This window comes from Hyperolius riggenbachi, chromosome 9, assembly GCF_040937935.1.
Source record: "Hyperolius riggenbachi isolate aHypRig1 chromosome 9, aHypRig1.pri, whole genome shotgun sequence".
In the NCBI taxonomy this organism is placed as follows: domain Eukaryota; kingdom Metazoa; phylum Chordata; class Amphibia; order Anura; family Hyperoliidae; genus Hyperolius; species Hyperolius riggenbachi.
This window is the reverse complement of record NC_090654.1, coordinates 217,416,622-217,488,710: the sequence shown is the minus strand read 5'-3', so window position 1 is coordinate 217,488,710 and position 72,089 is coordinate 217,416,622. Positions and strand designations below refer to the sequence as shown.

The 72,089-nt window shown below is 43.9% G+C and overlaps 1 protein-coding gene across 1 annotated transcript; it reads right to left on the bottom strand.

Annotated features, from left to right (window-relative positions):
- Positions 1-14,075: 14,075 nt before the first annotated feature.
- LOC137531884 (deoxyribonuclease gamma-like) lies at positions 14,076-55,579 on the bottom strand. The gene is made up of 9 exons (XM_068251885.1): positions 55,467-55,579; positions 49,009-49,102; positions 43,010-43,098; positions 38,846-38,935; positions 34,672-34,784; positions 25,137-25,249; positions 21,031-21,185; positions 19,237-19,330; positions 14,076-14,977 (listed from the first exon to the last, which is right to left on the bottom strand). Exons 2-9 carry the CDS (start codon positions 49,087-49,089, stop codon positions 14,909-14,911), a joined length of 804 nt encoding a protein of 267 aa, XP_068107986.1. The 5' UTR covers positions 49,090-49,102; positions 55,467-55,579; the 3' UTR covers positions 14,076-14,908.
- Positions 55,580-72,089: the final 16,510 nt, after the last annotated feature.

Genomic DNA, 72,089 nt, shown 5'->3' with positions numbered 1-72,089 from the left:
TTTCTGTACTGGAAACAACTACACTGATGTATCTGATCTTAATGTTTTATTTCTTAGCTGTGCTACACATACAAATCATAATATCATAATTTTTTTTTCGCTTCAGTGTCTCTTTAAATACTCTTTCTCATAATTAGATTCACCTGTGTATGTAGGTCAGGGGCCACTGAGCTTACCAAGCCAATTTGAGTTCCAATAATTAGTTCTAAAGGTTTTGGAATCAATAAAATAACAGTCCCAAGTGTATGCACCTGCCTAATTTGTTTAACCCTCTTAGCGGTAACCCCGAGCTGAGCTCTGGGTAAGCCGCCGCAGAGGATATCCCAGCCCCTGGTGGGGCGATTTGCCTCATTTAAAGTGCTGTACGCGCAGCTAGCAGTTTACCAGCCGTCCGTACAGCTTGATCGCCGCCGCCCTGCGGCGATCGCACGCAGCGGCGGAAGAGGGCCCCCCGCCAGAGCCCTGTGCTGCCTGGACCAATGACTTCCAGGCAGCGCTATGAGCTGGATCGGAGGCGTCTGACATCAGGACGTCGGCTGACGTCCATGACTTCATTCCGATCGACGCTATGGCGACAGGAAAAGCCAAACAGGGGAGCGCGTTATATACGCATTCCCCTGTTTGCTATTGATGCCGGCGACGATCGCACTAGAGGGACACATGCGCCCTCTAGTGTTGTTTCATGTAGCTACCACTCTGGTAGCTTTACATGAACCCAAATTTTTTTTTTAAAAGAATGTATTTCTGCCTACTTGGCAGAATTAAAGAACTGCCAGGAGGGTTAAACAATTATTGTGCACTTTCTGTAAATCCAATAAACTTCATTTCTCTTTTCAAATATCACTGTGTGCGTCTCCTATATGACATATTTAACTGACAATTTTATCGTAACAACCAATGATTTATACAGGAAAATCATGACGATTAACAAGGTTGCCCAAACTTTCGCATTCCCACTGTAGGTGGGACCCCGGTATCAATTATTTCTTCTGCTTACAGGACGAGGTAGCTTTCAAGCAGAAAATGAAAGAAGATCAGAAAAAACTGGATGAAATGAAGAGTAAAGCTTCTCAAAAGGGGCCTCTTAGTAAGTTCTCAAGCACAGTGTACCTAACTGCTTTGTTAGGCTTCTTTTCCAGAGACTGTTGAACTGTGTGCTCAGCAAGCAATAACCAGGCAGCAGTGAGCAGTTACTAAGCAGCAACAAACAGTTACCAGGCAGCAGTAAGCAGTTGTGAGAGTTTGAGAGGCATTTCACTGCCTATCAACAGTCCGTGGAAAAGAGGCCTTATAAATATGCCAGATCTTCCAAAAAATGACCCTTTATCAGTAATGCAATTGTAAAACATTAAAGGAGACTATAGAATACCTCCCTAGTTACCATAGTCCAAAATCTACTCGGCAGCACTGAAAAAGCTTGGTGTTTCTTTAACTGGTTCAGAGCATCAGAACTTTGTTTTTCATACCCAAGCTTCATTTTTAGCTGCACAGAAGCTAAGCTTCGCCCCATCAAATAAATCTGCCAAGGAATTTTCCCCTGATGCTGTGCAAAGCATTATGGGATTTCTGATGTTCTCGTTGCCTAGTGCGCGCAGCTGAGAGGGGTAATCAGGACACAGGACAGTTGGAACGGTCTCATGCTCCCTGTCACCTCCTTTCAACCAAAAAGATGGCTGCCCCCATGAAATCACAAACATTTGCCTGTTCTTTTAAAATAGGGTGGGTAAAGGTGGCCATACACTTGTTAGATTAGCAGCAGATAGATCATCAGCTAGATTTCTGATCTATCTGATGTGTTTAGGAACATTTTTTACTAAGAACAGATGTATGAAAACTACTGAAAATCGATCTGATGGCATTTTTTTTGCCATCAGATTTCCATTAGGTCCAATGCAAAATGAAAAGCAATCTCAACAGATCGACCTAGATTTTACAGCATGTCAGATCGATTGAAATTGGCCGGATAATCGATTTGCGATCAATCGATTTCGATCAATCGGCCGCTAATCGGCTCAGTGTATGGGACCCTTAAGAGATTATATTACCTATCTATTTTAATTAATATAACTAATGTAAGTTAATGACAGTGTGTTTATTTAGGCTGAAGTTCCTCATTAACAATGCTTTGCTGTTACCAGCTGCCTGTTAAGGAATGGAACAAATTTACCCCAGCACTGTCGCTCACCCAGGGCTATAGCCTGGTCCGCCGGGGCACAATCCTCCTGTGGGTCACCACCTCAGCATACAGGCAACCAGAAAACGAATGAAGGAGGCAATCAATTGGTGATAATTAAACTTGGCCACTATGCAGAGGAGGGGGTTAAGGGATAGACTGATGACTGGCCACTATGTGCAAAGGATGAGGGGGTGCAAATTGATCTGCAGTGGGACCCTATGATCATTTTGCTGGGCTGCCTGGTGCACTGTTCTCATCTTACAGGGCTTGCAAATCTGTTGCTACCATTAAATTGGCCTGGAGCACTGTCGGGGCCACTAATTAAATCGATGATCAAAAGATGGTCTGTCTGTTCTCTTATTCTTAAGGCTCATACACACATTAGACCATAGTCTTTTGAAAATGAAAGATCACAGACCAATTTTACCCCCTTCCATGTAGTATGAGAGCCATACCTACACAGTCTATTCTATGGAGCTGAACTCCCCATCAGAAAAAAAATCTTTGCAAGATGCTGCACACACAGATGCTGTACAGACACAAAAGATCAGTATCTGCAAAAGATCTGTTCCTGCCAAAAATCCATTCCTGCAAATTGCATTCATAGTCTATGAGATCTGCAGATCATCATACACATCTTGTTTAAGGCCCCGTTCACACTGCACGCGTTTCCAGCTGCGTTTTGGAAACGCATGCAGGTGGCCGACACGCACGACATCAGACAGTGCATAGAGTGCAATGTCTGATGTTCACACTGCATGCGTTCCGGACCTGTGCAGTCCGGGAACGCATGCTGCACGCATTTTTTTGCAAAAACGCGTGGCTGTCCCATTCACTTTTCAGTGATGGGATCAGCCACGCAACGCACACAAACGCGGATGGCGTGCGTTCGCATGCGTTGCGTTCCGCATGCGTGGCCATCCGCGTTTGAGATGTGAACGGGGCCTAACTGACATTCATCTGCAGATCAGACAATCATCTGCAGATCTGAAAATCCATCCTGGTGGATCTGATCTGCAGATGAAGGTCTGTTAAACAAGGTGTGTATAATGATCTGCAGATATCATAGACTATGCATAGACTATGAATGCATTTTGCAGGAACGGATCTTTTGCAGGAACAGATCTTTTGCAGATACTGATGTTTTGAATGTCTACAGCATCTTTGTGTGCAGCATCTTGCAAAGATTTTTTTCTGATGGGGAGTTCAGCTCCATAGAAAAGACTGTGTAGGTATGGCTCTCATACTACCTGGAAGGGGGTAAAATTGGTCTGTGATCTTTCATTTTCAAAAGACTATAGTCTGATGTGTGTATGTGGCCTTAATCTCTCGCATTTTTAAGGCTTGTGCTTATTAGTAATTATCTGCATTTCTTACCCCACCCTGCTGTGTGTTTATTTGTTCTGTCAGCATGCTATCCGGCATCATTTCATCTATAAACACCCTTGAAACAGACATGTTATTGTTTTTGTGCTTTAACATTTGCTATGCTGCTTTTGTGTACTATACGATTTCCCGTTCGATAGATGGGTCCAATAGATAATGTCTGACAGGTCCGATTTGCATAGAAGTGATCAGAAACGCTATCGGATCTTTCGGAAATTGCCTATCGGCCCATCTATCTGATAGGAAATTGCATGGTGTACCAGGCATTACAGTATTTTGAATTATACAATTTGCAAATCATAACCTCCTATTTTATGCACGTGTTACACAGCATCCCACATTTCTTGGAAACCGTTTTGTCTGAAGCAATCTCTTACAGAACTGCATTCTGGGCAGTTACTGGTTGAGGTTAGTGATGTTGGCTACGAGTATGTAGCTACTCATTCTCAAAATTTATATTAGATAGCGCTGCTGGGGAGGGTTAAAGGAATTCTATCAAACTTTTACTATTTCTGTAAGCACTATAAATCAATTTGCCAACAGTAAAAATGAGCACAGCATATATTTTTGCTGTGCAGCGTCTTTGTCTTTATCTATCTACGGTCGGCATCCCCTGAGAAAACTGACGGAGAATTGGGGCAGTTCATTATGCAAGAGGGGATCCTCTTGCTGAGTACAGCTGTGGTTTATTCTATTCTGATGCTCCCCACACAGCAGAGCGAGTTATGCAGCATGTGATCCAGCTTATAAAGTTACTGTGAGGAGCCCTCTCTCGCTGCTAGTCTGAAGGAGACTTCTCTGTGCTGAGCTGCCGCTGCGTAATTAGTTGTTGTTACACAACGGTAAACATATGAGCTGGAGGAGGGCACGTCATTGCTCTGAAGAGTAGCCGTAGGGGAAGATTTATTATAATAAATCTTCCTCTACGGCTCCTCTTCAGAGCAATGACGCACCCTCCTCCAGCTCATATGTTTGCCATTATGTAGCAAATAAGCTCAGCAGTCTCCTTCAGACTAGCAGCAAGAGAGGGCTCCTCACAGTAACTTTATGAGCTGGATCACATGCTGCATAACTCGCTCTGCTGTGTTCCCCACACAGCAGAGCGAGTTATGCAGCATGTGATCCAGCTCATAAAGTTACTGTGAGGAGCCCTCTCTCGCATCAGAATAGAATAAACCACAGCTGTACTCAGCAAGAGGCTCCCCTCTTGCATAATGAACTGCCCCAATTCCCTGTCGCCGTCAGTTTTCTCAGGGGACACCAACAGTAGTTAGATAAAGATGCTGCACAGCAAAAATATATGCTGTGCTCATTCTTACTGTTGGCAAATTGATTTATATTGCTTACAGAAATAGTAAAAGTTTGATAGAATTCCTTTAACTTGTCGATGCTGCCAGTAGCTGATGTGTTCCACACGATGTCCACGTAGCTCCACTACTTCCTCCTTCAAACACATAAGGAGCAAGTAGTGGTGTTGCGTGGACTGCGAGTGGAACGCATTGACTGTTGGCGGCCTAAGTAAGTTAATACCCCCTCTGCTGCGGGTAGCGCTATCGTAATTTAAATTTAGAGTAGTAGCTATGTACTCATAGCTAACATCACTAGTCGGGACATTGGCTGTGTTTCCATTTGTAGTTGCTCAGCTTTATCTCCTCCTGTCCTTCTGTATTGTCTGTATGATAGCCTTACTCTTGTAATGACATTCAGTAAAGCTTCTATACCTGCATAGCTCAGTCTGCCAAAATATTAGAGACTAAAAATCGTATTTTCTGATTTTGTTTCAGCTGGCGGCGGGATAAAGAAATCTGGGAAGAAATGAGCAGAATGTTTACATGTGGTCCGTCGTTTGCGTTCATTCACAAAGATCTCTCTAGAGTGTGAGCTCAGCTGATCTCTTGTATGTTTTGTGTACAGCGATAATAAAAATGTTTGTTCCGGTTTTTTTTTTTTAATGCTGTGGAATCCTTGACTAAAGTGACATAAAATGTTACACCTATTTGTGTGGTCTTTCCTGCCCATACATATAATACATAGATGTGGTAAGATTGTGCAATCAAGATCATTGCAGTTCCTGTGCTTTGCTTGTTGTGAGCATCTCAACCAGCACAGCCTGTGCTCTCTCTGCAGTTGTGAGGAAGGGTATACGTTACCACAACTGCCCTTTATTTTTAATTTCACAACTTCCATTTAGGACCCATTCACACTAGAAGCGCTTTTCTGAGCGTTTTGCGATTGATTAGCGGTTTTTAAAACCCCTCTCATTCGCTTTTATTAAAATAGTCGGAAAAATCGATGAGCTTGAATCGCGGCGATTTTAAAGTGAATGGGAGAGATTTTTAAAATCCACTAATCGCAAAACGCTCAGAAAAGCGCTTCTAGTGTAATTGGGCCCTGAAGGCTTATTTATATGGGTGGCAGTACATGTGCTCACCATGCAATCCTGTTGCCCAGCAACCTCTGATCCACCACAGCCTTCTACACTTCAATGCAAATAGGTGTGGGCATCCACACTGGCAGTAGCTTTGGGTGGCTGCCTGGCATACAGGGATGTGTGCAGTAGGCAAATGATTTTGAAGATTGGGTCTACTAAATGGTGCTGTGTATTTTTTATTATTAAGTATTTATACAGCACTGACAGATTACACAGCGTTGTACAGAGTATATAGTCATATTATTTAACTGTCCCTCAGAGGAGCTCACAATCTAACCCCTACCATAATCATATGTCAATGTATGTATTGTGTAGTGCATGTGTCATAGTCTAGGGCCAATTTTTTGGGTGGGGAAGCCAATTAACTTATCTGTATGTTTTTGGGATGTGGGAGGAAACCGTAGTCCCCGGAGGACACTCACTCTCACTCTCACTCTCTCTGGATCGATCGATGTTGACCTTCCTAGTATATGAACCGCGGACCTAGCGCTGCTGCAAGGTGAGAGCGCTAACCACTACGCCACCGTGCTGGTGTATGTGCTGCAGCATTTGCAGTTCCACCAGCTGCCTACTATTCATGGTAGACTAACACATGGTGAAGACAGTACAATGACCACTTTTCAGTGGCCCATTTGAACTTAAAGGGAGTCGTAAGTGGCTAGTTATTTACCTAGCACTTCTTCCTGGGTCATATCAGAACGTGGATAAGTTGCTGAAATGTTATTAATTTAGTGGTTGTGTGATGCTGGATTAAGTTCTTGACGTGGATGTGTGCATGCATCTGGAACACTACAAGCTGTAATCCACTAAGCTCACAGCAATACTTGCTAAGAGCAGATCTGTAGGGTCACTTGGGTTATTAACCTTACTAAGTCAACTCTGGGAACCCTCCATTCCAATATATGGACATTCCTATAGCTGTCAGTTTAGAAGCATGACAGAAGGTACAGTAAGCTCAGAACTATACAGGGAGAGCTAGTTCAGTCCGGTTTTAGTACAACAGTGTGTTCATATGTTTGGCCAGCCATGACTGAGGACCTGGTGGTAGCCCAAACTGTAATACCGGCCCCAATGGCAGATTGACCTGGTAGGTTATTAGATCAGTTAGATGCACCAACATTGCTGGCAGAGCTTCACTGCATTGATTTCTAACATCCAGTTAGGGAGTGAAGTTAGGAAAATATACCAGTATAGAATGTTCATCACCCATATGCTTCAGTGATCACTAGGTATAGTCAGAGGTGTAAATAGTTCTGATCTCCTACAGGATTATTCAGTTAATGTATGCAGCTTGAAAATATGCCAATCGAACGCCACCTTGCCGGGGTGCGATTAGTCTGTTTTTCAAGCTGCATAAATTTTCATTTACAAAATTAGCAAAATCCCCTGTGATCTCATTAACCATCCACAGTGATCCCCTGTACTGTTAAGGGGCCCATACACTGGTCGATTTCAGCCATCAATCGATTCTATGCAATCGACTGATCAGAAATCGATTCTTACAAATCTATCAATCGATTTGATCTATCTGACTGGATGGAAAATCTAGATCGATTTGCTGCTGGCAACAGATCAATGGCCCATAGAGTTGCATTGGATCTAATGGTCCAATAATGCATTTAGATCGATTTCCAATAGATTTCAATCTGAAATCTATTGGAAATCTGTTCCTAGTGTGTGGCACACATCACATTCCTGTCAGATTCGGCTTGACATGCATCTGCCAGAAATCTATCTGATGGTCGAATCTGCTGCAAATCTATGTGTATGGCCACCTTTAGTTAATCTGCCTGCTTGTCCAACATTAGTAGTTTTCAGGGCTGTGGAGTCGGTACAAAAATTATCTGACTCAGTTTATGAAACCACCCAATGTACCTAAAAATAACTCGGACTCAACAGCCCGGCTTGTCCTACAGTTCTGCCTTCATCCTTTTGATAGATTACTAATAAATCTTTGAAGGCTTGATCAGGGTGGAAGTTACTGACCTTTCACATTATTTGCAGGTAACATTACATTGAAATGCTGGGGCTCATTTTTAAAGCAGGATTAAACTATTCACCCCCCCCCCCCCCCCCTCCTAAATTAAAAAAAAAAAAAAAAAAACTTCTACATGAATTAAAATGTATATAAATTGTGCGCCCCCCCCCCCCACCTCCCCCAATAAATATTTTTTACACAGGAGAATGTACCTGTATGAACATGCAGTCTCTTATTACCTAAGCTGAGAACAGGAGGTAGTTTTTTTTTTTGTGATCACAATTTTTATTCATTATGTATAAAGTTTAATCCTATTTTAAGCAGAAATCCAAAATTATGCATGAGTATAGTGATTGGAATGGACGTGTTGCATTGTTGGTCCAAAGTGAGGGTAGGAACACTTTAGGCAGAATCGCGTATGTGTTTTCCACTATGTGCTATGGAAAATGCATATGCAATTCTGCCTAGTGTGTTCCTACCCTGAGGTTTCATCAATTAAAACTCCTGTCTTCATCATGTGAACAAAATGCAGCTGGTTGATTGAGAAAGTTTCAGGCTCTGTGGATGGGGCTGCTGCTTGCATTACATATCTTGTTTAGACTGCAAGGGACAGGTGTAGACAGCAGCCAATACCAGTGATGACGTGGCCAGAGTGTGGACAACTCTAAAAACAAGATATGGGGCTTACTGATCACACAAGGCGGTCAAATAACACCTGTATATATTACACTGCAGTCATTATTTCAAGCCTTAGTACAACCTCCATGTTTACAACAGGATTTCATTGAAATGCAATTATATAGAAATATATCCACTTGAAACAAATAATTGTGATCTTTTCCATAAAGTGCTTACAAAGATATTGCACTTATGTGAGTGGGTTTTGGGATGACTGAGACAAGACAAATAACATTTATATTGCGCTTTTCTCCTTGCGGACTCAAAGCGCCAGAGCAGAGCAGCAGCCACTAGGACGCGCTCTATTGGCAGTAGCAGTGTAAGGAAGACTTGCCAAAGGTCTCCTACTGAATTAGTGCTGGCTTACTGAACAGGCAGAGCCGAGATTCAAACCCTGGTCTCCTGTGTCAGAGGCAGAGCCCTTAACCATTACACCATCAGCCAACTACCTGTGATGTGAACTATGTCATGGTGAGTGTAACCCGATTTATCCTTGTGTTCTGCCCCTGCTGAGAGGAATCCACTAGACATTGGCCTCAATTCACTAAGCTTATCTCCTTTCTTTAATAACGTTTCTAGAGTTATCACCATGGCGATAAGGCATGTAGTATTCAGGAAACCTTTTGCCTTAGGCAAACTTAACGTTAACTCTTCAATCCTTAAAATAACTCCAGAATTCTAAAGTTAGACAGGCTGCTAATTAACTGCATGTGAAAATAACTACAGAGGAGGTAACTTATGGAATGAAGAGATAAGATAACTCTCACTGTCGTGGCAAGTGTTCTCTTGCCTTATTATATCCAGCATGATCTTGGTGAATTTCGGCCATTGACTAACATGCGAATATCAAGAATTTATTTGGACCTAACAATGGTCAACTAGTAACTTCCTCAACCAGTAATAACTCTCAACACAAATATAAATTCCTTTCACAATACAATAGCCTCAATTCAATAAGCTTGTCTCCTGTCTTTAATAACGTTTCTAGAGCCATTACCATGCAAACGAGGCATGTAGTATTCAGGAAACATTTTACCTTAGGCAAACCTAAAGTTAACTCTTCTATCTTTAAGCTAACTCGTCAATCTTCAAAATAACTCTAGAATTCTAAAGTTAAAGACAACCTGTTAATTAAATTCCTGTAAAGATAACTACAGAGTAGGTAACTTAACTACAGAGGAGGTAACTTAAGGAATGAAGAGATAAGATAACTCTCTCGTGTGGTGGCAAGTTTTCTCTTGCCTTATTATCTCCAGCATGGTCTTAGTGAATTGAGGCCATTGGGCTCAATTCACTAAGATCATGCTGGAGATAAGGCAAGAGATAACTTACCTCCACACAGTGAGAGAGTTATTTTATCTCTTCATTCCTTAAGTTACCTCTTCTGTAGTTAATTTACCTCCTCTGTAGTTATTTTCACACGCAGTTAATAAACAGCCTGTCTTTAACTCTGGAGTTATTTTAAGGATTGAAGAGTTAACTTAAAGACAGAAGAGTTAACTTTAGGTTCGCCTGAGGTAAAATGTTTCCAAAATACTACATGCCTTATCACCATGGTGATAACTCTAGAAGAGTTATTAAAGACAGGAGATAAGCTTAGTGAATTGAGGCCATTGTCAGAAAAATCTTCTCTTCACAGCCGGTGCCCCAGTAGAAGCTGCGGAATAAAATTCAGGTTACTTATACACACCATTGAGCTACAACTGATCTATCTTTTCTTACAATCATCAACCACTACTCAATACAACACTTATTACAGTACAATATGCTGAGGTTTAGGGGCTTGGGTAACCGGTCTACTGAGCAATTCAAGTTCTATTCAGTCTCAGTCCCTTGTTGCCAAGTCCAAACTATATTGCTCAGCAAAACCTTAGGGTGACAACGTTTCTCCTTTTCTGTGGTACTGAAGCAACTCTCGCCTTCCTTTGCTGGTTGATGGCACTGAAATTATTTTTCACTTTTTTGGCTCAGAGGATTTCTCAGACTTTCCCTCTATATACTGTGGACCCCAAATGATAAAACAAAATAAATGTAATTAAAAAATAATAAAAACAGATAAGGGATACAAGAAATAAAAAGAACCAAAGAAAACAAATAGCAGTAGAACAGAGGCGCCAGCAGGATAAAAGTGGATAAAAACTTTAAAATTTGCTGGCAGGAAGTGGTGGACTTACCTCCATAAAGCAGACACGAAAGACTGTCTGAATAGTAGTCACATTTATGAATTAGTACCCCAAAACAGTGCAACGCGTTTCGCATGCCCAGCCCGCTTCATCAGGCAATAAAAATGGGGACAAGACAGAATTTCAGCAATAGCAGGTGTAGCGCTACACCTGCTATTGCTGAAATTCTGTCTTGTCCCCATTTTTATTGCCTGATGAAGCGGGCTGGGCCTGCGAAACGCGTTGCACTGTTTTGGGGTACTAATTAATAAATGTGACTACTATTCAGACAGTCTTTCGTGTCTGCTTTATGGAGGTAAGTCCACCACTTCCTCCCAGCAAATTTTAAAGTTTTTATCCACTTTTATCCTGCTGGCGCCTCTGTTCTCCTACTGCTATACCGTGTCCACCCCTGGTGGAGGGGTGATCTACCCCCTTTCGCATCTACAGAGAGCGACTTCTTATCCCTGAGTGAGGACAGGTCTAATCTCCTCACCTGCCTATACAGTGGTTGCCTGTGTGGTAACCCATGTTTGTGAGTATATTTTTCTCACGATAACCTTTAATTCATTTATGCTTAACATACTACACTATATTGGGCTCTCGGTTTCTCTACACTTTATCTCTCTACAAAGAAAACAAATGCACCCAGATATAGCACCAATATCTCTATGTAATAAAATCACTCTTTAGGCTTGTTTAGATTTCACACTCAACAAAGCTCCAACGTATGCAATTGTAATACTTGAATCACCAACTCTGTTTAACTCTTTTTCGCTATCAGGTGCTACTTTCATGTTTATTGTAGTTCTCTTTGATATCACTGGATGCAGAGTAACTCCATCACAAATCTTCTCCTTTTCTGCTGACAGGTTAACAAAACTTATGTTTAACTGACCTGTTCTCATTATCTCAAATGCTCCTTCTCTCTCTCCTGCACAAATCTTGTACTTGGGTAGAACAGTTATCACTCATGTCTCACTTGAATCTCAGGCAGTTGGTACATAGACTGAGTAACTTCTGCAGACTGACAGGCAATGTGTCTCTGTATTCACAACCACTTCTAGCGGCTGAGCTATACATCAAATGAGGTGCTGGACAGAGGCCTGTTACTCTCTAGGCGACAAAGTTCACTCACACTAGCTGTAACTTGGACACAGTCTTTGTTTATTTAGGCAATACAGTGTTGGATTGCAGAAATGAACTGTTTATTCTCACAAAGTTACTGCTTCTTTAAGAATATATCAAGCAGGCAGATCCTAATCCCGCCACGTTCATCAGAGGATAAATTCAGTATGCTGTGGTTTAAGGTGGCCATACATTAGAAGATTATGTGCAGATTCAACCAAGAGACAAATTTATCTCTAATCAAATCTGATTAGAGATAAATTTGTCTCTTGGTCGAATCTGCCCATACACTACAGGCCCATTCCTGTCTGATTTCAGCATTAAATCATCAGGGAATCGGCTGAGCCTGCTGCGTCCACCCGGCTCTTGCCCCCAAAATGTATAAATGAATGTAGTGCGTGCATTTATAAATTACCTGTCCTGTAGCAGCTTCCGCACGGTGTTCGTCCATCTCGCCAATATGCGCCGCCGGCATGAATGCGGAACCCGGTGGGATGGACGGAAACCGCGTGGAGGCTGACACCGGACAGGTAATGTATAAATGCACACACTACGTACATTTATACATTGCAGCGGTAGGGGTTTTGTCGTCTCGTTGCTCGTTCGCAAATCGGCCGCTGTACCGCCGCACACCCGACCAACCAACTTCGGCCTGACATTTTCCAGCAGACGCCATAGACCGTGCGGCCAATTTCTGTCCCGAAATTGCTCGCTATGTCGGTCGGGCATGCACCTGGCAGCACCAATTTTCATCCTATTAGATTATAATAATCAAATTGGATGGTTAATTGGTTGGTCGGCTAATGTATGGCCACCTTAACTGCCCTTTTCTCAGATAACTATCATTGAATCCTGGCTCTTTTCACCTGATACCGGCTACTACTCTGATCACAATCTGTGGCAACGTCACAATGCTTATACTCATCTGTCTCAATTGTATCTCTCTCTCTCTCTGCACTGGCTTGGATCTGGTCTGAGGTCTCTTTAATGCTTTTAGCTGCCGCCTGGTCTCTATCCCTTTTGACTGGGCTCTCTCCTGTGTGTGTCTGGTTAGCTGCCACCGGGCCTCCGCTTTGCCTCATGGGGGGGCTGCTCCGATCTGGGCCTCTGCTCCCCTCGCTCACTGCGGCCTGACTGACTCTTGCGCTGTGAGGAGAACTGGTTAAAACCAGTTCTCTCAGCCTGTGTCTCACGCCACTCTGTTGCGCCGTCTCCCGCTCTGCTCGCGCGGCACTTCTGGAAGGTGTCCCGCTTTGTATGCCTGGTTGCCTAGCAACCCAATACATTCGACCAAAGGTGCGCTTAGGCCTCTCTCTATACACCGTTTTCATCCCACAATGCTAATTTCAAAGCGAATTTTAGACCCACATGCTAATGTTATATTACACATGTAAAATACATTTCTGCACCACACTCCATTCTCTTTAACCTCCCTGGCGGTAAGCCCGATCTAGGGTCGGGCTAGCCGCCACAGGGATCACATGGCCCAGGGAGGATTTTTTAAAAATAAAATTTGTGCTATATGCTTAAGCTAGCACTTCGCTAGCTAATTATGTCCCTCAAGTCCCTCCGGTCCCCACCGATTGCCCCCGATCACCGCCGTAATACGTACCCCCCCAGGGATCCCGCGATGGCGCAGCCTCCCAATCAGCTCCAGGCTTCGCTATGGGGACGATCGAGACTGCACATGACGTCATGTCTAATTGTCGCCATAGCGACGAGTGAAGCTGTGGCTCCCGCGGGATCGCGGAGGGATAAATATTGCCGGCGCCGATTGGGGGGTTTAGTTAGGTGACGGGGGGCTTGGGAGACATAATTAGCTAGCGAAGTGCTAGCTTAAGCATATAGCGCAAGTTTTATTTTTGAAAAATCCTCCTGCGGACGCAGCCTCTAAAACTGCGTACTGCCAGGGAGGTTAAAGGGCTACAGGGGTACTAAGTAACTAGCCAATGAAGAGGAGTGCAAGGAGACCCTAGGTTGTCAATGGTGATGAGCTGGCCACCTTAGACCTGTTGCGGTAGTACGTTTTCATTTCTATTCTGCAAAAACTTGATGTACTTTATACACATAATTAAAGTTCTATTTCTATCACTAAGTCACTATTCATGTGTCTGTAAAGCTGTTAGTAACACAAAATCATGTGAAAAATATTTTTATTTTTTTTATGTAAGCCCCCTTACAAATATTCCATAGTGTTTTTATACAATTATGAGTGTGACAATCTGCAGACGAGAAGTTGCCTGTCCAGAAACGGAACAAAAATTGAGGCAATAAAACCCGGGAGATGCTGGTGAATTAGCTGCTAGCTGGTTATCTCATTATCAGCCTCTGTGTAATGCTGGGAATACACGTTACGTTTTCCGCGTTCGATTCACTGCATGATCTATTAACCATTCGATTCCCCGCTCGATTCTCTTATCTTCCGCTCGTTTTTCTTATCTTTTTTCCATTAACTTCTATGAGTAATCAAGCGGAACAGAATCGAGCAGAGAATTGGACATGTCAGAATTTATAAATCGCGCAGAGAATCGAACGCGGAAAATGTAACGTGTATTCCCAGCATTCGTCAGTAGAGTTGGTTTTAGCTCACCGCTGCTAGTCAAAGAGATGAAAATAATTCTGACTTGATACCAATTTGTATACAAATGTATGCAGCTTGAAAATGATGGACCAATCAAATGATGCTGCTGTAACGTTCCACTGGTCCAGTTTCAAATTGCATGTTATTTCCATCTCATTGACCAACCCTCTATCATTGCATTTTACCGGATATTTCTGAGTCTGGTAATGATAATCTAGTGGCCAGCTTTAGTTGAAACATAGAGACCATAGTACTGAGAACACTGATTTTGCAAGGCTGCCCTGCCATGATTCTGACAACTTACAAAAGGAATATTACAATAAAACTAGGTTTTCATGATGATGAAGGTAACACTTTGCAGCAGATCTGATTGCAGGTGAATGTTCCATCATTTTTTCTTTGTAGGTTTTCCTTTGAGCTCCACTTCCACTGGGTAGTGATCACTGATTGCTAAAGCCTGCAATAAACAGATACTATATTACTGTAAGTTGGTGAGAAATTTATAGAGCTAAACTGTACAGAACCATATTAAAGGGCAGAGCAATTAATCCCCTACCCTCCATTTGGTTGAATGCTTTATGAATACAATAAATAAATGCATGCTCAGGCACGTTGAAAGCTCACAGTCCAACAGGCAAGGGGAAACCACAATTCATTACACTGCTCCAGAGACAGTCTGCCTTCTTTCTGCAGGCTGCACTACAGTTATCAAGCAGATGTGTCATCCCCAAATACCAAAACTAAAGGTGGCCATACATCAGGCAACTAAAGGCTCATACACACATCAGACTATAGTCTTTGGAAAATGAAAGATCACAGACCAATCTTACCACCCTTCATGTAGTATGAGAGCCATACTCTACACAGTCTTTTCTATGGCGCTGAACTCCTCATCAGAAAAAAATCTTTGCAAGATGCTGCACACACAGATGCTGTGCAGACACAAAAGATCTGTTCCTGCCAAAAATCCATTCCTGCAAATTGCAATGAAAGTCTATGAGATCTGCAGATCATCATACACACATGATTTAATTGACATTCATCTGTGGATCAAGCAATCATCCCCAGATCTGAAAATCCATCCTGGTGAATCTGATCTGCAGATGAATGTCAGTTAAATCGTGTGTATGATGATTTGCAGATCTCATAGACTATCATTGCAATTTGCAGGAATGGATTTTTGGCAGGAACAGATCTTTTGCAGATACTGATCTTTTGAGTCTGTACAGCATCTGTGTGTGTAGCATCCTGCAAAGATTTTTTTTCTGATGGGGAGTTCAGCTCCATAGAATAGACTGTGTAGAGTATGGCTCTCATACTACACGAAGGGTGGTAAGATTTGTCTGTGATCTTTCATTTTCAAAAGACTATAGTCTGATGTGTGTATGCACCTTCAGTGGCTGATTGACCATCTGATTCAATTATAACTGAATCAGATGAAAATCGGTGCCACCAAGTGCATGCATGACGATACAACCATTTACGGGCTGTAACGTGGGCACATGTGACGTCACACATCCGCCCACCTGTACACCGCAACCACATGGGGCACATGTAAGGACCAAGGACAGACCCAGCGTGGCAGCCACGAACAGGTAATGTAAAGTGCACAGGGAGGGGGGGGGGGGCAGGTTGGAAGGGAAGGGCACATTGTATATTAAGGGAACAGCATCAGGCCGGCGAGGCGGTGGATGCGGCGTCACAAGGCCGATTTCGGATCAATTTCAGCATGAAATTAATCGGAAATCGGCCTGCGCTGTATGGACAGCCGACAGATCTCTCTCTAATCAGATTCGATTACAGAGATATTTGTCTCTTAGGCAAATCTGCTCAACATCACTAGATGTATGGCTACCTTAAGCAGCTGGGTTCCACAGATACCAGAAGAAGCCACATGCTCTCAACTAAAAGAATTAAGTAGCCATGTGCCTTAAGATAAATTAATTAAAAGGGTTCCTCAAGATTAAGGGCCCGTTTCCACTATTGCGAATTCGCATGCGTTTGCCGCATGCGAATTTCCATAGCCAATACAAGTGGATGGGACTGTTTCCACTTGTCAGGATTCCTTTGCGTTTTTCTGTGCAGAAAAAATCTGCACGGCAGAGCCATCAGAATTCGCATACCGCATACTGCTATGCGAAATTGCATATAATGTATTTAATAGGGAATTTCGCATGCAGCATTGGTATGCAAATTTTTATGCGAATTCGCATATGATTTTGCATAAAAATCAATGGAAAAGCACACAGGCACTGCCATGGTTAAATTCGCATACATCGTCATCCATGCGAAATCGTATGCGAATTTGCATGAAAATTCGCATACAACTGCATGCGAAATTTGCTTCCGCATGCGAATTTTTACCATGGCGATTCCCACCGCACAAGTGGAAACGGGCCCTAAAGAATCGAATTGTCAGGTGTCAACTATATACAAAAACTAGGTAGCCATGTTCCTCCAGATAAAAGAAGCAAGTAGCCATGTGCCCCTAGATATCACTATTAGGTGGTCAGATGTGTCTCCAGGCAGTTAGTAGTATAAGGGCTCTTTTACACTATGAAATGCAATTGCGTTTGTGATCGCAATCGCGTTTCAATTTCCACCATTGCGATTGCAATTGAGCTACTATACTCATTATAGTAAAGCTCAATCAAAACGCGGCAGGACGATTATTGCGTTTTGACCAAAATCGCATCGCAATCGGATCGCACTAATGGAAATTGCTGCTGCAGTTTCCATTAGTTTAATGTACCCTGCAATTTGAGATCAGAATCAAATCGCAGGGTAGTGGAAAAAGGCCCTTAGGTGGCCCTGTTTTCCCCAAACAGCAGTTTTAAAGAGCCATGTATGACCACTCCCCCAAATAGTGGTATTAGGTGGCCAGGTGACTTGTCTCTCTAGGCTCCAGTGTGAGATCACCTCAGCCACTCAGCATCCCATCTTTATAATGGTTCCAATGGTGTCTCTCAACACGTACCTGCTAGCAATTGCCAGTGGATCACATGATGAGAGATGTCACTGGAGACTGGACACTAAAGCCTGGTACACACATCCAATTTTGATTAGCCAATTTTACCACCTCCATGTAGTGTGAGAGCTTACCTACACAATATGTTCATAGCATTCAAAATCTGATGGCCCTCATACTACATGGAAATAGTAAAATTGCCCATTGATTGGCCAATCAAAATTGGATGTGTCTACCAGGCATAAGAGGCTGAGTTGAAGAAGATGGGAGATGCTACGTTTTAGCCTGGAGAGGTGAGGCACGTTCTTTGCTCCACTTGCAAGTCTGCAGTTCAGAGGGCCCGCTGCAAGCTCCTCTATGCAGGGGTGGGCTTTCGAGTAATTCTAAGTAGCAAGCTACTCGGAATTGAAATGGTAATGAGGCGCTGATTAAACAGGTGTGATCGCGGGTGATGGGGGGTTCAATTACCCAGAAGTCTGTAGGATAGTGTGCGCTCCATACCTCATCATAGCCGAACTGTGAGCCGTGTTGCATGACTCACTACCGTGCCTCCTTCGAGCTGGAAAGAGGAAGCACGCTAGTGAGTCATGCAACACGGCTCACAGTTCGGCTATGATGAGGAATGGAGCACACACTATCCTACAGACTTCTGGGTAATTGAACCCCCCATCACCCGCGATCAAAACTGTTTAATCAGCGCCTCATTACCATTTAAATTCCGAGTATTATGCTACTCAGAATTACTCGAAAGCCCATCCCTGTTGAGGCAATTGCCTCAGTTGCCTTGTGAAAATACACTATGGGCTTGATTTACTAAGCGGTGCTAACCTACTTAGCACGTCTAAAGTCTTTAGGCGTGCTAACCAGAGTGCTAAGTAGGTTAGCACTGGTTTTATCAATCAGATCTCACATTTCAACTGAGTTTAGACATGCTAAGGGCCAGTGCTAAAGTTAGCACCGCTTAGTAAATCAAGCTCTATATGGTTGAAAGAGGCGCCCAGGTTGTAGATAAAAGCAGTTTAAAACCGGAAAAAGGTTTGAGGTTGCTTACCTCAATGATGACAAATCTTTGCATAAACAAAAGATTTTATTGGTAGCACAGGTGGCGACGCGTTTCGCGGGTCTAAGCCCGCTTCCACAGGCCTATAGCAGTGCCAAGCCAAATAGGATAGTGAGCTAAGGGAGCCTCTCATTATCCTATTTGGCTTGGCACTGCTATAGGCCTGAGGAAGCGGGCTTAGACCCGTGAAATGCGTCACCACCTGTGCTACCAATAAAATCTTTTGGTTTATGCAAAGATTTGTCATCATTGAGGTAAGCAACCTCAAACCTTTTTCCGGTTTTAAACGCTTTTATCTACAACCTGGGCGCCTCTTTCAACCATATAGTGCATCTCAACCCCTACACATTCCCTGTGTGAGGGGTGGTGACAGAACACACGCGGTTAAACACCGCGGTGGATATCTGTCCCCTTTTCTTTTCCTAAGGAGTGCGACCACACCAGGTCCCCAGTGACCACCCCGAGTGGAGTCGGGTTAATTGTCTCCACCTGCTTCCTGTGGTCGGGTGCCCTTCTGCAACCCACCTTTGTGAGTAGACATTTTTCTTATACATCTACCAACCTGTTTCTACATACTACACCATTGGGCTCCCGTTTTTTGTCTCCTGTGTCTCTTTTTAGAAGGTGTCTTCACACCCACTACCCACTGCCTTGTGAAAATGATTTACTCACTTAGCAAATATCCTACCTCCTCATCTGTCAGTTCATACTCCTTCTGAAAGTTAAAAGGCTTGGCAGAGTCAGGAACAATGTACTGGAATAAGTCGTCATGGACAACTATTCTGAAAGGTAAAAGAAACGCAAACATCATTGTGAATTCAAAACATTGAAGGTTGATATCTCTCAAATGGCGGGGTCAATTTGCCATTAGTACTACACTTACAATGACTTATCTCAGAAGTTTATATTCAATTTATTTTTGAAGCATGAGTAAAATGTTGCAATAATATATGTGTACTTTTAGTTAGCATGTGTGGTCCTTACATAGCTTTATCTTATACCCTTTTTAATATTTAAAAACTTCAGTTTTTCTGGCAGACTCCAGCTACAAATTTTCTGTTAAATTAGAAGAAAGGGAAGTTCAACTTAAAGAGAACCTGAACTGAAAATTAAAAGTCAAAATAAATATAAACACGTCATACTTACCTCCTGTGTAGTCTACTCATCAATCACTTTCTCCTCTCCTGCATACAATTTGTCTACCGTGATCGATGGAATTCTCCGTCCTCCATTTTGAAAATGGCTATTACCCCATAACAGCTTCCTGGTCATCAGCACACTGTTAAACTGTAATATCTCCCACTTGAGCCATAGGGAAACATAGACTTTACCTTGCACATTCAGTTGTAATTGACAGCTGCTGATATATAACTGACAGCAACTGGTATATTTCAGTTCTGACAAAATCTTGTCAGAATTGGAAGTGATCACTGTAATAAGAAAACGGTGAGCTTCTGAGAGGAAATGACAGTGAGATAAGTATGTAATATTCCTTTGCAGCTATATCATGTGCTTATTTAAAATAATTTTACTCAGTTCAGGTTCCCTTTAAGTAAAGTTTAATGTACCGTATTTTTCGTAATATAAGACGCTCTGGAATATAAGATGGTTTAGAGGGCAGAAGCCATGGAAACATATATATATATATATACTAAACCTAGGCATCCATGTTCCAGGAGCATCTTCTAGGTGTTCTTCCCCAATAATTTCTCTCCTGCATCCCCTTCTGTCCCCCTGTGTCCTCATTGTATCCCCCTGTGTGTCTCCTTCTGTCCCCCTGTGTCCTTCTGTGTGTCCCACTGTGTCCGCTTCTGCCCCATTATGTCCCCCTGTGACCCCTCCTGTTCTTCTGTGTATCCCCCTCCCATTCTGTTACTCCATGTTTCCTCCTGTCCCCCACCCCCTGCATGTCTCCTCCGCTCTCCTGTATCCCCTCCTGGCCCCTTCTCCCCCCGCATGTCTCCTCCGCTCCCCTGTGTCCCCTCCTGGCACCCCACATGTCTCCTTTGCTCCTCTGTGTAAAATCAATCAGTGACAGCGTGGCTCACCTCACCAGCGACACCAGCGGCGATCAGCAGACCTCTTTTCTCCCGCGTGGCTTCCCCTAGTGACGGCTTATGCTGATCTTGTCATCAGCTGAAGCCTTCACTAAAGGGAGCCGAGCAGAAGATGAGAGGTCTGCTGATCACCTCTGGAATCAGTGGTGAGATGAGCCACACTGCTGCAAATTAATTTTACACAGTTAAGCGGAGAAGACTTGCAAGAGCCCTGCAGGACCACACGGGAACAAGGCGCGGAGTCCCCGACATCATGCCGGGTCAGCGGTTTGTATCAGCAGGCGATCATAATTCAGGGACTCCCTGTCTATAGAATATAAGATGCAGGGATTTTTTCTCCCCATTTTTGGAGGAGCTGTCTTATATTCCAAAAAATACGGTAGCTTAAAATTATGAAGGTTCTATAGTCAGAAAATATGTCTTACCGATCATAAGAGCAGTCTGTAGTGGTGGCTGTTGTGTCTTTATCATCTGTGATTAGCCAATGAAAACTTTTATCCGTCCTCAGCCTTATGGTGTTCATTTTCTTCTTTGAGACGTAAGCCCCGTCTGCATTAAAATCTCCAAGAAACATAATATTCTGTGTGAAGAAGACATAAAAAAAAATAACACAAAATATTTTGCAATCCTGGACTTGGGATTCCATGACATTCCTCTTCGAAGATCCTGTTCAGCACTGTCAGGTTGGATAGAGAACACTTATGGACAGTTATGTTTCTCCAGGGGTGTTCAATTGAGATCAAATCTAGAGTCTGGCTGTGCCACTCAAGGACACGCACAGTGTCTCATTGATCATCTATAGTCACTAGCAATAGTCTTGCATTAGGAGAGACTGTTGAGAAATGGACATTGCTGCCTCTAGTGGTGCAGAGGTGGAAGGCTAGCACTCTGTGATGTCTTGTAATGCAAGTTGCAGCATATAGAAACCACTTATCACCACGCCTAAGCTGTTTTTGAGGCATGGCTAAAACTGCTATAGCAGTAACTTTTCATTGAAAAATTAATGCATGGACAATTATTGGTTTAACTACTTACTGCACCTTGTGCGGTATAATCACAGCCCAGGAAAACTTCACTTGAAGTCCCAGGGCTGTGAATAAACGTCCCCGTTCGCTCCCTTCACCGCTTGTTAGCAGGTAGATGAATTAATAGAAACACTAGTGGCCATATAGTAAAATTACATTCCTATGCATTTTATTTAATACAATTACCAACACCGACATTTAAAATTAACTATTTCCCTCCCACACTCTCCCAAAGCACTAAAAAAAAAATGTTTATAGAAAAAAAAAATTACATAAAAAATACATAAATAGTTACCTTAGGGACTGAACTTTTTTTATTTTTATGTCAAGAGGGTATATTAGTGATATTTTTTCATTTACGGGCTTGTAAGTAGTGATGGATGCAAAATTGAAAAAACGCACCTTTATTTCCAAATAAAATATTGGCACCATACATTGTACTAGGGAAATATTTTAAACGTTGCAATAACCGGGACAAATGGGCAAATAAAATGTGTGGGTTTTAACCACAGTAGAACTTTTTATTTTAACACTATAATGGCTAAAAACTGAAAAATAATGATATTTTTCAATTTTTTTCTTATTCCAATTAAAGGACACCAGAACCGAAAGGCTCTGGTAAAAATGGTAGATACAGTGGGTAGGGGTAAAAAGTACATTCTGGCCGCTGCTCCTGGTCCCCTCCGTCTGCCGCCATTTTTGCAGTATACATGCCGGTGTCCCGGCGACTTTGCTGACCTTTGCCCCGGACATACTGCGCCCTGTGTGTGCAGTATGTCCTTCCCTCTTCACTTCTGGCCGGTGCATAGTTACAGGCTCAGAAGCACACTGACACCTCCATCTCATCTGTTCAGCGTGTGTGCTCCACTAAAGCAAGTGTCACATGCTAAGTGGAGTCGCGCTGGATGGTAGCATTTGGAGTGAGTTCGGAGGAGGGGCATGATTTTGCACAGGGGATTTATTTTCAATATTGGGCACTCTGTTTTTCAGTAGCAAATGCTAAACAATGTACATACTATTAGGCATGTTTACTATTTACATTGTAATAGTTTTTACATTTATATTTTTGTGTAAAATTGTAAAATGCATGTGTACGTATAAAATGTACTTTTGTTCCTGAGTAAAGTGCACTATACATTTATTTTATCCTACATTGCTGTCATTTAAAATAAATTGGATCACTATCGTGAATAATTGTAAAATGTTAAATACATGTACATGTGTATAAGAAATACATGTCTCCTAGAGTAAAATGCACTATGAATTACTGTTGTCCTATGTTGCTGTCCCTTATAGTAAGCAGTAAAAATCGGACAGGTTTTGGATCAGTCCATCTCCTCATGGGGGAATTCTCAGGGTTTTCTTTAGTTTCAAAAGCACTTTTTGAAAGGCAGTTGCGCAGTTCAACTACCAAACAGTGTGTAAGTGAGCAGGGAGGCTAGCTGGCATCTTTGTTTAGACCTTTTCCAGGGAACAGTTTTATAATGAATAAAGGAAACATTGAGAATCCCCCATGAGGAGACAGACTAGTCAAAAACCTGTCAGACCTGTCAGACGTTTACTGCTTACTACAAGGGACAGCAACATAGGACAACAATAATTCATAGTTCATCTTACTCCAGGAGAAATGCACTTCTTATACACATGTATTTTACATTTTATAATTTTTCGGGATAGTGGTCCTTTTTTAAATTCCATTTGCTTTTAGAGTTGGGCCGAACGGTTCGCCGGCGAACCTGGTTCGCGCGAACCTAGGTGGTTCGCGTGCGGGTACCGCACGCGAACTTTATTGCGGAAAAGTTCGCCCCATTGCGGTTCGCCCCATAATGCACTGAGGGTCAACTTTGACCCTCTACATCACAGTCAGCAGGCCCAGTGTAGCCAATTAGGCTACACTAGCCCCTGGAGCCCCACCCCCCCTTATATAGGCAGGCAGCGGCGGCCGTGGCCACTCGTGTGCCTGCATTAGTTAGAGTAGGGCGAGCTACTGCAGTCTCTCATAGGGAAAGATTAGTTAGCCTTAGCTTGTCCCTGGCTGCATACCTGTTCATTGATCCTGCCACTGCATACCTGTTCATTGATCCTGCCACTGCATACCTGTTCATTGATCCTGCCACTGCATACCTGTTCATTGATCCTGCCACTGCATACCTGTTCATTGATCCTGCCACTGCATACCTGTTCAGTGATCCTGCCACTGCATACCTGTTCATTGATCCTGCCACTGCATACCTGTTCTGTGAACCCACCACTGCATACCTGTTCTGTTCAGTGGACCCGCCACTGTATACCTGTTTAGTGAACCCGCCACTGCATACCTGTTCTGTTCAGTGGACCCGCCACTGTATACCTGTTCAGTGGACCCGCCACTGCATACCTGTTCTGTTCAGTGAACCCGCCACTGCATACCTGTTCTGTTCAGTGGAGTTTGGTGTGTCAGTGTGAAGCAGTACCTTAATTACACTCCCTGATTGATGTATACACATGCAAGATGTTTTAAAGCACTTTAGGCCTGTCATTTAGCATTCAATGTGATTTCTGCCCTTAAAACGCTGCTTTGCGTCAAATCCAGATTTTTCCCGGTGACTTTTGGCGTGTATCCCACTCCGCCATGCCCCCCTCCAGGTGTTAGACCCCTTGAAACATCTTTTCCATCACTTTTGTGGCCAGCATAATTTTTTTTTTTTTCAAAGTTCGCATCCCCATTGAAGTCTATTGCGGTTCGCGAACTTTAACGCGAACCGAACCTTCCGCGAAAGTTCGCGAACCCGGTTCGCGAACCTAAAATCGGAGGTTCGGCCCAACTCTATTTGCTTTGCCTCCAGCATTTTTAGATGCAGCTTGTTCCACTTAGAGACCCTTTCCTGTTTCAGATTCATTGGAATGCTGCTTGGCCGAGAACAAATGCCATTATAATGCAAATAGAAAGCTAATGATAATGTACACACATTTTTAAATCTGTACTAACCCAAAATTAAAGATTAATGAAACACTGAAATGTGAGAGGCCAGCTTATGGACAGGTGTACATATGCTTTAAATGTGAGCATCATATTGATACAGCAGTCTCCCTTTCATTCCATGTGCCCCAATGGTACAGAGCTGCCAGTAATTAAAAGACCACTATTGTATAAAAATTTAAAATTTAAAATACAGATATATGCATGCATATAAAAATACATTTGTCCAAATACACTTTAAATTACTTGTTTCGTATGTCACGGTATGATGTCAAAATCTGACAGGATTTGGACTACTCCATCTCCTAATGGAGGTTCTTGGGGTAACATGGCAGTTGCTTAGTCCAACTGCCAGAAAATTATGCAAACAAGTAGTGAGGTAGCTGGCCGACAACTTTGTGTGTAGATCCATTCCTGTGAATTTTGTAAAGAATAAAGGAAAGACTGAGAATCCCCCATAAGGAGATTGACTAGTCCAAAACCAGATTTGTCAGATTTTTTGCTTGTGCTATTAGACAAGTTCCCATTGAAAGCTGTATTGCATTACCTGTGTCTTCCATTTGTCCTTCACGTCAAGGTACACATCATACAGCTCGTCTATCTCTTGCACGGAGTCTTTGGGTGTAGTATGAACAGGGATCAGAACAAAATCCCGCACAGCTGGAAAAAGAGTAAAGAGCTGTGATGTATACTCGTTTATAGCAATCGATTATTTCTCCACTTTCATCAGTTCAAGAAATGAAAGATCATTTCTGATTGTCTGCATCCCCAAAAGGTGCCCATTAACAGTACAATTTTTTCATCAGATACAATGTTTTGACATGATTTTTACAATCGAATGCTACAGAAAACTGACAGGGTGTGGCGAAAATTGATGTAAAACGATTCAATGGTCGGTGGGAACAGAAAATGTAATCAATACCAATGTTGGATTTTACAACCAAAATGAAAGAGAGAAAATGCCCTAATTGACCTGCCTATTGGAACAATCGATAATTACCTTCCAATTACTTTAAATTTGGGCAGCATGGCGGCATAGTGCTTAGCACTCTCGCCTTGCAGAGCTGGGTCCCCGGTATGAATACTAGCCAAGGCGCTATCTGCAAGGAGTTTGTATGTTCTCCCTGTGCCTTCGTGGGCTTCCTCCGGGCACTCCAATTTCCTCCCACATTCCAAAAACATACAGATCAGTTAATTGGCTTTGCTCTAAAAATTGGCCCTAGACTGCAATACATACACTACACAATACATACATAGACATAAGACTATGGTAAGGATTAGATTGTGAGCCCCTCTGATGGACAGTTAAGTGACATAACTATATATCCTGTACAGCGCTGCGGAAGTTGTTGGCACTATATAAATACAAAATAATAATAATTGTACTAATGCGTCAAAAGATCCCATGTGATGAAAAAGTAGTACTGCTAATGAGCAGCTTTAGTCTCAGCAAATCTCTGAAGACAGTCCGGTGTGTGACACAGCAGGAGGATTGTGCAGTGTGGCTGGGGGAACTCAGAGCAGGAGGTCATTTCTCTAATAACTGAGAAGCTTTACCACTCACAGGGTCCTTTGTGCTTTTTATTTGCCTGTTGTCAGTTCACAGTGTGGAGCTCAGTATTGGGTGGAGATGATGCCCTATCTTCTGACTGGACAGTTAATGATAAAAACTCACTCAGAAAAAAATATTAGCTCTCAAAGGTGCCGTCAGAACTAAAACTATGATGAAAGGTGTATTTAGTGAGATTCTGTCTGCTGATCTGAACTTGAAACACATTACAAATACACACATACAGTAGGATGAAACCACGTGATTTCCATATGCCCCACCCCCAGACCTCAGTACAACCTACAGCTTTCTGCACAAAGAAAGTAGTGATGGTCGGCACCCCTCAGTAAGTATAAGGGCTTGTTCACACTAGCATCGATTTTTTTTTAACGCTGGCGATTTTACAAATCGCCTTAAATGCACTTGTGCAATGTTTGCTTATGTGAGTGTTCTCCCATGGGCAATGGGCTTTCTATCCAATCGCAAACGCGGATCCTGCACCATTGTTTGAGCATTTACAATTCAATAAAGTATAGGGAAATCGCAAAGCGCTTGAAAAAGCGATTTGAAAAGCGATTTCCCGAGCGCGTAAATAAATGAATACATTGTATTAACACTGACGTCAGGAAGTGAAAAAAATCATCACTCCACAAAAGTGCTTAGAAAAGTGCTTTTCTAAGTGAAAATCGCTCAGAAAGCACTTTTAAAAGCACTTTTAAAATCACTCTATAAATCGCTCAGTGCTTGTGACAGCGCTGGCGATTTATAATGTGACCTAGGCCTAGAAGGCCTTTATTTGAAAATATTTAAACATAACCAGGGCAGTTATGCACAGTCTGCTGTTTTGGGTGATTTACCCTTTTTTAAGCCGCTCAGCAGACATCAATGGGGAAAGGGGGGGGGGGGGTGCCATTGGACAAATGTGCTTACAGTTTAAGAAACCCTAAAAATGTTGCTGTGGGGCTCAATAATTTGTAGTTACACCCCTGGTGTGCCTGTTTTCTTTCAAATGAAATTTATTTTAATAGATTGATGACCTGTCAAGTTACAAAAAAGATGTTTTCCATACTTGCCTGAACTTAGGAATTAAATAACAGAAGAAATACCTCATTCTACAGAATTTAAAGTATACCAGAACTGAGAGGGATTTGGAGGCTGCCATAGTTATTGCCTTTTACACAATACCAGTTGCCTGGCAATCCTGTACCTGAATCACACACCTGAAACCAGGAGCGTTTAGGATCCCAAGAGATTGTGGGCACTTTTGAGCTCTACAGCCAGAGAATGGGTGTGGTCATGCATCAGAATGTGGGTGTGGTCTTGGATGAAGCCACATTTACATGAACTTAACAGCGGTCTAAGTAGGCCTGCCCAGCAAAATGTTGGATAAAGCCCCCCTCTTCATTAATACAAAAAAAAAAAAACAAAAAAAAAAATGCAGCATATCACATAAATATAAATTGTTACTTAAACATAACCAGGCAGAGTTACCTCGTCTCTGTGCTGGCTGGCCTACTGCCAGCCCCCCCATATCATTGCCTGACCTTCTAGTGGACCCCCTCCAATGCTCTCATGGACCTCCCATTGAGGCACCACAACTCCCAGCATCCCAACATAAAAGAACCACAGCTCCCAGCATGCCCCATAAAGGCATCATAGCACCCAGCATGGCACCAGAGCACCCAGTATGCCCACATAGAAGCACCACAGCACCCAACATACCCCGGCACTGAGGCACCACAGCTGACTCTGCCTGGGGGACATCCAGGGCACACCAGAATTGATCCGGGGCACATGCCACTGATCTTTGGAGCTAGCAACGCCCCTTCCTGAAACAAGTATGCTGCAAATCCAGTCAGACTTTAGGCAGAAACAGCTGATCTGCATTCTTTTTTAGTAGGGGTTGCTGAAAATCGCAATTTCGCGAATGCATATGTAAATTTTACCATGAAAATTTGCAAAACAATCGACCGTGACAAGCTCCATTGACTTTAGTGACAGGAGATCTTCTAAAATCTTCAGAGCATCTCTGCAGCCACAATTTCTTTAAAAAAGGTGAATAAAGTGTCCAAAAACCTGGACAGTGGCATGGCGGATGGGGATCAATGATTAATCTTTGTCCAAAAATGTGTATTTTACACAAACCCTTTATAAATAGTTTTTAAAGACCTGTTAATGGCCTCCGAACAAGAAGACATTTTTTTTTTACAAAAAGACCTTGTAGATGTTGAGAAAATTGATTTTGAGTACTTCAAAGACAAAATTGTTTTTTAGGTCAAAAAAATGGCATTTTGCAGCAGAATTCAGAATGCCATTACTCTGGGGCTTGCTATACATAATAGAACAAGTCCAGGGCTGGGAATGGGATTGAAGTGTCTGTTAACCGGTCATCAGGGCAGGGATCAATGCATGCGGCATTCTTAGTTGTCAGGTATTGAGAGGATATGGCGCTGGGTCATGTCCAAGGATACTATTGTGGGAGTAACAAAAGCTAAGTATTTAAGGTTAATTAAAATAATTAATTAAAATAATTAAAGGAATTTTTTGTGGTTGCATTTTTTATTAACTTTTAGTCTTTGTGGCATTGTTCAGAGTGTGTGAAATATTTTGGCAATAAAGAAAATATTGTCAAACATGAGATAACTTACACTGGTGAGAAACCACATTCATGCACTGAGCGTGGGAAATGTTTTGAGCAGAAATCACAGCTTGTCAGACATGAAAGATCTCACACTGGTGAGAAGCTTTACTCATGTGCTGAGTGTGGGAAATGTTTTGTTCATAAATCACTTTTTGTCAGGCCTTAGAGATCTGACATTGGTGAGAATCCCTATCCATGTGCTGAGTGTGGGAAATGTTTTGTACAGAAATCAGAACTCGTCAGACGTGAAAGATCTCACACTGGTGAGAAACCACATGTGTGTGCTGAGTGTGGGAAATGTTTTGCACAGAAATCAGAGCTTGGCAGACATGAAAGATCTCACACTGGTGAGAAACCACATGTGTGTGCTGAGTGTGGGAAATGTTTTGCACAGAAATCAGAGCTTGTTTCACATGGCAGCTTTCATACTGAAAATAAGTACTATTTATGTTCTGAGTGTGGGAAATGTGTTGGGCATAAATAACTGCTCGTCAGACAGGAGAGGTCTCCCATTGATGAGAAGCCCTGTTCATGTGGTGTTGGAAATGTTTCAAAATCAGAAATCAGTTTCAAAAAGACATTGTAGTTTTTGAGAAAATTGATTTTGAATACTTCAAAGAAAAAAATGTTTTTTAACCAGCCTGGCGTTCTATTAGGATCAGTTGAAAGTTGGCTGCATGAAAGCCCACTAGAGGGCGTTCCTAATGCGTACTTCTGATCGCCTCCGGCGATCAGAAGTAGCAAGAAGGGCCGCGATGAGCCGACGTCCTGACGTCAGCCGCCTCCGATCCAGCCCTTAGCGCTGGCAGGAACTGTTTGGTCCGGCTGCGCTGGGCTCGGGTGGCTGGGGGGATCCTCTTTCACCGCTGCGGTGGCGATCAGGTAGCACACGCGGCTGGCAAAGTGCCGGCTGCGTGTGCTCCTTTTTATTTGATGAGAATCGGCCCAGCAGGGCCTGAGCGGCAGTCTCCGGTGGTAATGGACGAGCTGAGCTCGTCCATACTGCCCAGCAGGTTGAAGTCGTCAAAATACCATTCTGCAGCAGAATTCAGAATCCCATTGCTCTGGGGCTTGCTAAACTTAGTATAGGCAGTCCAGGGCTGGGAATGGATTGAAGGGTATGGCGCAGTTCGTTGGTTGTCAGGGCAGGAATCAACACATGCGGCTTTCTCTGTCATCTATCAGGTATTGAGCAGATATGGTACTTTATCATTTCCAACTATACTGTGGTGGGAGTAACGAAAGGTAAGAATTTAAGGCTAACCACTTTCAGACTCTGCATCTCTGGCCCCTTAAGGACCAGAGACTGTTTCCGCATAATGAGTAGTGATCACTGCAATTGGCTCATTGGCTCTTGACCGAGATAGAACGCTCTGCTGTCGGTGTTGCAGCAGAGCGAGTGGGTTACAGCATCGCAGGACAAAGGGACATAAACAAGGTGTAAAGTAGCCCGGTCTGGAAGAGGTTAATTAAGATCATTAAAGGACTTTTTTTTGGTGATAAAGAAAACCTTGTCAAACATGAGAGAACTCACAGTGGTGAGAAACTACATTCATGTGCTGAGTGTGGGAAATGTTTTGTACAGAAATCACAGCTTGACAGACACGAAAGATCTCACATTGGTGGGAATCCCTATTCATGTGCTAAGTGGGGGAAATGTTTTGCACAGAAATCACAATGTGTCGCACATGTCAGAACTCACCCAGATGAGAAGCCCTATTCATGTGTTGAGTGGGGGAAATGTTTTGTTAATAAATCACTTCTTGTCAGTCATGAGAGATCTCAAACTGATGAGCATCCTTATACATGTGTTGAGTGGGGGAAATGTTTTGTTAATAAATCACTTCTTGTCAGTCATGAAAGATCTCACACTGAAGAGAATCCCTATACATGTGTTGAGTAGGGAAAATGTTTTGCACCGAAACACAACTTGTCACACATGAGAGATCTCACACTGGTAAGAAGTCAGCCAGTTGACCATTGATTTCAATGTTAAATGCGAACACACATTTTTACCGCAAAAATGTGTGCTAAAATGCGACCGGTTGTTATTCCCGGGTGATCGTGTTCAGTCATCCCTATTGTTCAGGGTCTATGGCCAAGAGTAAGACAATATACATTGTTTAAAAAAAATGGCAGATACCTCACAGTTCAGGTGTGCGTTAAATATTTCATATAGTCCATACCACCTTGAAAGTGGTTAAGCTGAATGCATTCTGTGGAATTTTTATTTACTGTAAATCTTAGTATTTCTGGTGACTGCTATTAGGACTAAAGTAATTATTCTGAAGCATCTGCTTGCAAAGCCAATCCTTTTCCTTATTCACATTGCTTGCATCCTATCTCACATCAGTTTTATATCCTTGCTATGCTACTGAATGGCAAACTGATCAGCTGATATAAAAAATTATGACAAATTGGAATTACACTTACACAACTGATGTCAAATTGATAAACTAAAACAATCTGCAACTGAATCAAATGAAGGTAAGTTGCTGTCAGACTGATCACCTCAACATGAACGGAAGCCAAACTGATTGTTAAAGTGAACCTGAGATGAAAGATATCTATTTATTTTATTTATTTATTTTATTTATATATCTCCGGTTCTATACTTATCTTGGACTTCCTTAAGCCCCCTTGAGGCCGCTAAGTCCCTCGCTGTCTCCCCGGATGGCTCCTGTCCCCTGCAGTACAGCCCAGTAGCCTTCCGAATCAAGCTTAATCGCGCATGCGCGGCCTGGCCAGACGCGCTCCCCTGTCATGCTTCAGACTCCGGGAGCATTCTGCACCTGCACAGTAGTACTGCACCACACAGAATGCTCCCAGCTGCCAGAGCACAATGGAGGAGCGCACCTGGCTGGGCCACGCATGCGTAACGAAGTGCAATGGATTTTGGGCCATATTGCAGAGAACAGGAGCCATCTGGGGAGACAGCGAGGGACTTACCTGGGGCTTAAGGAAGCCCCAGGTAAGTATAGAACCTTAGATGTTTTCATCTCAGTTACACGTTAAGTATAACTGATATCAAACTGACCAAGTGAAAACAAGCCAAACTCTTGCTGAAAACAAACTGATGTGTAATCATTAGGCCATGCACACTAGACCTAGTGCAGTCATATTACTGGAGAAATCTGATTAGAATTGCAGCTGCAGCATGCATCAATAAGGATTCCCCCACTGGAATGGAGACTGAGGGAGTCGATCATTGCTGCTGCATCATTACCTGCTGTGTGGTCATTTTAAGCATTCTTTATGCATCGATCAGCCAAAACATTAACAGCCCTCTTAACCACTTCAGCCTAACTGGACGAAAATTTTCGACCAGTTAGGCTGCGCGCACTCCCGCGGGTCGCGCGTGCTCCCGCGGGCACCCCCGTGCGCGCCCCCGCTGGGGGCTGTTAGTCCAGCGATCAATGAAAGGGATTATAAATCCCTTTCGCTGATCGGGTCTCCTCCCCCCCCCCCCCGGAGAAAAGCCGACAGCGTCTCTTCAGACGCTGCGGCTTTTCTGAGCTCAAAAAGTTCCCCTGCTACAAATTTCTTCCTGGGAGCGAGCTCGATCGCTCCCAGGACTTTTTGACTATGGCCATCTTGTGGCCAAATAGTAAAACTACACCCACATACATTTTACATTACACATACACACTTTCTACATTAAAAATTACCTGCTTACCTCCCACACCAAAAATTACCCACATACAATTTTTAATAAAAAAAAAAATGTACAATAATAAAGAAAAACAAACAAACATAAATAGTTACCTAAGGGTCTGAACTTTATAAATATGCCAAAGGAGTATATTAATATATTTTTTTTAAATTATGGGCTTGTAAATAGTGATGGACACAAATTGAAAAATTGCACCTTTACTTCCAAATAAAATATTGTCGCCATACATTGTGATAGGGACATAATTTTAACGGTGTAATAACCGGGACATATTGGCAAATACAATACGTGAGTTTTAATTATGGAGGCATGTATTATTTTAAAACTATAATGGCTGAAAACTGAGAAATAATTAATTTTTTCCGTTTTTTTCTTATTCTTCCTGTTAAAATGCATTTACAGTAAAGTGGCTCTTAGCAAAATGCACCACCCACAGAAAGCCTAATTGGTGGCGGAAAAAACAAGATATAGATCAATTCATTGTGATGAGTAGTGATAAAGTTATTGGCAAATGAATGGGAGGTGAAAGTTGCTCAGATGTAAAAAAAATCTCAACCCTGTGGGCTGTAATATTGTATAGGTCTCCTTTGTGTTGCTAAAACAGCTTCGACTTCTTAAAGCATGGTTTCCACAAGAACGCTGAAGGTGTCCTGTGGTACCCGACCAGCAAGATGTTAGCAGAGTATCCTCTAAAAACATATACATTGCAAAATGGGGCCTCCATGTGGTGGATATATTCTCCCCACACATTCCAGATGCTCAATCAGACTAAGATCTGTGGAAATAGTAGACAAAGAAATTGCAATCCTTCAAACCAGGGTACCTTTTTCTATTGTTCCATGGTCCAGTTGTGATACTCATTTGCCCATTGTAGTTGCATTTGCCAGTGGACAGGGGCAACCATGGCTACTTTGATCTGTCGGCAGCTACATGTCTATACACAACAAGCTGTGATGCACTGAGCTTTCTGACAACTCTCTATTGATGATGAGTGGACACAGTTTGATAAGAAACAAAATTGTACCCACGTGTATGCAAGGAAGGGGCCAAGGCAGAGCGGGTTAGGTTACCTGTATCACCACCACTTGCCATGGTGCTGCATGCTGCTCCCCATCTTCCCATCACTTCTTTCTTCACAGCCAGAACTTCCGGTGTGAAGGAGGAAGTGTCAGGAGGATGGAGCTCCGCATGCAGTGACAAGAGGCGTTGATACAGGTACCCCTCTGCCTTGGCCTCCTCCTTGCACACACGCAGGGACAATTTTGCTTTTCACACAAAACTGTGCTTGCTTATCTCTGTTCTCTATTTCATGGCCAGCATTAGGTTTTTTTTTAGCAATTTGTGCTACAACATACCGTATTTTTCAGACTATAAGACACTCTTGACCATAAGACAGTGCGTTAAACCTGGTGCATCCATGGTGAAAGGGCATCTTGTCGATTAGGCTCCCTTTGTACCTCATGCCCACTTGTACCTCTTGTGTCTCCCTGTGTCCACCTATGTCCGCCATGTGTCCACCTCTGTCGTCCTTGTGTCCTCCTCTATGCCCTTTTGTGTCTCCCTAGTGTCCTCCTCTATGCCCTTTGTGCCCCCCCCTGTGTCCTCCTCTACATGGGCACAGTAGCACAGTACAGGGAGTCCCAATCACTGTGGCACGTTGGAGTTTCGTATTGGCAGACATTCACAAGTCCAGAACTCCCTGCATTTGTACTATAAGACGCAGTGACTCCCCCTCCCCCCCCCCCCCAATTTTGGGGGAGAAAAAGTGTGTCTTATAGTCCAAAAATTACAGTATTTTTTTTAGGATCGGACCAGACAGGCTAGCCATTGCACTCTACATCAGTGGGCCTCGGGCACCCATGGCCATACTACCTGATCACCGGTTGCCATTCTTTGGACCACTTTTGGCCAGAACTAACCACTGCATGCCTGGACACCCCACAAGACCTGCCATTTTAGAGATGACCAGTCATCCAACCATCACAATTTGGCCCTAAGAAAACTCATCCAGTTTATTACGCTTGCCTATTTTTCTTATTTCCAACACACTACACTTCAGAGTTGACTTTACACTTGGTGCCTCATACGTGTTATCCTGTGACAGGTGCCAGTGTAATGACGCACTTCACTTGTTAGTAGTTTTATTAATGTTCTGGCTGATTGTTATACAGTCGTGTAAATTGCTCTGTGAATAACAATAATGCTTTATAGTTTCCTACCAGTCTTTTTCGATTCAAATCTGATGATAAAGGGTTCCCGTGCAAAGGAGTCTTCATCGCCCTGCTGCATGTCGGGATACTGGTACTGCTCCTTTACTGACACCAGGTCTGCTCTGAAACAACAATCATGTATACCCGTAGTTAGAAGGGGTTATGGCTTGTTTACTGCATATTAGGAATACATCATATTCTGCTTCACTCTATTTAAGCAGAACTAAGATCCCAGCCTACTGCAATGTCACAGAGGTAACACTATGTAAAGCCCCAGTTGTTTTTCAGAAATACTGTACATAGACCTTTCAGAAACATGATTACAGCAAAACAATGGTGTTATGCAGATTAACAGTTTCTGCTGCTGCAGGTGCTTAGATGTTATGGTCTTCACACCTTTGTCTTGGATAGGATAAGCCAGAGGCAGATATTTTATTGCCATTTGTATTTTCATTGAGAAAATGAATACATTGTGATCTGAGCATCCTATTTCCAGCCTCTGTAGTGCAATCTTCATATGTCCTGCGCTAAGAGTCTAGTGACATTCGTACTAATGAAGGTTTGCTTGTTGCTCCACTTTAATATATAGTAAATGGAGATTTTAGTTTCAATTTGGATATTACTGTATTGAAAAGGTTTTCTTTGCAGCCAAGCCAACAGTACAAACATGACCGAGGGCCCTTTTTTACCACAACCCACCGGTGTGCTATGAAAGTCTTTGAAGACTTTCATACTGGGACGTTACGGTGCAACGGAAGTGGCGTTTTCGCCGCTTCCCGATGCAGGTCAAGAACTACGTTAATGCTGTGGCGGGTTTCGGCGATCTGCATCGGCCTGGAAGCCATGTTAGTCTATGGCAACACGTAGATTTATAAATAATCACCAACGTCGCTTCTGCATACCCAAATTAGGAAGTGACGGCTAGCGCATGTTACTTCCTGCTTGACCGGTGGCCAGACAGGGAACACCGCGCCATAGCGTGGTGTTCTCTGAAGGCCTGCTTTTGATGGTGCGAGGTGCACCACATTATTGATGCTGGTTTCTGGTGTGAAACCAGCCTAAGGGCCTTAACCCACTTATGCAGTTGTGTCCGCTTCTGCCTGCTTTTCAGCATCTCAAAGTAACCAAGCAGCTCGGGGTGACCCAAAACTACTAGGAAAGTATAGGTGACTAAATGAGACCAAAAAGACTTCCTACTAAAAAGAACACCAAGCTTTTCAGCATCTGTAACACTGAGCTGTTGCTAAAAAATCAGACACAACTGCGTTAGTGGCTCACTACTTTTTCTATAACACAGTACTGTCTTCACACCTACTGCAGTTACCCTAGCATTTGTATAGAAGGTAAATCTGAACATCTAGTAAAGGCAGTAGCGTAGCTACAGAGCCATGGGCCCCAGTGCAAATTTGACACTGGCCCCCTACCAACACCGTATCACATCATAAGGACTCCCAAAACTGTCTTTCCAAGGTCAGTCACTGAGTGACAGAAGTGTAAGCAGAGGATTGTTACTCTTTACCACTTTACCACTCTTTACCACTACTCAAAGCACATATGGAGGTGATCATTACCACTACAGGAACCCAAAAAATTATGTACGCCCTGCTTGTTTTTTAAGTACGATTTGATCACAAAAATTTGAGAATATTGAAATTTTACGAGGTGAAAAAGGATGTAAACATTTACTTACCTGGGGCTTCTCCAGCCCCTAGAATTGGTCCCTCACTGCAGTTCTGTCTTCCTCCAGGGTCCCGCTGTCAGCCCCATAGTGATCGCCGACCCTGTAGTGCTACAGCACTTGTGCAGAATGCTCCCGGTCGCTAGAGCATGATCCCTAGAGGCACGCACCCGCCAATATGGAGCCACCTGTCTTCAGAACCACTTGGGGACAAGTGTCCTTCCAAAGTCTTACAGTGGCTGCCGGAGGCGGCACTACAAGAAGGACACCATGAAAGGACAGGAAAGAATCCATAGCCAAAGCCTTCTCTCTCCAGCATCTGTCTTTTAAAAAAAGGCCACACCTCCTTTTATAGGATTTACTTAGAGAAAAGTTGATTTGATGTGCCCTTAACACTTTAGAGTTCTGCATCCCTTACCTACCCACAGTAACCCCCCCCCCCCCCCCATCTTGCTCACTCAAGACAATGCAAGAGGTTCTGCCATTGCAATAATAGCTACCCACTTCCAGGAGGCCTCAGGAAACAGGCCATAAGATGCCCTATAACATCATTGTTAGATGTTGGAGCAGCCTCTGGCAGGCAGGACGAAGGGGGGCAAGCAATACCCTCATTTGCAGCTGTTGTTTGAAGATCTAGCATACCAGATCTTTAAATGACATGTCAGGGCAGTGACACACACGCTAGATGACAGCCTTGAGAGCCTCAGTGGAGATTTAGTCTAGAGTGTGTATGAGGATATAGTATAAATCATGTCCTTACCCTAGTCTATAGCCTTATACACAGGCTAAAATCTAATGTTTGTGCAGCTGTCCACAATGTTGTTCAATGATCTGTTCCCCCAGATCGCTATATTACATAAACAGATATCAAATGGGTGCATAGTTTCTCTTCTTACTCCATCAGATGCCGCTTGCTTGTGCATGGTCCTGTCATTCCCCTTCCCCTATCCACCGACAAATACATGCTCACCATCTCTAGCTAAGCTGCATGTTTATATAGCACCCATTTAGTGAAATGCTGATTGTTTAAATGATTTTACATGTATATGCATGCATATGCTTCTCCCCTCAGTTGTCACATATCTGATTTTATGTGTAAAATGCAGGAACCGCAGGTCATCCAAAACCATCCCCCACTTTCACTCTCTCTGCAGGCTATGTCAGAGGCAGCTTTCCATGCGCAGTAAGGTGTCCGACCCATATGGAGGCAGCTTCCTCACCGCAGTCCTCTGAGTGTGACTTACAGAGAAGTTTACCGTGTGCTCTGGGTGTAATAATTGCAATGCTGGCTGCACCTGGGCAGGTTTACCACTATTTCCATTTGGAGATAATGGGATTGAATCACTAAGGGACGATTTTCACTGGGTGCCACGTCCCTTTCCGACTTGGATGTGGCCACCATAGGCCGTAATATGAATTATGGCTATAATGGTGCACAGTGAGTAACTTCAGCGCCGTCAGAAGATGGAGCTGAAGTTACTTTTAAAACCCTGTAATTCGTCTCCAGCAATAGCTGGAAGCTGAATGACATCATTCCCCGCTATCCACGTGGACCTGGAGGGAGAATAGTAATTGACGCCGCCGTATCGAGACTTGGGCGCTGTATCCTGTGCCCAAGTCTCCTGACACTGATTTCACATGCACGCTGGTACGCTTATTTATTCACATGTACGCTTATTTAGACCTTTTATGCAGCTTTACATTGCTGTAGAAGTCCCATGTAAGAAACATTTAGCAGGAATGATGCTTGGATGTATCTAGTCTAATGTTGAGGACATTAGGATCACTGCTGGACAGAGTACCTAAGGGGGCAAATACTTTCACCTCAGTAATATGGAGAGTTTATGTATTTCTTCTTTTCACTAAATCTAAAGAACACCTACCAAAAAATATTAGGGGTTAAACAAGTTTATTTTTGCATTAAACCTAAAGGCATGCTGAACAGACCTTAAAAATGGAATACTGAACTTACCTGGGGCTTCCTCCAGCCCCCGTGAGGTCCCTCTGCATCTTCTGGGTCCCCTCTATTCTCCCGCTGGCAGCTCCGTTAGCTGTGTTACCCACCCAGCAGTCCTTTGCAACTGCACACGTGTGGCCCGTCCGTGCGCCTCTCTCGATCACATGGCCATCACTGTGAGAGTTCTGTGCATGCGTGGTTCTCAAAAGAATGAACAGCGCATGAACAAAATGCTCACGGCAAAGGATGTGTGATTGAGACGGGTGCGCGGAGGGGCCACACATGCGCGTGACTCCCGGCAGGGTTGCACAGCTAACTGAGCCGCCAGCAGGAGAACGGAGGGGACACAGGAGATGCTGATGGACCTCACGGGCTATGGGTGGCTGGAGGAAGCCCCAGTCAGATTCAGGATTCCATTTGTGAGTTCTGTTCAGGGATCCTTTAATTTCTTTGGAGATTTAAGGAAAACATAAGCTTTATGAAAGAGCAAAAACAGAGGAAATCAGGAAGTGGGCAAGTGGATTTTCACACCACACAGTCTCACTTACCGGTATATGAATAGGTATTGCTCTTTATAATCATTTCTTCCTAGTGGCCTACTGATGATGTATTCATATGATGCTCCCTTTTCACATGTGCTGTTAGAATAAATCAACAATATTGGTGGCAGTAAAACACAAAGAGTATTATCACTTATTAGGAAAAACAAATATAATGTATACAGAAGAGAATACAGAGGAAATTTCAACACTTCGACAATATGAATGCAGTTACATAGATACAGAATCTTTGTTAAAGGAGTCAGAAAGCAACTCCTGCTACCCATAGTACTACTTATGTACAGAAGGATCCGCAACCAAGCAGAGGTGGAAACGCTGTTTTTTTATTCAAAAATTCCACATGACAGATGCAATAAAATCACAAGGTTCAACTGACGCGTGTCGGGCTTACAATCTGCCCTTAGTCATAGTACTACTTACCCGGGGCTACCTCCAGGCCATGGCAGCCGCTATGCTCCTCGCCGCGGCTCCACTGGCCCTGCTCCCCAACTAGGTGCAGGACGACCTCCAGGTGGTCCTCTACTGTTAAACACCTCCACGTGGTCCGGAATGTACTGCACAGGTGCAGTACGTTCCGGACCACGTGAAGGTGATTGACAGCAGCACTCTTGCATGCACAGTAGAGGACCACCTGGAGGTCATCCTGCGCACCATCAAAGAATGGGGGCCGGTGGAGCAGCGCGAGGGACATAGCAGCTGCCAGGGGCTGGAGGAAGCCCCGGGTAAGTAGTAATATCGATAGCAGGAGTTGCTTGACAACTCCTTTATGTTTATTACAGAATTTTAAAAGCATAAAAAAGGTATATATTGCATATAACATAGAATGACCAGAGAGTCCATAGTCATGTATAACAATATAATGATACAACAAGTTCAAGCTGGGTCAACAAAAACCATGAGCCATGGCTATACCTTTGTTATGAAATTAAAGAAAAAGGAAAGAAACAGGAAGAAAAAGAAGAGAGCACTAGAGAAAAAAGAGAGAAAAGAGCGTCAGGTATGGGGATCACCAGCCTCTTCATAGAAAGCAAAATAGAGAAAAAGAAAACAGAAAGCAAAGGGACAACAAGGAGAAAGAAAGGACGGATCCTCAAGAGTAAAAATAACCGACACTGTTAAACGAAAAGCATCTCAAAATCAGAAATATGATGCGGTAAAACCAATACTGCAGTTAGCATTAAAAGTACAAATAAGGCCAAATAAAGTTTCATCAGAAACACCAAGTCACTTATATACAACCCAGGGCCACTTCAACATAGAAACTATAATAATGAACCCTAACTGGTTGGAATGGACAACATGTAGCGCAAGACAGTTTCAATACAACATTCCATTGGTTCAGTTCTGTAGAGCTCAGTTCACACTTGAGCTTAAAGTAAATCTGTAAGAAAAAAAGAGCCCCTGGGGCTATTTACTTTAGGAAGGGGAAGCCTCTACAGGGCCTGTTTAACCCTTTAGCAGCCAAATAAAGTAAAACTTTATTTGGCTGCAGGGCTAAATTTTTCCAGCCGCTGGAGATATGTGCGTTCCCCAGCTGCACAGGGTGTACACACTAATGTACAGCAATATATAGCTATAAGAAGAGTTCCTGATGCTAAAACCAGCATAATTAACGTTAAAGTGGGTATCCTGAAACATTTATTGCATTTTATGTTGTTACGGTTCCTTTTTAACCACTTCGCATCCAGACCTTGTTTTCCCCTTATGGACCAGAGCAATTTTTACGTTTTAGCTATGTCCCTATTTAATTAGCCATAACTTTATGCCTACTCACTACACCTAAATGATCTGTGTATTGTTTTTTTAGGACAAACTAGACTTTCATTGGTGGATATATTGTCCCTAGACCAAAAAAGTTTTCTATGCATTTTAATGGTAAATAGAGGGGGAAATGAAAAAAAAAACATTTTTTTCTCAGTTTTTATCAATTCCAGTTTAAAACTAAAAAGTGCCACAGGAGATAAAAACATGTCACCAGTATTATATCCCCCAGTATAGATAGCAAAATGTGTCCCGAGCATCAGCCCCCCCCCCCCTATAGCCAGATGTGTCCCCAATATCAGTCACCCCCACTATAGCCCAATGTGTCCTCTGTGTTTTGCACCTCCCAGGCTCCCAGTATAGATAGACAGATGTGTTCCCAGAATTGCTGCCCCTCATTATAACCAAATGTGTCCCCAGGAATAGTGGTCCCCCATTATAGCCAGATGTGCCCTCAGGATTAGCGAGTGCACCCAGGATTAGGGGCCCCCCCACCATTATAGCCAGATCTTCCCCCAGTATAAAATTCTACACTCAAAATATATATATGTGGCCCCTCTTATTTTATTCCCCCTCCCCCAGCTGCACATTTCACCCCCCCCAACAGGGGTCCACGCACCCCATAATAGTTAGCCAGATGTCAACCTTCCGCCCCCCCCCCCCGCCCCCCCGGCAGCCCCCTCGGTGGCTAGATCGCTATAAAAAAATATCCAGCAAGCAGCCTGACTCACCTTATCTCGTTCCAGCGATCAGCCTGCCACCCGGGCATCCGATCCCGAGCATAGCAATTGGGGTTGCAGAGGTAGCCACCGCATTGGGGCCCTTGGACCAGAGGGGCCCCGAAAGGCCCTCCCTCAACTACAGTAATTAGCTCTCTATTGGTCCTGTGCTTCTATAGATACTTTGAATAGTGGTAATTATTAACAAACTGTTTCCCATCCCCTTCTTGCACCTCAGACACTGTAGTTGCCATTGGCAGGTTTTGGTGTGCCATATCAATTGCTATGTATAGAGTGCTTGGGGGGGCCCCAATGTAAAACTTGCATTGGGGCCCACAACTCCTTAGCTACACCACTGCCCCTCTCTGCACGCAGCCCTGTGATGCTGAACAGCCGGGTCCCGGCTTGATGACGTCATCAAGCCGGGACCCGGGTAACCGGCATTACACGGCTGAGTTCAGAGTGGGGATCGGAGACTCGGGCTGCAGACTCATCGCTGGAATGAGGTAAGGTGAGAGAGGCTGCTTGCTGATCACCTTTTGTAGCGATCTGGTCACCGAGGGGAGAGATGAAGGATCACCGCTGTTTGCTACAGCGGTGATCGTTCATCCGTGAGGGGGTCTCTAATTGGCTACAAGGGAGCATGTTCCCTTTCACCAATTAGTAAGGCAGCTGACACCAATTAGTAAGGAAGCTATCTATGTCATGGTGGCTTGGACGGTGCAACATATGACGTAGATATACTGTAGCAGTGGACAAAGGGGTTAATAAGCGATTAATGCTATCAGGCAGGAGTTCTGAATGCATAAATTGCAGCATTTTGGGAGCGCATCAGTGGCTGCAGTAGCCAAATCACAGTAAGGGCCCATTCACACAGAGCGTTTTGCCGGCGATTTCAGCAAAACGCTCAAGCGCTAGCGCTTTTTAAAGTGCAAGCGTTTTTAAAGCGCTAGTGCAATAATACCCTATGTGCCCATTCTCACTTGGGCGATTAACGCAAATCACCAAAAGCAAATGTGTAGCCTGCACCATTTTCAGGCGATTTCCTGGCGATCGCGATTATTGCTACAGAAGTGCTAGTTGCGATCACGGAAAAATCGATGCAGTGTCCAGTGATTTTTCCGCATTAATCACAGAAAAATCACTCACGCAAAGTTTTGCGCTTTTAGGTGTGAATGGGGACTCATTCCGGGAATTTCCTTGAAATAGCATCACTTCTGTGATAAAGCAAATCGTTCATTCACTTTGCATTGTTAATTGGTAAAAAATAAATAATTAACATACCTATTTGTGAAAGCACACTATGTTTAGAGCATTTTATCACACCTGCCTAAAAAAGAGAGGGGCCCATATGCAATTCACTTTTTCACCTGAGTTTTCTCCTAGGTGATAATTTTAGACTTGTCAATAAAATGCCTTTTAAGCCACCAGAAAGGAAGAAAATACTCAAAATAATTTTGACAGCACTTTTCCACCTACTTTTTGGTACTTTTTTAGTTAAAAAGTGCTGGAAAGTTATTTTAAATCAAAGATGAAAAATTATCTCCTAGGAGAAAACTCAGGTGAAAATGTGAATTGCATATGGGCCAGAGAGAGAGAGAGAGAGAGAGGAGAGAGGAGAGAGAGAGGAGGGATAGAGGAGAGAAAGATTGATTTCATTCACAGCACTCACCTGTTTAGCTGCTCCACAAGCTTTTTTGCAGCTTTTTCTTTTGCATCAAAAACCTCCAGAAGGACGATGATTTCATAGCGAGCCACAATCTGTAAATAAGATTTCATTACCCTATCTTTGCATTGATATTATGAGCAATGAGTGTGGTGGAGGTGATGACTTTCAGGCTAAGGTCACACTTGCCAAAAATGCACACAAAGCTTCAGTGGCAAATCTAGGTAAGAGAGTGCCCGTGGCAAATACTAAAATTGTGCCACCCCCTCCCACTCAACAGCATCCTGCCCAGGGCCGGTTTAAGCAACAATGGGGCCCCAGGGCAAAATAAACCTGGGGGCCCCCCCCAACATATACCCCGGAACAAAAATCGGCATTAGGGGCCCTTTTTTGCAGCTGGTATAGTCAGGGTGTGAAGTCCCAATCAGTCGGAGCTCCACATTCTGGCTATCCCAGCCTTCATGGGGACAAGGGGTTAAAAAGTTTCAGGAGGGGGGACCCCACATAATTAAAAAAAAAAAATTCCCACACTCTAAACATAAAAAAAAAAATTGGGAAAATAGGAAAAAATGTCAGGGATCTTCATACAGCCATATTGCGGCTGTATAGCGATCCCTGGCCAAAGCGCTGCGGCTGCATATAGACCCCCTGGAAACCCCGTCAGGAAATTTATTGCGCTTTCGTTTGATGCATGTAAAATTACACTACCTTTAGGTGTGCTACTAAAAGTGACATTTACCGCATTTAAAAGTATACTTTCCTTCGAAACTTTAAAATCAATTTTCTCAAAAACTATAAGGTCTTTTTAAAAAATTGTTTTTTCCTCTTATTCCTAATGATCTCCTTAACATATCCTGCAAATTTAGGGTTTCTAGCACTTAAGGTGGATTTGCTATTTACCATTAAATTCGGCAGGTTTTTAAATGTGTATTTTTTTTTTTCCTTTGAAACTTTAAAATCGATTTTCTCAAAAACTATAAGGCCGATTTGACTTTTGTTTCCTCTTGTAGCCACTGGCTGCCTCCTTTGCCTTAATGGTAGCGCCGGCCCTGATCCTGCCTAACCTTCCTGGGCAGAGCAACCCCTGTATTAAAGTGGTCGCGGGAACAAGTGCCACTGTAATACAATTCATGCTGAATTCAATGCAGCCGTGGCCCTGAGATGCTGTGGGCAGAGCCAAATGTACATGGACCTACCGGCGTAGTGCCCCCCTCTTCTTGAAGAAAATATAATCTAATATATTAGCTTGTTAACTCGTCTGAGAACAGTCAGTGACATGACTATGTACCTACTCTGTATAGTGCTGTAGAAAATGCCACCATCGTGGCTGGATAGTGTAATGGTTAAGGGCTCTGCCTCTGACACAGGAGACCTGGGTTCAAATCTCGGCTCTGCCTGTTCAGTAAGCCAGCACCTATTTCAGTAAGGAGTTTCTTGGGCAAGTCTCCTTAACACTGCTACTGCCTACTGAGTGCGCTCTTGTGGCTGCCTCGCAAGCGCTTTGAGTCCGACAGGAGAAAGGCGCTATACAAATACTGCCATTATTATTATTATTATTACATATATGTATTACTTTTATGAAATCCAGCAATTAATCTATTGAAATTGTCTAATGCTTAACACACGCACACGCACGCACATGGTCAATGTACATAACATTTAACATTGTTAACCACTTCCAGACCGTGGTAATTGAAATCTACTCCCTGTTTATGGCTGCTTATTCCTGCCAGGGTGTAAATTCCAATTACCGCACAGCACAAACCCATCCCTACCGCCGCTCTTGTTGCTGCAGTCCACTCACTCTGCCATCACCATGACAGCAGAGGTCTGTAAACCAGTCAGGAGCCGACAGAGCTCTGCCGTCATAGCAATGGCAGAGCAAGTGGCCTGCAGGTGACAGGTGAGCAGCGTCAGCGACGATAGCGGGGGGTCTGGGTGGCGAGATATCAGTAGGTCCCCCCCCTTTTTTTTGTACCAGTGCCCTCTGGTCCTTGATGGGCCAGAGACTGCTGGTACGCAAGGTTAAAGTGACATTATGGAGAGTGAGGGCTGTGTAGCTGAGCAGCATATATGACCATTGGAGAGGGAGGCGGAGCTATAGGTGGCATATGAGCAGGTGGCGGCTGACAGAAGTAAATACAAATGCAAGAGGCTCAACCTTCTTTCATAATTTCGTGATCAGTCTTCGACAGATGAATAAGGCCATGGGGACGCTGCACTCAAATTCTCAGCTTTATAATATGCAGGGGTAAGAGTGGGACATAGTGAAGAAGAGAGGATCAAAAATGAGGTCAAGACACAGCCACACAGGAAGTGGAAGTGAACACATTGATAGAGGGACAGCCACATAGAGGTAGTGAAATAGGGTGGAAGAGTGGCACAGGCTAGGAGTGGCAGCCACATGAGGGAATATCCACAGAGAGAGAGACAGCCACACAGAGGGTAGGGACAGAGTGGGAGAGGGTCATAGGAATGGAGAGACTATCACCAGGTCAGTTCTGTAAATGTCAGGAGAGGCAAACAGACATACTGAACGTGGAGATAATTTCCTGTCACAAGGAGGAAGCAGGGGAGAAACACCTATACAGATTACCTTGTCACATCGTGAGAGTAGAGAGATCACCACTCCAGCTGAACCTAATGGTAGTACCCAGCAACCAGAGTAAACAGCAGCAGTGATCATTAGACCTTCAGGCACCCTGAGGTATGCAGGGCGAAGCCTGAGAGACTGCCTTCCTTCAGGAGAGACTGGGTGCCAGTACAAGGTGAAGCTGAGGTGAGGAGCATGGCTGGCTCTTACTGATAATCTGACCCCCGGCCCTTTAATGGAGGGTGCGGAGTCACCTCTGGGCCAACTTTATCAATAGTGTCTATTGATAAAGTGTCTAATCGGCCGCCGGATTGACCCGTGTATGCCCAGCATTATGCTGTGAGTACACCATACAATTTTCTGTTAGATTTTCTGTTAGATTTATGCTGGGAATACACAAGTCTTTTCTGGCACCAATTCTGCACCTGATCGTTTTTGCCGCTCAATTCCCACTCAATTGCTTTATCTTCCATTCATTTTTCTTTTTCTATTCACTTCCTCGACAAATTGAGCAGCAAAACGATAGAACGGTGATTTAGGGTCAGCTAAGAAACGACTCTTATATTCCCAGCATTAGATTTATCTGCCAGATAGATAATTTACAACATGTTGTAAATTATCTATCTAACCATCTATCTGTCTAGCAATGAGGCATTGTTTTCTCTACAGAAAATAATCTTATAGAAAAATCTAAAAGAAAATTGTATGGTGTATTCCCAGCATTAGCAAGTTTCAGAACTGTCTCAGACGTTTTAAGAAGGTGCAATTTCCGTCTAAAACGGGAGGAGATAAGGATTCTCAGAATTGGTGAAGTCTGTTGGGAGAATCATTTGAGTGAGGTAAGATGTACTGTGACAGATTTGGTTTTTTTGTAAAACAATTAGTGTATTTTAGGTTTGCATTTTCAATAAAATGCCATTGGATTGACTACAGTGACCAGACGTCCCGCTTTACATGGAAAGCATCCCGGATTCTGGGTCCCGTGTCCCGGCCTGAAATTTGTCCCGGGAAACGTCCCAGGTTGGCCGGTGGACGTCTCCGCCGCAGGACATCTGGTCATCAATGGCCGCGTGCCCTGTCCCTCCTCCATCAGCCTTCCTCAGCCCTCCATCCACCGATGTGGCATCCGCCCTCTCTCCTCCACCCTAAAAACCGCCCACAAGGCAAGCCTTGTGGCTGCCTGGCCCCAGGGCCAGCCTTAGGTTTCACAGCGCCCTAAACGAAACCTGATTTTTGTGCCCCCCCCCCTTCATCCCTTTCCTGCATGCGCACACGCACACTCACACAGGCCCATGTGCAATTCACCTTTTCTCCTGTGATATGTCCTAGGACAGTGGTCCCCAACCTTTTTGACGTCGTGACACATCACTCCAAATGCTCAGATCTCCGTGACACGTCACGTACTATTAATAACCACGAATGCATGGAAAGAGTGCATTATATTGAATATACTTAAAAAATGGAGGTTAGAACCTTTTAGGAATCTTAATAAAAACAATCATTAGTTCAGGTAGCTGCCTCCCCCCCCCCCATTTTCGAATGATAGCACAGAACCAAAAAAAAAAAAAAAAACGCCCCCAGTATAGGAAGTCAGGTGTCGGTGCCCTCAGTATAGACAATCATCTATAGGCGCCCCCTTGGAAGCTGGCGCCCTGAGCGACCGCTCCGGTCGCTCAGGTCAAAGGCCGGCCATGCCTGGCCCCACCCCCAGCATGACGTAAAAGCATCAGCTTTTATGCAGGACATGAGCCAGCCACGAGGGACAAGGCGAGCTTCCCCTCCCCCCCATGACAGATTAACAGGCAGCAGGACACAGTTACCTCTTTGCTGTGGGGGGAGGACTTTGTATCCCCCCACCCCCCTGAGTACATAGTCATGTCCTCAGAGGAGCTCACAATCCAATCCTACCAAAGTTATAGTCTAATGTCCTTCCATGTTATTACTATGTACTGTATTTATACAGCACTGACATCTGCTGTAGCACATTACAGAGTACATAGTCATGTCACTGACTATCTTCAGAGGAGCTCACAATCTAATCCTACCACAGTCATAGTCTAATGTCCTACGATATTATGTATGCGTATAGCATCGAAGGCAGCACTTTACAGAGAACATAGTCATGTCACAGACTGTCCTTGGTGGAACTCACAATCTAATCCTGTCATAGTCTAATGTCCTACCATATTATTATTATGTATTTATATAGCACTGACATCTTCTGCAGCACTTTACAGGGAACTAGTCATGTCACGGACACGGACTTTCCTTGCCAGAGCTCACAATTTAATCCCTACCATAGTCCTAGTCTAATGTCCTACGATATTATTATGTATGCGTATAGCACTGGCATCTTAGGCGGCTCTTTACAGAGAACATAGTCATGTAACGGACTGTCCTTGGCGGAGCTCACAATGTAATCCCTACCATAGTCAAAGTGTATAGTCCTGCCATATCATTATTATGTATTTATATAGCACTGGCATCTTCTGCAGCACTTTACGGAGTACATAGTCATGTCATGGACTGTGACATCCATGATGCAAATCTCCCATTTCAACACATCACTGAGGGAACATTGCTTTCTTATGTGTTTGGGGAACATTGCCTAATTACCTTTAGGGTCACTTTGCCTATCTGTGTTTTGGGAGGAAAAGTTACATTACAGTTCGCTCTGCCCACGCCATGTCATGGACATGGTCATTTTTCACCACGGTCATGGACACTCCTATTTTTTGGCATGGTGCGCTTTGCACGTCGCACTACTGCGCCCTACACCCTCTGTCCCAGGTTGAGCCAAGAAAAATCTGGTCACTGTAGATTGACTGAATTAAAAATCAGCACTATAGTATACTTTATGTGCATGAAAATGACAATTTTTGATATAGTAAACTTCTGATATAATAAACCACTTTTCCTGGTCCCATGGAGTTTACTATAATGAAAAATCTACTGTAATACTCTCAGAACCATGTCTGATCTCTGGAGTTTGACTATAAAGGTCCGTACACATGACTGATGTCAATGGTTGGGGATCGGGATCCCATCCCTCGGGCGGCATCACTGGGCTAATGCAGCACAGATGCAAAGTCATCTGTATAGCCGATGATGGGTTCTGTTGCTAGGTGAGGAGGTAGAGGGCCGATGGGGAGGTAGAGGGCCCGATAGAGGGGCACAAATGTGACATTATACCTCAGCAGCATGCACAAAGCAATCAGCCGTCAATTAGCTGAGTTGATCCACCTCGCAGATCACTAGCTGAATAGTGATTGCTCGTCGGGGGCTGCTGTACACATGACGGAATATCGTCTGAGATGGTTATTATTGGCTGCCTCAGCTGACTTTAATCATTTGGCTGTACAGCCTTATAACTCTATTTAGAAACAGGCTCTTTTGTTTTTGTAGTGCTTACCTTTGCGATAATTGGAAACACCTTGCAGTCACTACATTTCTTTATCCCAAACCGCCTGGCGTTGAATGAAGCGATCTTCATTCTTTCTACCTTCCTGTAATAAAAACAACACAGAACATCCATTTTTACTGTGCATGAAGATAGGGAAACCACAAAACACTCTTCCTCTTCCTTTAAGTGATGCAATCTCTGAACCAAAACCGAAAGCCAATATTATTCTTAAAAACAGAGAAGCAGAAGGACCCCCTGTCACGAACATGTCAGGAAGAAATGCCATACCAGCTCCTGATCTGTGACATAACACTCCATATGTGTTCTCAAATGCCTCATGGAAAATCATTATACATTAGGAGGACTATCCCCCCCAAAATAAAAATGTACAATAAAAAAAAAAAAACATGTACGCATATATCTAAAATGTTTATTTGTCCCAGAGTAAAACATGCTATATAAATGGCTATATAAGTGGCTGTTACTTGCAATACATACTAAAATTCTGACAGGATATAGACTGGTACATCTTCTCATGGGGATCTCACTGTTTCTTTTATTTTTTTACAAAAGAACTCCATGGAAAGGACCTATTACAAAAATGCCATAAAGCCTGTCTTCTCATGTTCCACTCTCTTTACCTTTTAAGGGGTGCTCTATTGAAAATAAAGGCTGGGAGCACACTGTCCAGAGTTGCATGTGTTCAGGAATGCACTACTAAAAACGCATGCAATTCTGCAGAGTGTGCTCCCAGCCAAAGGAATTCCTGAGAACACTCCATGAGGAGATGGGGTAGTCCAAAATCTGTCATTTCTGTTTTACTACTGCTATAAGTGAAAACAACGTAGGAAAAAGGTAATTTATAGCTGTTTAAATGTAAATGTACATTTTATAGTTATTATACATACACTTGTTTTTGTTTTTTTAAAAGAGAATCTGTAACAAAAACAAAAAAACACCCCCTGGAGCATACTTACCTTGGGAGGGGGGAATCCTCTGGATCCTAATGAGGATTCCCCCGTCACCCTCCAGTGCTGTCATCCCCCGCTGCGCAAGTCGCCTGCACAGTAGAGCAGATCCGATCCAGCTTGGCTATTTCCGACAAAGCCCATCGGTAAGCCGCTACTCCGCCTGCGCTGAAAGGTAAATATTTACATTGCTGCTGTTCGAATGCTGCCAACGCTGAATGCCGGAGGGTGAAGAGGATGAGGGAAGATTCATTAGAATCCAGAGGCTCCCCCCTCCTGAGGTAAGTATCCCCAGGGGATTTTTTTTTCATTACAGATTCTCTTTACATTTAATAATTTTTTGTGATCCTTTTACCCAACAAATAGGTGTCAAAAACTGTGGAGTCAGTACAGAATCATCCGACTCCAACTCCTCAGTTTATGATATCACTAACTCCAGTTCTGACCTCTCGACTTCTCTAAAAATTACATATAACAATATTGAAAATATGTAACACTGCCAAAGCCTAGGAATTTTAAAGCTATATTAACCACCTCGCATTCCTGGGTTTTCACCCCTTTAAGGACTTTCCGATGTGACAAAATGATAAACAGATTTTAATCACCTGGGGGTTCTTCCAGCCCTTAGCAGCAGTCTCCGTCCCTCGCCGCAGCCCCGGTCATCCGCATTGTCCCGCTGACCGCCGATAAAGATCACGACCCTGCCAGTGGGCCAGGTCTTCTGTGCCTTTTTCTTTTAATCAGTTTAAATTTATTAGGAGTTGGAGTTGGTCCCTTTTTTTTTTTACTCCCACTCCAGGTAGCCAAAAATTACTCTGACTCCACAGGCCTGCTCTCATAGAAACACAGTCAAATCTTTTCTGACCATAAGAAGACAGCAATGAAGCGCCACCTCTAAACACTACCAAGCAAAACATACACACAGAAGGAGCCTTGTTATTAGGCGAAACAGCTGTCAACCTCTCTCCTCTGTTGGCCTCCCCTCCAATCTTATATGTGAGTGCTTCATTTTGAAGGATTATGTGTCTGCAATTGATTTTCAATATGAATTTGCCCTCTGTTCTGTCTCTTAAGAATGAAGTCCCTTCCATACTTATCATGGGCAATTTTGGGAGAACCAATTAATTTATTAGTATGTTTTTGGCGTGTGGGAGGAGTCACACAAACACAGGGAACCCATAGAACCTCCCTGCAGATATTGTCCTGGCTCAGGTTTCATCCTGGGACCCAGCGCTGTAAGGTGAGCGTTAATATTAGAAGTTATTTTAGGTTTTTTCTACAAAAAAATAATATTTTTATTTTGAAAAGTAACATGTCAAAATATAACACAATGGCCTCAATTCTGGTAGCTATGTGAGGTAAATATTTTTTGTAGGTAAAATACCTCATGAGGTATTTTCCTCTTTTTTTTTTTTTTAGCAATTCTGAAAGATTTTTCTCCATTTCCGAACATGAGGTAAAACATGAGGTATGTGCATAAAATTAGGTAAAACATAAGGTATTTCAGTGGTAAGCATGCAGTAAATTAATAATAGTAGTCTTTAATTGTCTTCCATAAGTTAGGATAGTCTTTGGAAGATGTTTTTTTTGAGGGGGAGGTGTATTTGATTATGTAGCAACCTATAAAAAGTATATTTATAGGCATCCCTACAAAATAAAAATCAAAATATTTGGAGTTTATTTCTACTATTCTTTTCTATTACACAGCCTGAATAGGAACAACACTAAAACAGCAATAGGAACTCCACTAAAAACTGCAAAATGCATACAAATTGATTTTACCTCCATGTACAGGCAGGTCTTAAACTGATCGGTAAATGATGTGCTAACATGCCCCCTAATTTCGATGAGAATAGCTATTTTTGGTAAAATTAATGCAAATTACCTCATGAATTACCTCATAATTTAAATAGAAACACTGCAAATGAACAGGATATCAACCAGGGGCTATGAATTGTATATAGCGCTCGTCTCACCTCATAAACTACTCATATAAGAACCAACCATTGAAAAGGGAGCACTGAGCTAATATTGACACTTATTTATTGAAAATTCCAGTTGCAAAAAACACAGACGGACAAACATATAAAACCCCCTTAAAACTAAAATTGATCAAATGGACTTGATCAAATGGACGCAGAAGGGCCAGGCCATGGAGCGCAGCAGAGCCCGACCTGGCAGCCGGCCTGGCCAGGTCGGGTCGGCCACCGGAGACCACCGGGAGCCTGCGGAGCGGCGGCGAGGGCACCTCCTGCCTATTATGGGCTGGAGGAAGCCCCAGGTAAGTAGATATTCATTTTTATTTTTTTACCTCCCTCCCTGAACCTTCCCTTTAAGACTTGAAAGTAACATACCTGATTTGATGCAATTTCAGGATCAAAACTAGCAACTTATCTTTCACTCAGCAGGGATCTGGATTTAATCAAGTAATGTTTACAGTTTTATAATACAGATCCTTGAGTTTTATGGTAGGCATCAATGGACAGCTCTGACCAACCATTACAGATGAGACATCTACTCGCTTTGGACTCACCACAATTATTAGAATAATTCTAATAGAATTTAGTAGTTTAGTGAGGAGCACAAAATGTGGTTGAACATTGCCTCTCATTTTAAATATTGAAGAGAAAGAAGGTCTTTTTAGATAACAATGCTCTCCAGAATGACATCTTATCACCCACCAAAATAGCTCTGCAAGATAATGTGGAAGCCTGGTGGTAATGATACCAGCAAACAAACAGCTGTGATACAGTAAAAAGGTGATATCTGTTTAACCGATACAGACATAAAAAATATTTCACTAGAAGAAAAGCAAAAAAACTTCATATCCAACTTTATAAAAAGCAACACTACAGCATTAAAGCAGTAGGGTTAGCCATACTATGCCAGGGGAAAAAAACACATATATAAGTAGCTAAATACTTGATCTACTTACATAACACATGTATTGTACTGTCCACATTTTGATTTCAGTGAATGTTATTAGTAAATGAAGAGAATTCTGTTCCTTTCTGTTTCTTTTACCCACAGTTTACGCTAACTCGTGATGTCATTTCTGTCATTTTTATTATTTTCTCCTCCACTCGCTGAGTCACCTCAACCTTGCTTGTAAACACAAGTGAGCAGGGGATCAGGTTTCAGTTAAGCAGCTGGCAGGGAAATAAAGGGAAGAGGAGGAATATATTTTAGATTAAAAAAAAAAAACAGCATGCAACTGTTTGGCACTGACTACTAAAGGGCCAGTGCTCCTTAACCCCCCTGGCGGTCTATTAAAAACCACCAGGGGGCAGCAGAGCAGTTTTGTTGTTGTTGTTTTTTTTTTAAATCATGTAGCGAGCCCAGCGCTCGCTACATGATAGCCGCTGTGCAGCGGCATCCCCCCGCCCTCTTCGATCGCCTCTGGCGATCTCCGATCAGGAAATCCCGTTCAAAGAACGTGATTTCCTGGAGGGCTTCCCCCGTCGCCATGGCGACAGGCGGCATGACGTCACCGACTTCATCGACGTCGTGACGTCATTTGGAGACCCGATCTACCCCTCAGCGCTGCCTGGCACTGATTGGCCAGGCAGCGCACGGGGTCTGGGGGGGGCGGCACGGCGCGGTGAGCGGTGAGCAATCGGCGCAGAGCGGCGGCGATCAGAGGGCACACGCAGCTAGCAAAGTGCTAGCTGTGTGCTGCAAAAAAAAAATTATCAAAATCGGCCGAACAGGGCCTAAGAAATCGCCCTGCACGGCGGCAGGGAGGTTAAAGCAACACTATCGATTTACATATTTTTTTCAATGGAGTTAGGAATTGTTTGGGAAGTGCTGCTAAGTACTGGTGTATACATTTCACTGGCAACCTCTTTGTTTACTGTTATTAAAATACTTTCACACTTTACTGACGCCAAAACTGATGGCAGAATGAGCCATGAGGGGAGGGGAAAGTCCCCTCACACTTGATCAGTTAACCCTGTGTGTAACTCTGTGTGTGAGAGGGAAAAAGCTCCCAACAGCTGCAGCTTCTGTGTCCTGTGTTTCTGACTGTTTACACAGCTACTCAGACATTATTTGTACATTGTCATTTTAGAACACTTGGGTATTGATAGTATTCCTTTAAGTATGTGATAACTCCAAATCATAACAGCAGAAAAAGTTTTGAATGCAGGATTAGCATCTTTATCACTTAATACACTCAGACCAGTTGCTGTTGAAATCTGATTTTTATGGTGAGACTACGGATGGTTGGACGGGGTAGTCACCAACTACACCACTTTAAAACTTTAGACAAAAGGGGAGAAATCAAGAGCCCAAGAGAGGCAGGGTTAATAAGGTACAGAACTACTCGCAATAAAAAAGTACAGTCGTTTATTTCTTGCCCCAATAAAATTTGCAACGCGTTTTGCGGGTCAACCGCCTGCTTTCTCAGGCGAGGTGTGAAAAGGAGCATCTGTAATAGTGTCAGGACAATCGAAAGCGCATTGCACATTTTATTGGAATAAGAAATAAACGATTGTACTTTTTTATTGGTATGGTACTATTGTGTCATCTGTGGGAAGGTATGTCCACCTTTACCCCCGCATTTTTAAACTAATTTTAAGACGTATTTTATACTTTACTGATGCCTCTGTTCACAAAAATTACATTAAATCTTTGTAGCTTATACAGACCGCGTAACACAAGTTAGCATATTAATGTCATTAGTAATGAACAATCTATGTATTCAAAGGGTAAACTGAGTTAATCGGATACTTTAGGGTAGTCGCTTATATTACATAAAAGTGGTAAGATTGTACAATCAAGACTGCATCATCAGTGGCCACCTTTACATTGAATTCGTTACATGAGTACTTCTAACAAATATATATGTGTGAAGGGTACTTGACATTATCCATAATAGGGTGTACCTAGCAACATACGCTCTCTCATAAAGGAGTATAAGCTCTAATTATGTTGAGAAACACTGCCAAAAGATCCTTCCAGCAACAGAAACAATATTGCCCAACTGAAGAAACTTCAAAATACACATCTGGTGATTCCAGATAATACCACAAGGGTGATTGTAGAGGAGCTGTGCATTTGTATTCTTTCCATTAGTATCGGTTATCCTAATATTAAAAGTGTTGCCTTCTGAAAACAGAAGGTATTTTCAAATATTCATCTTCATGTAAGCAAGAAGTTATTCCCACAATGCATAACATTATGTCAAAAACCCTTCACACATAGATATTTGTTAGGAGTATTCACGTACTGAATTCAATGTAAAGATTAATTGTACAATCTTACCACTTTTATGTAATATGAGGGACTACCCTAAAGCATCCATTCAAAGTATACTCACTCAGTGAATATGCAAATAATTCCTTTATGAAATAGACTAGAGAGAACATCCTGCTTCTAAAATAAAGTTACTTTTTTACAAAATCAATCTATCTATCTATCTATCTATCTATCTATCTATCTATCTATCTATCAATCCCACCTAACCATATCTTCCATGGTTCCATATGATAAACGTACTTGCCTGTGCGTGCAGCTCTGAGTCCTCTACAGAAGAGAGTGTTGAGTGTTGTGGTAGAACATGTAGATAACCTTCTTCTTTTGAGCCTGTAGACAGGAAGAACCAGTTTCTGTGGCAGCTGTAGAGTGTCTTTGTGCAATTATTATGTCTTAAACCTTAAAACAGCCCAGCACATGAATGACATTCCTGTTGTCACTCTAGCATACAAAACTAAATACTTCAGGGCATATCAGCAGGAAATCTTACTACACTCCAAAAGGCTGGTAGTAAAAGGGGAAATGGCATTTACAAGTGTTTCTATCCTGTTTTTCTGTTTGTCTTTTATATATTAGATGTATAGTACTATCTGGTACAATAGAACATAAAAAATGCCAGTCCTACATTGCTGGCACCAATATTTTGATGTGGTGTGGAAGTTTTTTGTTGTTTGTGCTGAAACTATAACAAAATTTTTACTGCAGCACTGATAGCGAAGATTAGATTAACGGCTTAGGTTAGAGCTAGGGCTAATTGTAAAGCTTAGCCCTAGCATGACTAAAAGTTAGCTGAGGTTCTCAGCCCATAATCAGGCGTGTGTACATTAGAATACGGTCCTCAACCTCCTTTCCTCCCCTCCCCCCCCCCCCCCCCCGAAGTGATCCACCTGGCAGATCACCTTGGACGGACGATGCCATGGCGCAGGCCGCTCTCCCGCCTGCTCCCTTGCCTGCCGCGTTATATCGCGCAGACACCATTCCATTGTCCCTCTTCGCCACCACATAGCAACAGAACGTGCCATCAGCTGTATATAGCTGATTTTGCATCTGTACACTGTTGGCCCACCGATGTTGCCTGAGGGTTCCGGTCCCGATCCCCAACAGGTGACATCCATCAACAGCGTGTACCGACCTTTAGGCTTAGGGCTAGGTTATTTATTGTTATTGATTTATAAAGTGCAAACATATTCCATGGCGCTATACAGAGTAAGAAAAAAAGGTCAAGGGTTATGGCTGAAATCCCCAGGTCTCCTTAAAGTGGTCTGAAAGTCAGCCTTTCTTCTTTACTCTAAAAATTATTTACAGCCTTACTAGCAGCAACCTACTACCAAAAAAATGTAGCAGAACAGCATCCAAACAGTTAAACACGGGACTTTGTTCTGCAGTGGAAAGCTCCTTTATCTTATGATCCACAACCAAAGAGGTGATTATTTTATCTTTTGTTTACATTCCTAAGTTGCTACAATTAGTTACAGCCAGCCACTTGCTGAAACAGAACTGAGCTGACAAGCAGAGACAGATGAGAAATTTTCATTAGATAGCTGCTGTATTTGTGACGGAACCGCTTGCTAGACCCTGACCCGGGCCACTCCGTCAAGTCAACGTTCCCAGAACATCAGGAACCAACTCAGCTGCAGGACGGTATTGGAATAAACCTATGCATTGGGCAGAACCAATGTCGCTAAGCAAGCCCGCGCAGAAGCAAGAGACAGCACTCTGAACTTCTGTGATTCCAAAACAGTAACTCGCTTTATTAACCTCCTTGCCGGTTATCCCGAGCTCAGCTCGGGGTAACCTGCGCAGGAGGATTTCTCAGGCCCCGCTGCATAATTTTTTTTAATTGCACGCAGCTAGCACTTTGCTAGCTGCGTGCATATTACGATCGCTGCCGCTACCCGCCGCGCCGCCCCCCCCTCCAGACCCCTTGCGCAGCCTGGCCACCAGTGCCAGGCAGCGCTGAGGGGTGGATCGGGATTCCCTCTGACGTCCCGACGGTGACGTCATCCCGCTCCGTCGCCATGGCGACCGGGGAAGCCCAGCAGGAAATCCTGTTCTGAACGGGATTTCCTGCTTACTCTGATCGCCGGAGGCGATCGGAGTGGGTGGGGGGATGCCGCTGCTCAGCAGCTATCATGTAGCGAGCCCTGGGCTCGCTACATGATTTAAAAGAATATTTTTTTTTTAAAAAGTGCTGCGCCGCCCCCTTGCCAACACAATTGGAATGGCAAAGGGGTTAAGTCAAACAAAACAATTTATACACTTAACAGCGTCTGTGACCTCATAGGGCTAGACACAGAATGAAGTCTAGAATTATTCAAACCCCCAGTCTGTAATCATCCCCTGTTTACCATACATTGGGGTGTTGGTGGTTCTGTAGGCTGAGCTGGGTTAAGCGCCACATCAGTGCTGGGCCGAAATTACGCATGAGCGTAATTACGCATCGTAATTCAATGTAAATTTACGCGTAAGCGTTACGCGTAACTTACGGTGTTACGCGTAATTATTTACGCGTAAGACCGTAAGTAGTATCGTAATTACACTGTCTACCGTAATTGCTAGGCATGCATAATTTTACGAACACTTACGCGTAATTTTACGCGTAATTACTAACGTAAAATCTCCCATTTTCTAAGAGTAGACAATCAGTCAACATCCTAAGCAACCAATAGTATCTTCTCCCGCCCTTCAGTATATGCGTACGTTTTGACGCATACGAATGATATGTACGCAATAACTGTCACATTGACGGCTATTGCGTACATATCGTCCGCATGCGTCAAAAAATACACATTAATGGGTATTACGGCACTACGCGTAACATCGTAGTGTAAGCGCCTTCATTACGGTATCCTTACGCGTAATTGCGTAAGTTTACGCGTAATTACGGTGATGTACCGTAGATAATTTCCTACGCCGTAACCGTAATTGCGTAATGCGTAATAGCGTAAAATTACGCGTAATGATCCGTAAGCGTAGATTTTTCCATTACGAGCAGCACTGCGCCACATGACAGGGACCCCCACTTTAGATCCTATGTTCGGCAGACCCGGCTAGATCCTATCGGGTTGGCCCGGGGCTGTCCGGGCGTTTCATACTTCCAGCTCTGTCTGCTGGGAAAGTCCATCAGCATTGTCATTCTGTTTCCCTGGGCAATATTGTATTGTAAAATTGTATGGTTGCAGTACGAGGCTCCAACGCAACAAGCGTCCATTGTCTCCAGAGAATCTGTTGAGCCAATCCAGCGGGTTGTGGTCCATGAGCACTGTGAAGGACCGACCATAGAGGTAGGGTTGAAGTTTCTTTAGGGCCCACACGAGGGCCAAGCACTCCTTTCCTATAGTGGCATATGCAACCTCGCGAGGGAGAAGTTTTCGACTGATGTAAGCAACTGGGTGTTCGTTGCCATTTTCCCCCACCTGGCTCAGCACTGCTCCAAGTCCAAAAGTGGATGCATCTGTTTGAACACAAAAATGTTTGTTAGGGTTAGGAGCCTCAAGAACCGGTGCCCTAGTAAGTGCCTGTTTAAGAGTTTGAAATGCAGTGTCACACTCTGGGGACCATAAAACTTGTCGGGGAAGGTTTTCTTGGTCAGGTCAGTCAGAGGCTTAGTGGTGGTGCTATAATTGGGGACAGACTGACGATAATACCCGGCGGTACCCAAAAAGGCCAATACTTGGGTCTTGGTCCTGAGAATTCACCTCAATCTTGGCCTGTTCTGGGTGCTGTTGCCCACACCCCACCCTATGTCCCAGGTACTGCACTTCTGAAAGCCCAATGCTACATTTGACCAGTTTTAATGTTAATCCTGCGGCCCTGACATGATCCAGCACAATTCCTAGATGGTGCAGGTGTTCCTCCTTGGTGTTACTGAAGATGGCGATGTCATCCAGCTATGCACAGACATAGTCCTGGAGACCATCAAGAAGCTGGTCAATCATGCGCTGGAAGGTGGCTGGTGCATTTTTCATTCCAAAGGACATGACTCGGGACTGATATAAGCCAAAGGGGGTGATAAAGGCTGACTTTCTGGCTGATTCTGGATGTAAGGGGATTTGCCAGTAGCCAGTAGCCTTTGCACAGATCAAGAGTGGTAAGATAGCTACCCTGTGCAATGCAGTTCAGCAGTTCGTCGACCCGGGGCATAGGGTAGGCATCAGTGGTGGTAATGTCATTCAGCTTTCGCTAGTCCACACAGAAACGAGTCGTTCCATCTCGCTTTGGTACAAGCACTACTGGGGAAGCCCAAGGACTGTTGGATGGCTTAATGACCCCCAAGTCAAGCATCTCTCTTAATTCCTGGTGCACATACTCTCTCGAATGGCCTTGGGGACTCGATAAGGGGTTGGTGCCCTGGGGTTTCCACGGTGTGCACCATGAGAGAGGTGTATCCGGGAAGGGTGGAGTACATCTCCTCTGTTGGATTAAGCACCCCGTGGACCTGTTGTAGTTGTATAAGACTTAAGCGGTCTACCAGCCGGACTGCCCACGGTCCTGGTTTACCCGCCATTCTACCCGGTAGCTCTGGTAGCAGCAGGTCTTCCAGAGGCGCGCATATGGCGGTCACCTCCTCTGGTCTTTCCTGGTATGTTTTCATCATGTTCACATGAAAAACTCTTTGAAGTCTTTTATTGTAACATTTGGAAACCAGGTATGTAAGGTCACACAACTGTTGCACTACCCGATAGGGTCCTTGCCAAGCCGTCTGTAACTTGTCCAACTTGGTAGGCTTGAGAACAAGTACTTTCTCCCCAACCTTCAGGGTTCGATTGCGTGCGGTACGATCGTACCACCGCTTCTGCCGCTTCCAAGCCACCTGTAGGTTTTCGCGAACGGTTTCTGTGAGCTCTTTTAGTCGATCCTGGAAGGCCAGGACATAACTTACAACTGACGATCCTTCTTCCCCTACCGCTCCCTCCCAATGTTCTCTAAGTAGGTCCAGAGGCCCCCTCACCCGCTGCCCATAGTCCAGCTCAAAGGGGGAGAATCCGGTGGATTTTTGGGGCACCTCTCTATAAGCGAATAGGAGATGGGGCAGGTATTTCTCCCAATCTTTGTGAGTGGTCACAAAGGTCCGAAGCAATTGTTTCAGAGTTCCATTGAACCTTTCACACAGCCCATTGGTCTGAGGGTGATATGGAGCACTGTGTAATGGCTGAATCCCACACAAGCACCAAAGTTGTTGGGTCAGGTCAGCTGTGAATTGGGTCCCATGATCTGTGAGGATCTCCCGGGGAAACCCCACCCAGGTGAAGACCCGCCATAGGGCGTCAGCTATGGTCTCTGCATAGATGTTGGATAGGGGGATGGCCTCCTGATAGCGGGTGCCATAGTCAACTATGGTGAGGATATATTTTTTTCCAGAGTGACTGGGTCGGGGAAGGGGTCATCAATTATGGGCAGAGGGTGGAGCGGGGCTCATGGGTGGCCACCGCGTTTACCCACCCGTTGGCAGGTATCACGAGTCCTACAGTGCTGACGGACATCCCCCGTAATTCCCGGCCAAAAAAACGTTTGTGTTAAGCGATAGAGAGTCTTGGTCACCCTGAGGTGACCTGCCAGGGGAATATCATGGGCAATGCGGAGTAATTCCTGTCAATATTTGGAGGGAACAACCAGCTTCTGCTTAAGGGCACCCTTCCACTCTGTCACTTGGTATAAAAGATCCTTGTCCCATTCAATCCGTTTCCCCTCCATTAACCCACTGGGAGTGCTTGCCCGGTCTCGGTAGGTTGCCAGGGAGGGGTCTGTTCTCACCTCGCAAGCGAAATCAGTAGGAAATGGCCAAGAAACTACCAAATTATGGGGGTAATTACAGTCAGTGCTCACCTGCGGGGTCTCCTTGAGGGCCACTTCGACTCGCCGAGCCTGTTGCCGGGTTGTGACTGGGAGGGTTTCCGGAACAAATTCCCGGTTAAAGGAGGAGGTTAATCCACCCAAGTCATTTCCAAGGAGCACCTCAGCAGGTAAGTTCTCCATCACGCCCACTTCTATCATCCAGGCTGCGGTGCCCCAGTCCAGGTGAACTCGAGCGGTTGGGATTTGAATCACATTTCCTCCAGCCACACGAACGCCCACCGATCGACCAGTTCTGTCCTCGGTGGGGACCCTGTGAGGTTGAATCAGGGTTATAGTTGCCCCACTATCTTGCAGCCCTTGAGCGGGATGCCCATTAATACAGACAGCCTGATGATGGTGATGTCGATTATCTGGGTTGGCTGCTTGTACGGGATCCACTTCATGGAGGCTCCCAAAGTCCTCAGAGCTCCACTCTTGGCTATAGGAGGGTGCTTTTACTTCCAGGCAGTGGGCAGAGGCTCGATTCAATCCAATGGGACCTCGGTGACAGGATTCCCGTGGACGCAGATTTGGACTGGAACTTTTCACATGACCAATCTGATCACACCAAAAACAACGTACCCCACTCCACCATTCTGGAAGGGGAGGCGGGATGCGGGATGGACCGGACAGGGCCGGATTTGTACTTACCAGTGCCCTAGGCCTGCTGTCACCAAGCGCCCCCCCTTCCCCCCCCCCGCCGCCACCACCTCCACCACCTCCGCCACCAAAAAACATTCTGGCCAACTACCTGACTAGCGATCACTGGTTTGAATGGGCTCATTTCAGTTGTGCAGCTGTGCCCCTCATTGAACAAAGAATAAGTGGATGCTCTGTCCTCTCACGATGGAAATTTGCGCTCCTGCCCGAATGTGCACAGCAGCCGATAGTGTTCTGGGCATGCATACTTGAGAAATGACGCTGATGTATGACCGGTACTTGTCAAGAATGCATAACACTGTACCGGCCTCGGTTGCTGTGCACATCTGGGCAGGAGCGGGAAATTACAGGGAGCGCGAGTGGACAGAGCATGCGCTGCTTCTTTGTCCTCTGTGCGATTGGCTGCAGTCAGAGCCACAAACAGGTGGCAGGGCAGTGCAATGGAGAGAAGCCCATACAAAACAGAGAACAGGTAAGTAGCAAACATCCTGTCAAGACCCACTTTGGATGTTCTGTTGTAATTACAGTGGACCTGAACTCAGAACTTCCTCTCTGCTCTAAAAGATACGCAACAACATAACCTTCACATAAAAACATTTTTGTTACAGCTGATACAAATCCTGCAATAAATAGACAGTGTGTCTAATTCTTACTTTCATGGAAGCAAATATATTAACATCTTGTGCTTTAAAATAAGCTTATATGCTGTGGCAGTCAGGTGACACAGGGAAGATATCAAATTTGTGATTAGACACAGATGTGGAAGAATTCGAAAGGCTCTCTAAATACATACAGGGTGCATTTCTCTGTTTTCCTTCTGTCCTGTGCAAGAGTTCAGCTCCACTTTAAAGCATCTGAATGACATTTATTTATATTTGCTGAAAAAATCTACGTATCTCTTTTGAATGCTGAATGTACATATGGTGGTGTGCTCTAACATATTGACAGTATACGGGAACAAGTCTGAAGAAGGCCTTATTAGCAGAAAGATTACTCTTTTTCTTTTAAGCCATTAAATGGTATCATCCTGATTCAAAACTCTCTGCTTTTGCTGATGGCTAAGATGGTAGAATGCTCTAATGCTACAGGAAAGCAGAAGGATGCCAAACCATACACACTAGCATAGAGGTAGTAACAGCTCAGGTGACAGTGACAGTTTAGCAATGAAAGGGAAGCATACAGCATTTTTATTCCAGGCTGCAGCAGTTCTCATAGATGGTCGGAGCTGACAGACAGAAAATGAGTCAGGAAAGAGTTAACTTAAGCAGAGACGAGATCACTGGCTAGGAAGAAAAAAAAGCAATAAATTACGGCTAGATAAGAAAGTGTAATTTACAACTGCTGGGGTCAGTGTCACAGCTGTAAAAAAAAGGCAAAGAAACTAGCAGTAATGTTTGTGAATGCTGCATTAGAACTCAGCGGAACTTAGTTTTATCTGCTTTGTAATGTAAATCCCTGGTATTTCTCAAATCCACTTGTACTGTATGTCGATCATAGGTGACAGTAATGATTGATCCTGATTGTTATAACACATCAGGAAGTGAGAGGTGCAGGGATTGGGGAACTCTGGAATTCAGCTATTAGTGCAGAGCAGGGCGCTGGATGGCTACGCTGCGGGAACAGAGGAGATGATTTACTTTGACATATGACCTCTTCTCTCTCCAAGTCATGCCGCCCTTCTGATCTTATCTGATTTTATCGCCCTTTGTGGCCTTTGCAGAAATCCGGGCCTGTCTGCAGATGATTGTCTGATCTGCAGATAATTGTCTGTTAAACAAGATGTGTATGAGGATCTGCAGATAACACAGTAACAACTGAGTCTAAATTATATAAAAAAACACCATAATAAGTGTCCCATCAGATGCAGAATAACTGCACAGTAACCAAAAGAAAAGATCATCTGTATGGGCAAGGAATCAAACCAATCAGGCAAAAATGAAATCTGCCACGGACTCACTATGCTCCTCTCTGAATACCTTGAAGTGTCTACTTTCCAAAATGGGGTCATTTGTGGGGTGTGTTCACTGTCCTGGCATTTTGGGGGGTGCCTAATTGTAAGCACCCCTGTAAAGCCTAAAGATGCTCATTGGACTTTTGGCCCCTTAGCACAGTTAGGCTGCAAAAAAGTGCCACACATGTGGTATTGCCGTACTCAGGAGAAGTAGTATAATGTGTTTTGGGGTGTATTTTTACACATACCCATGCTGGGTGGGAGAAATATCTCCATAAATGACAATTGTTTTATTTTTTTTACACACAATTGTCTATTTATAGAGATATTTCTGCCACTCAGCATGGGTATGTGGAAAAATACACCCCAAAACACATTATACTACTTCTCCTGAGTACGGCGATACCACATGTGTGGCACTTTTTTGCACCCTAACTGCGCTAAGGGGCCCAAAGTTCAATGAGTACCTTTAGGATTTCACAGGTCATTTTGAGAAATTTCGTTTCAAGACTACTCCTCGCGGTTTAGGGCCCCTAAAATGCCAGGACAGTATAGGAACCCCACAAATTACCCCATTTTAGAAAGAAGACACCCCAAGGTATTCCGTTAGGAGGATGGTGAGTTCATAGAAGATTTTTTTTTTTTGTCACAAGTTAGCGGAAATTGATTTTAATTGTTTTTTTTCACAAAGTGTCATTTTCCGCTAACTTATGACAAAAAATAAAATCTTCTATGAACTCACCATACTCCTAACGGAATACCTTGGGGTGTCTTCTTTCTAAAATGGGGTCATTTGTGGGGTTCCTATACTGCCCTGGCATTTTAGGGGCCCTAAACCGTGAGGAGTAGTCTTGAAACCAAATGTCGCAAAATGACCTGTGAAATCCTAAAGGTACTCATTGGACTTTGGGCCTCTTAGCGCACTTAGGGTGCAAAAAAGTGCCACACATGTGGTACCGCCGTACTCAGGAGAAGTAGTATAATGTGTTTTGGGGTGTATTTTTACACATACCCATGCTGGGTGGGAGAAATATCTCTGTAAATGACAATTGTTTGATTTTTTTTTACACACAATTGTCCTTTTACAGAGAGATTTCTCCCACCCAGCATGGGTATGTGTAAAAATACACCCCAAAACACAATATACTACTTCTTCTGAGTACGGCGATACCACATATGTGACACTTTTTTGCAACCTAGGTGCGCTAAGGGGCCTAACGTCCTATTCACAGGTCATTTTGAGGCCTTTGGATTCTAGACTACTGCTCACGGTTTAGGGCCCCTTAAATGCCAGGGCAGTATAGGAACCCCACAAGTGACCCCATTTTAGAAAGAAGACACCCCAAGGTATTCTGTTAGGAGTATGGTGAGTTCATAGAAGATTTTTTTTTTGTCACAAGTTAGCGGAAAATGACACTTTGTGAAAAAAAAACCAATACATATCAATTTCCGCTAACTTGTGACAAAAAATAAAATCTTCTATGAACTCATCATACACCTAACAGAATACCTTGGGGTGTCTTCTTTCTAAAATGGGGTCACTTGTGGGGTTCCTATACTGCCCTGGCATTTTACGGGCCCAAAACTGTGAGTAGTCTGGAAACCAAATTTCTCAAAATGACTGATCAGGGGTATAAGCATCTGCAAATTTTGATGACAGGTGGTCTATGAGGGGGCAAATTTTGTGGAACCGGTCATAAGCAGGGTGGCCTCTTAGATGACAGGATGTTTTGGGCCTGATCTGATAGATAGGAGTGCTAGGGGGTGACAGGAGGTGATTGATGGGTGTCTCAGGGGGCGGTTAGAGGGGAAAATAGATGCAATCAATGCACTGGGGAGGTGATCGGAAGGGGGTCTGAGGGGGACCTGAGGGTTTGGCCGAGTGATCAGGAGCCCACACGGGGCAAATTAGGGCCTGATCTGATGGGTAGGTGTGCTAGGGGGTGACAGGAGGTGATTGATGGGTGTCTCAAGGTGTGATTAGAGGGGGGAAATAGATGCAAGCAATGCACTAGCGAGGTGATCAGGGCTGGGGTCTGAGGATGTTCTGAGGTGTGGGCGGGTGATTGGGTGCCCGCAAGGGGCAGATTAGGGTCTAATCTGATGGGTAACCGTGACAGGTGGTGATAGGGGGTGATTGATGGGTAATTAGTGGGTGTTTAGAGGAGAGAAGAGATGTAAACACTGCACTTGGGAGGTGATCTGATGTCGGATCTGCGGGCGATCTATTGGTGTGGGTGGGTGATCAGATTGCCCGCAAGGGGCAGGTTAGGGGCTGATTGATGGGTGGCAGTGACAGGGGGTGATTGATGGGTGGCAGTGACAGGGGGTGATTGATAGGTGATTGACAGGTGATCAGTGGGTTATTACAGGGAATAACAGATGTAAATATTGCACTGGCGAATTGATAAAGGGGGGTCTGAGGGCAATCTGAGCGTGTGGGCGGGTGATTGGGTGCCCGCAAGGGGTAGATTAGGGTCTAATCTGATGGGTAACAGTGACAGGTGGTGATAGGGGGTGATTGATAGGTGATTGATGGGTAATTAGTGGGTGTTTAGAGGAGAGAATAGATGTAAACAATGGATTTGGGAGGTGATCTGATGTCGGATCTGCGGGCGATCTATTGGTGTGGGTGGGTGATCAGATTGCCCGCAAGGGGCAGGTTAGGGGCTGATTGATGGGTGGCAGTGACAGGGGGTGATTGATGGGTGGCAGTGACAGGGGGTGATTGATAGGTGATTGACAGGTGATCAGTGGGTTATTACAGGGAATAACAGATGTAAATATTGCACTGGCGAATTGATAAAGGGGGGTCTGAGGGCAATCTGAGCGTGTGGGCGGGTGATTGGGTGCCCGCAAGGGGTAGATTAGGGTCTAATCTGATGGGTAACAGTGACAGGTGGTGATTGATAGGTGATTGATGGGTAATTAGTGGGTGTTTAGAGGAGAGAAGAGATGTAAACAATGGATTTGGGAGGTGATCTGATGTCGGATCTGCGGGCGATCTATTGGTGTGGGTGGGTGATCAGATTGCCCGCAAGGGGCAGGTTAGGGGCTGATTGATGGGTGGCAGTGACAGGGGGTGATTGATGGGTGGCAGTGACAGGGGGTGATTGATAGGTGATTGACAGGTGATCAGTGGGTTATTACAGGGAATAACAGATGTAAATATTGCACTGGCGAATTGATAAAGGGGGGTCTGAGGGCAATCTGAGCGTGTGGGCGGGTGATTGGGTGCCCGCAAGGGGTAGATTAGGGTCTAATCTGATGGGTAACAGTGACAGGTGGTGATAGGGGGTGATTGATAGGTGATTGATGGGTAATTAGTGGGTGTTTAGAGGAGAGAATAGATGTAAACAATGGATTTGGGAGGTGATCTGATGTCGGATCTGCGGGCGATCTATTGGTGTGGGTGGGTGATCAGATTGCCTGCAAGGGGCAGGTTAGGGGCTGATTGATGGGTAGCAGGGACAGGGGGTGATTGACTGGTGATTGACGGGTGATTGACGGGTGATTGACAGGTGATTGACAGGTGATCAGGGGGGATAGATGCATACAGTACACGGGGGAGGGGTCTGGGGGGGGGGTCTGGGGAGAATCTGAGGGGTGGGGGGGTGATCAGGAGGGGGCAGTGGGCAGGGGGGGGGGATAAAAAAAAATAGCGTTGACAGATAGTGACAGGGAGTGATTGATGGGTGATTAGGGGGGTGACTGGGTGCAAACAGTGGTCTGGGGGGTGGGCAGGGGGGGGGTCTGAGGGGTGCTGTGGGCGATCAGGGGGCAGGGGGAGGGAAATCAGTGTGCTTGGGTGCAGACTAGGGTGGCTGCAGCCTGCCCTGGTGGTCCCTCGGACACTGGGACCACCAGGGCAGGAGGCAGCCAGTATAATAGGCTTTGTATACATTACAAAGCCTATTATACAATGTAAGTGCGGCGATCCGGGTGCTAGTAACCCGCCGGCGCTTCCGAACGGCCGGCGGGTTACTACGAGCGGTGGGCGGAGCCAGTCCCCGGCGGCTGATCGCGTCACGAATGACGCGATCGCCGCATAACCACTCCCGCAGCCGCCCCCGCCGATGGGCGTATTGCGGTCGTTTGGGCCCGGACTTTGCCGCCGCCCATCGGCTGGGGGCGGTCCTTAAGTGGTTAAAGGAATACTTAAGTCAAAAAAAAAAGACATTTACTCACCTGGGGCATCCCTCAACACCCCGAAGCTGGATGGTGCCCTCGCAGCCCCGCTCCGATCGTCCTGTCCCCGCCGGCGGCTACTTCCGGTTCGGCGACAGCCGCCGACAGGCTGGGAACGCGGCTGATTTTCCGCGTTCCCAGCCGCTGCTATCACCCTCTATGCTGCTATACGCTATAGCAGCATAGAGGGTGATAGCAGCGGCTGGGAACGCGGAAAATCAGCCGCGTTCCCAGCCTGTCGGCGGCTGTCGCCGAACCGGAAGTAGCCGCCGGCGGGGACAGGACGATCGGAGCGGGGCTGCGAGGGCACCATCCAGCTTCGGGGTGCTGAGGGATGCCCCAGGTGAGTAAATGTCATTTTTTTTTTTTTTTTGACTTAAGTATTCCTTTAAGGACCAGAGCCTTTTTCTCCATTCAGACCACTGCAGCTTTCACGGTTTATTGCTCGCTCATACAACCTACCATCTAAATGAATTTTACCTCCTTTTCTTGTCACTAATACAGCTTTCTTTTGGTGCTATTTGATTGCTGCTGCGAGTTTTACTTTTTATTATATTCATCAAAAAAGACATGAATTTTGGCAAAAAAAATGACTTTTTTAACTTTCTGTGCTGACATTTTTCAAATAAAGTAAAATTTCCTATACATTTGAGCGCGAAAGTTATTCTGCTACATGTCTTTGATTAAAAAAAAACATTCAGTGTATATTTATTGGATTGGGTAAAAGTTATAGCGTTTACAAACTATGGTGCCAAAAGTGATTTTTCCCATTTTCCAGCATCTCTGACTTTTCCGCCCACCTGTCATGTTTCATGAGGTGCTAAAATTCCAGGATAGTATAAATACCCCCCAAATGACCCCATTTTGGAAAGAAGACATCCCAAAGTATTCACTGGCATGGTGAGTTCATAGAAGATTGTATTTTTTGTCACAAGTTAGCGGAAAATGACACTTTGAGACAAAAAAAAAATTCATTTCTGCTAACTTGTGACAAAAAAATGAAATCTGCCACGGACTCACCATAGCCCTCTCTGAATACCTTGAAGTGTCTACTTTCCAAAATGGGGTCATTTGTGGGGTGTATTTACTGTCCTGGCATTTTGGGGGGTGCTAAATTGTAAGCACCCCTGTAAAGCCTAAAGGTGCTCATTGGACGTTGAGCCCCTTAGCGCACATAGGCTGCAAAAAGGGGTCACACATGTGGTATTGCCGTACTCAGGAGAAGTAGTATAATGTGTTTTGGGGTGTATTTTTACACATACCCATGCTGGGTGGGAGAAATATCTCTGTAAATGACAATCTTTTGGGTTTTTTTACACACAATTGTCCATTTACAGAGAGATTTCTCCCACCCAGCATGGGTATGTGTACAAATACACCCCAAAACACATTATACTACTTCTCTTGAGTACGGCGATACCACATGTGTGGCACTTTTTTGCACCCTAACTGCGCTAAGGGGCCCAAAGTCCAATGAGTACCTTCAGGATTTCAAGGGTCATTTTGAGACATTTGTTTTCAAGACTACTCCTCACGGTTTAGGGCCCCTAAAATGCCAGGACAGTATAGGAACCCCACAAATGACCCCATTTTAGAAAGAAGACACCCCAAGGTATTCCGTTAGGAGTACGGTGAGTTCATAGAAGATTTTATTTTTTGTCACAAGTTAGCGGAAATTGATTTTTATTAGTTTTTTTCACAAAGTGTCATTTTCCGCTAACTTGTGACAAAAAATAAAATCTTCTATGAACTCACAGTACTACTAACGGAATACCTTGGGGTGTCTTCTTTCTAAAATGGGGTCATTTGTGGGGTTCCTATATTGTCCTAGAATTTTAGGGGCCCTAAACCGTGAGGAGTAGTCTTGAAACGAAATTTCTCAAAATGACCTGTGAAATCCTAAAGGTACTCATTGGACTTTGGGCCCCTTAGCGCAGTTAGGCTGCAAAAAAGTGCCACACATGTGATATCGCCGTACTCAGGAGAAGTAGTATAATGTGTTTTGGGGTGTATTTTTACACATACCCATGCTGGGTGGGAGAAATATCTCTGTAAATGACAATCTTTTGCTTTTTTTACACACAATTGTCCATTTACAGAGATATTTCTCCCACCCAGCATGGGTATGTGTAAAAATACACTCCAAAACACATTATAATACTTCTCCTGAGTACGACGATACCACATGTGTGGCACTTTTTTGCACCCTAACTGCGTTAAGGGGCCCAAAGTCCAATGAGTACCTTTAGGATTTCACAGGTCATTTTGAGAAATTTCGTTTCAAGACTACTCCTCACGGTTTAGGGCCCCTAAAATTCTAGGACAGTATAGGAACCCCACAAATGACCCCATTTTAGAAAGAAGACACCCCAAGGTATTCCGTTAGTAGTACGGTGAGTTCATAGAAGATTTTATTTTTTGTCACAAGTTAGCGGAAAATGACACTTTGTGAAAAAAACTAATAAAAATCAATTTCCGCTAACTTGTGACAAAAAATAAAATCTTCTATGAACTCACCGTACTCCTAACAGAATACCTTGGGGTGTCTTCTTTCTAAAATGGGGTCATTTGTGGGGTTCCTATACTGTCCTGGAATTTTAGGGGCCCTAAACCGTGAGGAGTAGTCTTGAAACGAAATTTCTCAAAATGATCTGTGAAATCCTAAAGGTACTCATTGGACTTTGGGCCCCTTAGCGCAGTTAGGGTGCAAAAAAGTGCCACACATGTGGTATCGCCGCACTCGGGAGAAGTAGTTTAATGTGTTTTGGGGTGTATTTTTACACATACCCATGCTGGGTGGGAGAAATATCTCTGTAAATGACAATCTTTTGATTTTTTTTACACACAATTGTCCATTTACAGAGATATTTCTCCCACCCAGCATGGGTATGTGTAAAAATACACCCCAAAACACATTATACTACTTCTCCTGAGTACGGCGATACCACATGTGTGGCACTTTTTTGCACCCTAACTGCGCTAAGGGGCCCAAAGTCCAATGGGTACCTTTAGGATTTCACAGGTCATTTTGAGAAATTTCGTTTCAAGACTACTCCTCACGGTTTAGGGCCCCTAAAATGCCCGGACAGTATAGGAACCCCACAAACGACCCCATTTTAGAAAGAAGACACCCCAAGGTATTCCCTTAGGAGTACGGTGAGTTCATAGAAGATTTTATTTTTTGTCACAAGTTAGCGGAAAATGACACTTTGTGAAAAAAACTAATAAAAATCAATTTCCGCTGACATGTGACAAAAAATAAAATCTTCTATGAACTCACCGTACTCCTAACGGAATACCTTGGGGTGTCTTCTTTCTAAAATGGGGTCATTTGTGGAGTTCCTATACTGTCCTGGCATTTTACGGGCCCTAAACCGTGAGGAGTAGTCTTGAAAACAAATGTCTCAAAATGACCCTTGAAATCCTAAAGGTACTCATTGGACTTTGGGCCCCTTAGCGCAGTTAGGGTGCACAAAAGTGCCACACATGTGGTATCGCCGTACTCAGGAGAAGTAGTTTAATGTGTTTTGGGGTGTATTTTTACACATACCCATGCTGGGTGGGAGAAATATCTCTGTAAATGACAATCTTTTGATTTTTTTTACACACAATTGTCCATTTACAGAGATATTTCTCCCACCCAGCATGGGTATGTGTAAAAATACACCCCAAAATACATTAAACTACTTCTCCTGAGTACGGCGGTAGCACATGTGTGGCACTTTTGTGCACCCTAACTGCGCTAAGGGGCCCAAAGTCCAATAAGCACCTTCAGGCTTTACAGGGATGCTTACAATTTAGCACCCCCCCCCCCCCACTTGCCAGGACAGTTAACAAACCCCACAAATGACCCAATTTTGGAAAGAATACACACTAAGGTATTCCATGAGGGCCATGGTGAGTTCATAGAAAATTTTATTTTTTGTCACAAGTTAGCGGAAAATGACATTTTGTGAAAAAAAACAAAAACCACAATTTCTGCTAACTTGTGACAAAAAATAAAACATTCTATGAACTCACCATGCACCTAACGGAATACTTTGGGGTGTCCTCTTTCCAAAATGGCATTATTCGTGGGGTCTGTCCTGGCATTTTAGGGTCTCTGCAATCATTACATGTATGGCCAGTATTAGGAGTTTCTGCTATACTCCTTATATTGGGTATAAGGGTAATGCACTCTGAGAAAGGCTGAAAGGAAAAATGAACATCAAACAATCAATCAATCAATGTGG

Bases quoted from the DNA above. Each gene is read 5' to 3' on its own strand.
- LOC137531884 (XM_068251885.1), bottom strand. From the start codon at position 49,089: ATGAAGATCGCTTCATTCAACGCCAGGCGGTTTGGGATAAAGAAATGT. The intron at 25,250-34,671 runs GTAGGAAACTAT...CTCTTTTTCCAG, and splicing joins ATTTGAATCGAAAAAGACTG to CTGTGCGGGATTTTGTTCTG. The intron at 21,186-25,136 runs GTAATGCAATAC...TTCTTCACACAG, and splicing joins AGGACAAATGGAAGACACAG to AATATTATGTTTCTTGGAGA.